Source organism: Ostrea edulis, chromosome 1 (assembly GCF_947568905.1).
Source record: "Ostrea edulis chromosome 1, xbOstEdul1.1, whole genome shotgun sequence".
Lineage (NCBI taxonomy): Eukaryota > Metazoa > Mollusca > Bivalvia > Ostreida > Ostreidae > Ostrea > Ostrea edulis.
In genome coordinates, this window is record NC_079164.1 from 45,918,919 (window position 1) to 45,986,418 (window position 67,500).

General features: G+C 36.5%; 1 protein-coding gene and 2 pseudogenes across 1 annotated transcript; 2 read left to right on the top strand and 1 right to left on the bottom strand.

Moving 5' to 3' along the window:
- The first annotated feature begins 247 nt into the window (after positions 1–247).
- On the top strand, positions 248–5,026 carry LOC125654764 (uncharacterized; annotated as a pseudogene).
- A 17,505-nt stretch (positions 5,027–22,531) lies between these two features.
- LOC125664946 (prostaglandin E2 receptor EP4 subtype-like) lies at positions 22,532–39,255 on the top strand. The gene is made up of 2 exons (XM_056148533.1): positions 22,532–23,380; positions 37,975–39,255. The coding sequence occupies exons 1-2, from the start codon at positions 22,583–22,585 to the stop codon at positions 38,257–38,259; spliced, it is 1,083 nt and encodes a 360-aa protein (XP_056004508.1). The 5' UTR covers positions 22,532–22,582; the 3' UTR covers positions 38,260–39,255.
- A 3,176-nt stretch (positions 39,256–42,431) lies between these two features.
- Positions 42,432–44,701, bottom strand: LOC125653558 (uncharacterized; annotated as a pseudogene).
- Positions 44,702–67,500: the final 22,799 nt, after the last annotated feature.

Sequence of the window (67,500 nt, forward strand, 5' to 3'; positions counted from 1 at the left end):
TTTACGTCCAAGACGTTTCTAACCTCCATTTTAAGAGAGCGTCGGAAGGACACTTTTAAAGACCTAGGTACGTTTGTTATCATAACTAGGCCCTGTAAAATACTTCAAAAATGAAGAACAATTATCAATACAAATCATTGATATATATGAAGTTGATGATCCCTAGTATTTATATATACAAACATATCGGCGGATCCAGGTCTCTTGTAATGTTGAGTACTATTCAAACCTATCCGGAATCCGAAAAATGGACGATTTTCTTCACCTTTTCTACCTGTTAGGAGAAAATTCCATGTGGCCACATGCATCGGCCACAAAAAGCAGTAAACTAGAGATAGGTTATCTTCAAAAGGGGTAATTGTGCATGTTTCGTTCTGGCCGTTGGCTGTGGACAATTTCTTTTTTTTTTTTTTTTTTTTTTTATCTAATCAGGCGTCTGATTTTGTCGTTTGTGCACAGGCGGATCGCCATGTAGCGCATATAAGAATATTAATCACAACTTAATGTACTTGTTATTGTTTTAGCGACCACAATGATATAATGTATTAATAATTACAATCTAAAAAATATCCGTTTATGAACAAATCCAGTTCGGGTCATTGAAATGCAAACAGCAACCGGACCGAATAAAATGCAATCTAAAAAATATCAGTTTATGAACAAATCCAGTTCGGGTCATTGAAATGCAAACAGCAACCGGACCGAATAAAATGCAGTACTAGGCCGGCTATGATGCACAGTTGTACACCAAATCTTGTCTTAATTTCTATAAATGTGTACAAATGAAATGTTCTTGTCGCTTATAAAATCATAAATATGCAATAATAATGCCAATATAAAGGTAAATTGGTTAATCCAACAGTTTAATACACATCATCTAAAAATAGTATTGAACCTTGTTTACATTGACAACGTACAGTACGGACTAAAAATCTTTGTATAAATAGATTTTAAATGAGCTGTTCCAAGCAAATCAGTTTTGAAACGTCATAGTGAAAAATGTGACGTCATTTTTGTATACTTTTAAAGAAAGACGTCATGATTACCAATCACAAGTAACTGTCCTATTTGATAGAATGTTCAAGTCTTCTCTTGGGTTCATGAATTACTGTTATAGCAACGTTTAGGCCTTACAACTATGTTAAAAAAAATAATAATAGCATCTATATATATTATGCATGATTACTATAGGATTAAACATTCTTTTTGAAGAATTTATCGATGTGTAAACTCCAGACATTTTACTCACAAACTGAATAAAAGTGCGAAGCACTTTTATGTTAAGTTTGTGAGTAAAATGTCCGGAGTTTACACATCGATAAATTCTTCAAAAAGAATGTTTGATTCTTAGAATTCTGTGGTAGTATCGGTCTATATTATCTCCATTTCATTATTTTCTACTTACTTGTCTACGTAAATTCCTATCTTCGTATTCGAGTTGTTTATTTCATGAAACAGGAAGAGAGTTATCTTATATTTTTAAACGTATTTTATTACAAAACTTCTCATTGGTTACTTCTAGATTTATTATCAAATCACATAACAGGTAACTTTTACTCTCATTCTTTTGTTAAGAATAGTATTTAAACCCGAGCACAACCGTGCTTGGGGCTTCTTCTGAGCCAAACCTTGTAACAAGGTAAATATCAGGAGTTGCCTCACCCTGTATTTTTGATTATTGTTTCTTTATTTTTCCTATTTAGTTATATTTTTCTCTCAAGCCACATTCATTCCCCGGGATTATTATTTTGGTATTTATCATATAATTGTTGAACTTTATTAAAGGTTTAAAACTTTATTTATTATTTTATTGCTAGCCTCACTCTAGGTGGACTCAAACTTACCTGGAAAAATCTAAAGGGTTGAATACTTTATATAACACCTATCATCATTAAAAAAAACCCACACACAACGCGAAGTAAAAAGAACATATCAATAGTAGTGGCAGAATGCCCAACTACTACAATTCCATTTGATTCACTTTATTAACAATTGCAAAAATTTGAATAGTTTCCCCGCATTATGTTATTTGTTTTCAGGTGTGTATGAATACATCGCGTTTTCGGATTTATTGATGTATAAACTCTTGTTCAGCTTTATTTTTGTCCAATCAAAACAATTGTAATAAATAACATTGGAATTATTATAGGATTAAACATTCTTTTTGAAGAATTTATCGATGTGTAAACTCCGGACATTTTACTCACAAACTGAATAAAAGTGCGAAGCACTTTTATGTTAAGTTTGTGAGTAAAATGTCCGGAGTTTACGCATCGATAAATTCTTCAAAAAGAATGTTTGATTCTTATAATTTCAATTCATTCACTTCATTAACAATTGCAAAAATTTTAATAGTTTCCCCGCACTATGTTATTTGTTTTCAGGCGTGTATGAATACATCGCGTTTTCGGATTTATTGATGTGTAAACTCTTGTTCAGCTTTATTTTTGTCCAATCAAAACACTTGTAATAAATAACATTGGAATTATTGGAAATTAACGTTAGAATCAAGATTTATAAATCTACTTGAAATATTATAAATCTATACTTGATGAGTACATAGATCTATACGGGTACGTAATATGGTAAAAAATTTTCAAACAATTATAAAATCCTTTTTTAAAAAAAAGGGGGGGGGGTAAAAATATATTATTTTCATTGATCATACTCCCAATATGGTTGGTAAAATGTGCGAATATCATAAATAAGCGGTGAGCTGAGAATCAATAATCCAAGTATTTCATTTTTAAAATATGAAATATGACAGAGAGAAAGATTTTCAAGTATCCATCATGACAATGGGAAAGAAAGACAGACAGATTCAGTGACACATAAACAGTGAGAAACTTTATCGAAATCGAAAGTGATAATTTCATTTTAGGATACCAGGTTTTGGTCTTAGATATTTCGGACAAGATCAAAAAAGCTCAATGTCTGATAAAAGTCTAAATTCAAATATTTTGGGGGAAGAGGGGGGTGTAAAAACTCCCGCAAGTTTCAGTCATCGAACATCATTGAGGAACCGGCTCCAGTTATCTTTTCATTAGAGGGCGCCACAGACAAACTCGGCCCTGAATCGGAATATCCACATGCTTTAGAAACATGTTTGGAACTTGCTGTTGTGCAATCTAATTAAAATCAGACCTTCTCCAGTGTAACGGTTAGATCGAACGACTATTTGACTGAAACTCAACATGGTAAAAATTACTTATCTTGAATTTTTGTTTATAATATATTGTCATGTACAAAGTAATGTTGATAAATAGTATTTTGTGTAGTAATTATTTTCAAATTTACTGAGAGAGAAAAAAACCGCTAATGGGACATGCAAAATAATCTGATAAGGTTATAAACACTGTCACTTGTAGAATCCCCGCTGACACTTGCAATAACTGGTCATTTATTATTACCCATTATTTCTTAACACCATAATGAAAAAGGGAAGATAAAGAACAGTGATAAATTTCATAACTACTATATAATCATAAAGCATGTCCAAAAGAATCTACCCTGTTGAGTGTTGATAATTTATGCAAACCTGCTAGCATGGGATACTGCATTTTGACATTGATGGCTACTTAGAACATTGTTTACAAATTTGACAACTTTCAGTTAAATCAATAAACAAATGTGATCCTTATATATATATATTAAGTTCATAATGATACAGATGTTTGTAGTTATGTTAGTTGCTACTCTGTGATAAGTTATACTGCAAGTTCTAAAGCATATTTTAGTATGTATAACCCTTACTAATTCAGTAATTGATTAAAAGCATCATTGATACAATTCATTAAATTTTAGGAACAACTCCTTTAAGTAAAAGATTAAAGAAAAGTGCAGTGCCAAGTATATTTTCTTGGGTTGAAGCAGTCAGCATTCACTTGAACGAGCCGACAGAGCCAAGTCCAGAGGCATTAAACGGAAACTAGCAGATGAATTTACATCAATATACTCAACAGATGAAGTAATTTATACATCAAGTGATGATTTGCAAGTATCTGAGGAAATTGTATCTAGTTCTACCCAAATTCTTGCTGAGGAAATTCAAATCCCTGTTCAGAAATCTGACGTTCAATTTTATGATGTACAGACACAAACTCCTCGATAACCCCCCCCCCCCCCCCCCCCCCATTGAGTATTGACAAATTTTCGAATGATGATGCTGGATTAAATTTTTATACTGGATTAGAAACTCTCACTAAATTCTACTTTGTTTTGAGAACCTTAGGACCAGCAGCACACAGTTTGAATTATATCTATCTCAAGGTTTCAAACATTAGTGTTCCAGACCAGTTTTTCTTAGTTCTCTGCAAGTTACGGCGCCATACAACAAATTTCGAACTTTCAAGATTATTCGGAGTTTCTGAAAAAACTGTCTAATATATTTTTTACATGGATCTTATTTATGAGTAAACAATGGCAGGAAATTGACATATGGCCATCGAAGTATCTTGTGAAATACTATTGTCCATCAGATTTTAAAATAAAGTTTCCGAACATCAGAGTGATAATAAATGGTGCAGAGTGTCCTATCAAAAGACCAAAGTTTCCAAAGCCACAACAAGCGACTTATTCTACGTATAAAAACCGAAATACTGTAAAAGTTCTAGTAGGGGCAACACCAGGTGGATTAACATCATACATTTCAACAGCATATGGGGGATCAACCAGTGACCGACAAATAGTGGAACGAAGTAAACTGTTGGAAATGTGCAACTCCGGAGATTCGATAATGGCGGACAAGGTTTTTAATGTGCAGGATATGTTTGTGCACAAAAACATTCAAATGAATACACCAACATTTTTCAAAAAGAAAAACAGAATGTCATGTGCTACGGTGATAGAGGACAGAACGATATCCAGCAAACGTGTGCACATTGAAAGAATTATTGGACTTGCCAAAACTTTCAAAATACTGACAGAATCTTTGAATAGCTCTGAAACAAAGCTTTCCTCAGAAATTATTTATGTCTGTTTTATGTTGTACAATTTTAAGAATTGCATAGTGCCGTCTTATGCATGAAAGGTAATTCACCAGTAAAAATTGATGTGATTAAAGAATAAACTTTTAGTTCATTTTTTCAACATTTATTCCATGTACATTTACCATCTTGAAAAACGTTTTCTCTAACAGAGCAGACTTAAAATATCTTTCATAAAATTCATTTAATTTTCTCTTCATCTCGTCAATGAATTTGTCATTCCTTTTAATTGTAAAGAATAAGAAATCTTTGAAAGTATACACAACAAATATACACTCCTTTTTCTGTGCACAGAAAAGTTGTCCTTGGACCTGGTAGTAATAATCATGGGATTCATTCAGATAAAATTTACTTTCAGACTGTTTAATATACGGGACAGTTTTTGATGAAATACAACTGTTCCTGACCACATATGGACATTTAACTTCAATCAAAGTGTCATCATCAATAATGCCATCTGGAGATGCTGCTAAATGGGGATATTCCAGACTAACGCAAATCCCGCTCTCATGTACTGTGCATCCAGAAATTTCCTGATCTTCTTCAAAGCTTCTTTTTCATATTTTCTTCCATGAAGAATAGGTTTGGCATTAATTTTTTGTCCTTTTGTTGTTAAGGTGTCTGCAAGTTTCATCCCATCTGTCCTGTCAGTTGCTTTGCATATTCTCCCAAACACGGAGGAATGTAAACGCTTGCAACGTTCCTCAAACCAAAGGTCATTGGCTGCGTGTATTGCTGTTTTTACCATTACTTGCCTTGCACTCTCCTCAGAAATTTCTGATACATTTATCAATTTCAAGTGAGTCTGGCTAAATGTATCTTTAAGATAATCATGGTCAAGATCATAAGCTCTCATATTTACAGGCTCAAACAACTGAAAAAACAGGGGTCCTACTAATACCACGGTAATTCAAGCACACATTTCTGAAATAAGACTGGTATCCCGGATTGCCTCTAAACTCCACTGAACGAGGGTCATAGTCATTGTTGCATACCTCATCACAACCTGGCATGTCCAGTTGTCTTGCTTTCAAAGGACTTCCTATATGTGGTTTAGCACGATGAAATGTTTGTAATTTCTGGGTACAAGTAAGTTCTGTTTTATAAGTCCCAAACTTCATAAAATCTGCACATGCAAAGAGTACAACACAGACATGTTTACAATGTGCATCTGGTCCCATACCTACCGTACATTCACATTGTGACTCCACAACACCCCTGTCCTCTCCAATCATAACGTCCACAACATACTTCACAGACCTCATCATTGAAGCTTTTACACTGCTTCTAACAAACCAATGTGAATCTGAAATGCCACCTTCACATACTGGATATATCCATCATTATACATATCTCTACCTTTAGTGTTGGATGTCTTATTAAACCTTGACAGGAAAGTGGAAATTTCTGTCTCACTGCATCCTGGAAAGCTCTTATTACAATGAAGGTCCCTGTAGAGTTGTGGATCGAGCGATATCATAATAAATTCAGGTCCAGAAATATCGGTCCTTGCACAATGTGCATTTCTTCTATAAGCTTCAAGTCTGTAATCAAATAATACTTATCAGGCGATCATTATAATGTAAAACATAGTGGCAATAATCAAATAATTATAACACTGTATCGTTTTATTCAATATAGAAATGTGTTTCTATTTAGCTGCAAACATGAAGCCATATAGCAACGATGTTGGAATTGCCGAGGAAATTCAAGTTAAGAGTTTAGCTCGGTAAATCTGCAAAAGTTTACAAGAATTCCTTTCTTATAACAGCTAGTTCCAATATACATTGTTATATTTTGATAATATCTATACACCATTGATAATTATTTACCGCGTTAATCATATTTTACTTGGATTAACATGAAAACATTGAATGTTTATTTACCTCTCTACAAGTTCCCACTCTCTTCCCGATTTCTTTGTTCCAAACTTTTCTAACTCGTTCCTAAGTTCAGGTATTGTCATATGACCACAACTGGATGCCATCGTAAGTAAAAGGTAGTGTTTGTGTTTTCCGAAATCGCATTCGAGAATGGTTGCTGATACATGTAACCCATCTTCTCAGCATATATCATTTTTTGTTCAGGGCCGGATTTGTCTGTTGCGCCCCCTATCAATACAAGATAAGATAACCGACTCCGGTTCCTCATTCTATTATAATGCATGAATAATATTGCAGCACAGCGAACAAGACTGAAGTGACCCATATGTTTAGAAATAACATTTATTACATTTTAATGAACATTTAAAGTGACATTTAAAAACTACATTTGTTAATAAACATTAGAAAATGTATATATTGTTATTCAGCTCTATTATTTTATTGCATGATAATCGATTGGGGTGAACATTCATCATATTAAGTTTTAAGGGGGAGGAGGTCTTGATGAAAACTATGTGAATTAAATGTTGTTGTTTTTTTTATCAAACAATAAACGTTTGATCTTGCCCTTAATGGTTTTTTTTTTCAATTGTTGATGTGCCGATACCCATTATTGTTGAATACCCAAATATGTCATCATTACCGATATTTATAAAACGTCCAACATTTCATAAATAGTGTGTGATTGTTTTTCTAATCAAAATTATTGTCGTAATGCTAGTGAATTATCCATGATATTTACTAAATAATATGGAAATATGACTACCATAAATCATAGATCGAGAAGTAGGTCAATAAGAAGGGCAGGTCTGTGCAAATGCTTTTATTATAATGAAATGAAAATTTGAGCATCTTTCTATCATCGTAAAATGAAGTTAAATGAATGAACAGTTTACTTCAAAGCTATGGCATGAAAAACTTTAGCTTGCTTTGTGATTTGATGATTATCTTCAGCGAAACAATATCTTGTTCATATTCTTATTCATTCATCTAATTCTGGGTCTTCTCGGGCATACTAAGCTAAAGAAATAGACAAATCTAAAGAGAAAAAGAAAAACGAGAGCGGTAGAGGAAGAAGAAGAAAAGAACATCCCGAGTTAAATACGTTATACATCTTATAATTACACTGTTTATCATTTCATATTTTAAAAATTAAACCCTAAATGTTGATTAAAAATTGACCCGTTGTTGGTAAATAAAAAAAAAATCAAGAAAAAATCACTGTATATTAATTCGGCCTCCTATATAGGAAAAATAATCGTCAAAAATCAGTTTGCTAAATTGATGTCAAATACCGCAGTCAGAAATGTCCTATGCTACCTGTCCCAACACCCTGCACGGAATTTTCTTTCTTTTTTTCTATCCGCAAACGTAACCAAATCCGCGTGTTTTTCACATGTGTGTAAACAGCCTGAGTGCACTCCAAGAAGTAGCATCAGTTACCAACATCAAATAGTTCCTTAGTAAACTACAATTACCCAGAATTTCCAAATCGGGATGCAAAAATTGAGAGAAAAGAATAAAAGGAAATCAATCTAATTAAAATTAGATCTTCCATCTGCTCCCCGGTTTTCGAAAACCGGGGAGCGGATGAAAGATCTAATTCTAATTAGATTGAAAAGCAAATGAGAAAATCGCGCATGTAAGAACAATTCTTTTGAATATGTGAAACTAAAATACACTAAGTTCATCTTGATTTTGATTGGACATTTACATGTACCGGTACCAGTGTGATTCCTTAATATCCACGGTATTACAAAGAGGAATTACACATTCTTTCAATTTTCTATTAAAAGAATTCAACTTGTTAAAGATACAAACGACATTTAAGGGAAACAGACATTATTTTAATTCCAGTCACTTTCCTTATAATGTATTTTTCACATGGGTAAAAGGGTATGACAAAATATGTAAATATCGATCAAATATGGAAGACCCGTGCAACGTACACCAAGCGCAAAAATATTTTTAAAAGAATTCATGAAAAATAAAAAAACAACCCACAAAACTGTTAACTATATGCATAGGTAATAGCTCACATTGATTCTCTTTGTGCCAAAATTCGCACATTTTCGCAATAATTGGTAATGATAGGTTACAGAAGCATCGTCTAGCCTAGTTCTTAATTCCACGGTTAAAACTAAACAGACTTATCTTTTATTTTGTAGATTTCTTTCTATTCCGTTTAGAGTCGGGCAATTTGAAGTAGTTCTTTTTTGCCTTCCAAAACGTTGTTCATAAACGTCGACGTCATGTGCGGTTTTTTGTTAGAAACAACGCTATATTTAACTAAAGCTTACAAGAAAACGACAAGAAACATAGGAAAAAATTAATGTGTTCTGACAATGGCATATTGTGGACATCTTATGTGCTTAATTTGATCAAATTTGTAGACAGGGCCGATTTTGCTTCCTAACGTACCTAGCTCTTAGAAAGTTGTTGAATATTTAGTAAGGATGGCAGATTACGGTTCATGGGACCTCACTGGGCTTAGAGACGAACTTAGAAAACGTAAAGCAAGACTCTTTGGGCGGGAGGCAGAGCACCTTTTAAAAGAGTTTCAGGTGCAGCCGAATTTTCTCTGTCATATCGATTAAAAAATTAACTTCAATACAATTGAACGTTTTTCACTATAAACTAATTATTGATTAAGTTTACATGCTTAAACCGTAGTTTATGTTGAATATATAATATACAATACATCATAATTCTTTATATTAAAGTGGTTGCACCCCCCCCCCCCCACCCTTTCGAGAATTAAGAATATCGATTATTAAATATATCCATATATCTCTGAATTTCTATTATTAAGCTGTTAAAATGTGTAGTATTAGTGAATGTATATGTATTTTACTTCTCTTTATAAAATAAATACACGATAGAGAAGGTATATACATACATATCTCAAAACCCTTAACTTCACATTTAACAGTTTATTTGCATGTTTTAACTTACGTCGATGAATTGATACGAGATGACGTCACTGTAGGTAAACAGTCCTTGTGATTAACTTTTTTAATACAGCCCATAGGGCAAGCGAGAGCATAAAAATTGGCAGGTCAAATACAATTTACTACTGTACCCCAAATGCCAGCTGTACAATAATGATTCAAAATTTCGAGCTTTTACATTTTAATTGGTTTAAACTATATTTATTGAATGAAACATTGCATGAAACATACAAACAGGTGCAAAATGAAACAGGATTCGGAAAGAAGTGCTAGCACTTATATAAATCCGTCTCCTATTTTACATTGATAAAATCATATATACTTTTATCAAAATTAATGTTTTTATGCCATAACGGCATAAAAACATTAATTTTGATAAAAGTATATATGATTCAAACTTTATTTTTAAAAATTTCAAAAATATCTTAATCCTATGAGATGAATTCTTCTTCTCGTTTGCGTCAACATTTGAAATAGGCTAGGACTGGTATTCCTTTCTTTGAGGTATTGGACTGTACTTCCGTGGGTCAGATGATCAGCATAACAAAATAACCATGATAATGCACACTTTGATAAGTTATGAAACTTTGACAATTTCATCGCATGTTTTGATTAATGCCATATGTATTGAAGAATCCAGATTCGTTTTCCCTAAAATTCAAACAATATTTTAGAACACTTTTTGAATTATAACAAAATTAATAATGAAAGTAGTGTTGAAATTAATTTACAATCCAGTCATCAAAAACGAAAACAAATTCTAGGAATATTCACTGCCTTACAGCTACAGTCTGATTATAGCCATTAGCCATCCCCTTATTACAGTCGTGTCGTCGTATCGAGTGACTCGGAGAGGTGGGGGCTGCTGTTAGCAACCGCGTTCATTCATATTTTGACGACCTTGGTTAACTCTTAAAATTTAATTTCAAATAAAAGCTTATATATATTTTTGTACCATATTCCGTTTATTTCCCCTGTGCAATTAGAGTCTAGCATATAATGCTATATATAAAAAAAGGGGGAGGGGTCGAATCATAGAATTATAAGATCATTGATGACTAGTACTGTATCACTAAGAATAACTAACATTTCAGCATATAACATTAATGCAGAATATTCCAATCTACAGAGAAAATGTTTAACCCACCGTAAATACTGCAACAAAGTCGTCATCTGTGAAGTCGGGCTGAAGACTGGTGTTTCTGGCGCACGACACTGCGTGGAACTTGAAACGATCTTTGTCGCTTTTACATTTGTTGACAATGAACCACTTGCTTTTTTTTAAAGCTTTATTTTTCGGGAAGCTTACCCCCGCCCCCTGTTTGCACAACAAAAAGCTTACGCTCTCTCATAAATCTATGTACACTGGAAGTCAACAAGGACGTAAACGGTTGGTTCTTTTTATGACTCGAAAAAATAAATCGAATTAGGCCTAAGTAGATATCCAGATACGTACATAGAGGAAATAAACTTTTTATATCCATCAGAAATTTAATCCAATAACTCATGTTTTTGGTACTAGGGCATTCACTTACAACATTGTGCAAAATAATTTACAAACCAGGTAGATATTTTTGTATCAGAAATGAGTCGTCTTTAGTCCTCACTATTTTGTATACAAGAGTTGCCAAAGTGATGCTTAATTTTCGCAACTTCTTTTTCTGAAGAGTTCCGAAATTTTCTAGTTCCGATATCCCGTATTGCAATAGTCACCCGAGTTTACTCAGGTGACCTCAAATATATGGACAGATCAGAGGGCTACATGTACATATCCACCCCTTATAAAAACCTTCGATTAAATAGATTAATGATTGATTAAATATTGTTTAACGTCCCTCTCGAGAAATTTCACTCACATGGAGACGTCAGATGTGTGTGGTGTATTCAGTTTATTGCAAATGCATCCGTGTGCCAATAACGGCCTAACAATCTGTATGAAACACGTCAAACAGCATCTGACCCAATTATAGGTTGTATTGACGAACTAGATCGTTATAACGACCATAGAATTTGCGAAATGCTGACTTCAATCAAGACTGTTGAAACCCCTGTACCATCAACTTGTTTGTCAGTAGCTTTCCTCGATTTAAAAACTGGCCATATGCAGAAGAGGCTCTTGCGTATCGAATCAGTTGAGAAATATAAACACTATATGCAGGTGATAATGGAATATTGCTACATAAATATGGGAAGTTAACGATGGAGAAGCTGAAATCACCCCGTTTGTCATACAGCTAAGTTGTAAGTTTGCCGTTAATGTCTACTTTCAATAAAATATCTAAGTATGAAGCAGAAGTCGACGATTCTGTGCTGTCTTTTATTTCGAGCTGACCGGGATATATCGAATCGAAATGTGAATGAAAGTTCTTACTGTTAATGGACAAAACGTTGTCGATATATCGAAATGTCGAATTGAAAGCCATAGGAAGAGATTTTTTCTTCTCGCATAGAAGTTTTTGAATAAATTCTGCTTCATATGAATATAGAAACAGGTGCTAACTTCTCCGTATACATGGTCATCATGTATCAAAAAAACGTCAGTTACGTAGTAAACCCTGAACTAGGAAGTCTAGACAGACGCAGGAGGACATTGTTTGAATATGTGATTAAGACGCTAAAGCATGCAACCAGTCCAGCGTCAGCCCACATAACAGAAATGCCTTGGGAGTTGGTATACATGTAGAGACCAGGAAACGTTTGTCTACCCTTTCAAAGGGCTATTGCAGCCGTATAAGGACAAAAAACCGGAGAGTGAGTGAAGTTCAGCACTAATACTGAATTTGTATTTTATGTTAAAATCAGTGTGCCAAGAACGGCCTAACAATTGGTAGGAAACAAGTCGGACATTTGATCCCATGATAAGTTGTATTGGCAAAATATCAAATTAGGTTCTATTGGCAAACTATCAAATTATTAAAGATGTTTTTATACTTCAGTTAAATTCTGGTCTCTATCCTTCAAGTTATGACCAACATGATATACCACTTTTATTGTCAATGATTGAAATCCATACTCCATGCAAAACTTGCATGTAATTTTTGCAATGTTATTCACAACTGAATACTTCTTTTGTGAATTTTTATTACCTGTTTTAATATAAAAATTTTCCAAAGGTTTAGTATTTTATTGCAAATTGTCTCTCAGCATATTCAACTTGGACATGAAATAAAGCATAGACCGTTCTTGGCACACTGATTTTGATAACTCTATTTACCTGATCAAGATGTAGGGCTCACGGCGGGAGTGATCGGTGGACAGGAGATGCTTACTCCTCCTAGGCATCTGATCCCATCTCTAGTATATCCAGGGTCCGTGTTTGCCCAACTCTCTGTTTTGTATTGATTATTATGAGATTGATCACTGTTCGTTATATTCGCCTTTCATGCATACAATTCAGTATTATTGTTTGTAAGATAGTTGAATTGGAAGTTTAAAATACTTAATAATATTTTTGTTCACGTGATAGGTCGGGTTCGAATCCTGGCCGTGACAGACCCGAGTCGTTCAATTAGGTAGCGACAGTTCCATCGCCAAACGCTTGGCATCAGGTGTGAATGTCATGGGCCCTCGGAGATGATCTAAAAAATGGATTATCCTTGTCACAGTAGGTGTGGCACGCTAAAGAACCCCCACTGTTCGATAGCTATAAGCGCCGAACATAGGCCTACATTTAAAGTCCTTCATCAGTCTTGGTGGCGTCTCCATGAATGAAAAATTCTCGAAAGAGACGTTAAATAAGATACAATCAACCAATCATCCTGAAACTTGACAAATGATTCTGTTTACTAGATATTGTTTTTAGATTCCACACAAGTACATGTTTATTATGATACTTTGGATGCATGTAGAACATTCGGCATCTTATATAATTCTGAATTAGACTGCAGCCGATGAAATGAGGGATTTATTGGTATAAACATTTTCTGATGGGAGTCATGCAACTGGCATGCTACTGACTTTACTGGGGCATGGATCTATTTCTTGGAAATGCTGGAATACGTGATGTGATGACTGAAAACAGATTTTCTAGGTTGTATCAGTTTTTGCACTTGAACGACAATCAGACAGCAGGACCAGAGGGAGATGAAAAGTATAACACGTTACATAACCTACGACCTCTCCTCGATGTGACAGCCAACACCAAGATACAATCCGAAAATGAACCAGACAATATTGTTGAGGCAATAGTGAAATACAAGGGTCGCTTCTACATTAAACAATATATGGCAGCTGGTAAGTAAAAATATGTAAAATAAAAATAAGATTTCCTAAAGAATATGGTAATCTTATATATTATCACTAGTTCAAACTTTATGTTATGAAAATACGGATGTATATTTAATTCCTGTTATAAAATTTAGAAATTTATTTCAAAATTAAGGATTACATGTATCTCCCTCATGCATAGCTCTTATCCTTAGACGAATTTGACTCCACTTTTTTGGCCCACTGTTTTCCCCTATAATAGCTCTAAAACTTCATTGTTATTTCAGATTTCAAACATTTCGCTTGAGAATCACTGAAGAGACATTATTTGTCGAAATGCGCATCTGATGCTTCAAAATTGGTACCGTATAAGTTTTACATGTATATGATGAATGGTTGGTTTTAGGAAAACCTATCAAAAGAGGCATGAAGGTGTGGATGAGATGCGACCCTTCCTCTGGTTACTGCCACCAGTTTAACCTCTAACATGGACAAGAACGATCCAAACAAAAGACTACAGCTTGGTCAGAAAGTCGTTAAACTTCAATGCAAGGACCTAAAGTGGAAGGGACTTGATGTCTATATGGACAATACTAGTCACTGAGCTATCGTGTTCAGGTTTAAAATTCTGAATCTATATCCTCTGATCAATTGGTTTAAAACAGAATACTTTTACGTGTAAGATTCTTTACTTCAATTCCTCTGGTGAGAATTCTAGATAGATTGATCTTGTTTAACGTCCCTCGAGAGAATTTTTCCACTCGTATAGAGACGTCATCAAGACCGGTGAAGGGCTGTAAAATTTTGGACCCTTGACGTCCACACCTGATGCCGAAGGAACTGTCCCTACCCGTTTTAAAGACATAGGTCTGTCAAGCCGGGATTCGAACCCCGATCTTCCACATGCGGGGCGAACGCTCTATCTCTAAACCACCTCGGCGGTATAACATTCGCCAACGTTGTCATGCCATCTGGGATACTCGTGTCCATACACATCTTCAACTATTGATTAAACCCCCCTGCGATCCGAAGAGTCAAATGATGTTTGTTGACATAGCAATGTTAGAAACTTGGCTACGTCAACAAACGAAATAATTTGAAGCTGCGAGCTTTTGGGTTGCAAGGGGCTTTAATGAATATTTGAATGTATGTTTAGAGACAAGTGTAGTAGGGAATACGTAAGGAATTCACCAGAAAGCAAAGAATTCATGATTATGTTCTTATTTACCAGTTCCACCGAACTTATTATTTTTTTTATATAAAATAAAAACATGTATATAGGATGAGCTCACCTGCGCAAGTGCCAAAGACTTAATCAATAATGCTCATATATACAAAGTAAATCTTCAGTTTTGACTTCAATCATATAAGAGAAGAGATGGGTCATATAAACCAACAATTCTTAAGTTACAGAATCTGTATGTAAAATATATTCATCAATATTGGGAGGGGTGGGGGAGGTGTAGTATGTTGCAAAGAAGCACCGAACTTTGAATAATTTGAAAACACCCAAATTTTTACCTTAGACGTGGCTACCTCATTCGTTGTACGGATTCAACCTATTAACCTGTAAACAATTTTAAATTGCCAGTCGATCTACCAATACCGAAAACACCCACCCAATTTCAAAACAAACACGTGTTTCCTGTAACGTTTATAAATCGATACTTATAAATTAACAAATTTTGCCTATAAACTCCGAAACGTTTGCTGCAGAGTTACTGCCTGCACCTTGTTCCATATGTGAGGTGAAGTTCGTAAGCTAAAATAGAATCTTATTTGATTAATAGATATCGTAAAACTCAAAATCACACGGCCTCTCACCTCTGCTCGGTGCGGGTTCGAATCCCGCTCGCGCCGGTAAGTGAGAAAGTTTCCCAGTTTACTTGCGGAAGGTCAGTGGTCTCATCGCAGGAGCATTGTATCTGGGTTCTCTTCCACCAATAAAAACTGGGCGCCACTATATAACTAAAAAATTGTTGAGTGTGGCGGAAAACATCAGTCAATCAATAAAATTAATTAAAAACCTACTTTCGTTTTCGGTAAATACCATGAAATAGCAAAAATGAGAGTACAGTGGCGGACATGCTTTGACGGATCAAAGCCAGTTCTAATTTTAATGACAACTTAAGATTATACGATATGAAGTAAATCCGCTGTTTATCGAACCTTGATTTTGATCTTACAGATGAAATAAGTTTCGATAATTTTTTATACGCTCGTATTTAGACGGGACGTATTATGGTACAGCGATGTCTGTACGTCCGTCCGTCCGTTTGGGGTTTTCTCTTACGTCCCTCTTGAGAATATTTCACTCATATGGAGACGTCACCAATGCCGGTGAAGGGCTGCACAATTTAGACCTATGCTCGGCGCTTAAGTCTATTGAGCAGGGAGGGATCTTTACCGTGCCACACCTGCTGTGACACTGGACCTCGGTTTTTTCGGTCTCATCCGATGGGTCGCCCCATTTAGTCGCCTCTTACGACAAGCAGGAGGGTACTGAGGACCTATTCTAACTCGGATCATCACGGGATATAATAGTTTTGACTAGGGCCATATTTATCATTTAATACAGAACTACATTGAGGACACCCCCCTCCAGAAACCAACGATCTGACACATCGATAAATTTTTAAATACGATATTCATCGGATATCATTGATGTTCTAAAAAAAAATTCGTGATTATAGCAGTCTTTGTTACGACTTTTTGTTATGATTTATGAACAGTTGCTGATATGTACAAAAACATTGATAAACACAAAAAAGTTTTTATTTTTGGTTGAACATGTTTTGTGATTACACAGATCTTGAAAGTAAGTAATAAGTCGAAAACTGTCCAATATGTCAGATATCGAATGGAATTTTATTTCATCTGCTTCTGATAAGTGATGATGCAATGAGGCATTATTAGACGAACAATTGAGAGACTAATTTCTAGGCCTATCTGTTGCGGTGTTTGTGTAATTTAGCTACTTTCTGTGTAAGAATCTGTTCTGATGGTGTTTTGAAGGCAAACTCATGTTGGATAGATCGGACAGTACCGAATACTTTGTTAACAATGTTGAATTACCACTCTCACAGCTTCCGCATTGGAGCAGCCACAACAGCGGCTTCATCCGGTTCTTATGAAATCCAGATTCAAAATATGGGGAGGTGGGAATCTTCTGCATGCAAAAAATATATCAGAATTCCAACTCTACAGTTATAAGACCTACTAAATGGCCTATGTAAATCCATAAACCAGCTAATCGCTTTACTTTGTTTTACTAGTTACCTGATCATGAAGTCGGAAGCTTCTGATCTTATATCATTAGTCACCCGATCATGACATCATGGCCTTCTGAATTTACTTTTTCTCGTTACCTGGTCATGAAGTCAGGGGCTTCTGATTTTATATTCACTACTTTAATACAAGCGTCTAGTACCCCACCCCCCACCCCTGTTTTAGTTTTGAAGTTATTGAAATGTCATATTTTAGCATGTACGAACATTTAATATGGTTGTCTATTACGGTGGTGGATGGGGCGGATCAAATCCCCTCCTTTTATTTCAGGGTTTTGATCGGTGGCAGATGACGCCCCACCTTTACCTTAACTTTTTGCGTTTATTGCTAAACAGAGCTGTGGGAGTATTTTAGCTAAATTCTGTATTATGGGTTCCGAACTTGTTCAGGTAGAAGTCCATTTTCAGCTATTAAAGATATCTGAAAAACTTTCGATTTAAATTTTCTAATTGAGAATGGAAATCGCATAATTCCAAACACTTTGTTATATAAGAAACAGTTCGGGTCCGTTTAACACCACGATACAGTGTTCAGTATCAAAAGCTAACTTAACGTGCAACTTGTATAAAGATACATAGATATTAACGGCAAACTATCAACTGAACTTCATGATAAACGGGATGATTTTAGCTTCTCCATCGTCAACTTCCCATATTTATGTAGCAATATTCCAATATCACCTGCACATGGTTTTTAAATCTCTCAACTGATTCGATACGCAAAAGCTTGTTCTGCATATGATCAGTTTTTAAACCGAGCCAGGCTACTGAAAAAAGTTGATGGTGCATGTTTCAACAGTCTCGCTTAAAGTCAGCATTTCGCAAAATTCTATGGTCGTTATAACGATATAGTTTGCCGATACAACCTATCGTTGTGTCAAATGCTGTCTGACGTGTTTCATACAGATTGTTAGGTCGTTCTTGGCACACTGAATTTGACTACGGATAACTCCGTTTACCTGATCAGGATATAGGGCTCACAGCGGGTGCTAGATCATACCGTAGAGACACCGCAGACCATGTTTTTAGACCTTGCCAGCTTTAACAAGAACATATCTTGAAAGGACCATGTCTACTTCATATCAAATCCAAACATAGAAATTTAAACCTCGTCTTACGTATCAAGAGTGAAATTTCATAAAGACCGTGTCTACAAACGTTCAGGACTTAGTCTTTTACTCTGGAACTCGGCAAATTCTCAATTACATGCTCTCTATACTTCATATCAAAATCGAACAACAATATCCAAAACATGAGCAGAAAGCCACTTTGGCACGAGCCGTGCAAAACAAAATATGCCTTGAGAGCCCTACAGACAACATTAATAAGAACTAACCAGTTATTTTCCAAATGCCAAGATTCAGAATTCGGATATCAAACACGGTTTGTGTTGTATGCACTTGCAAATCTATCCACAATATGAGGAGCCAGTGGCGGATTTTGAGGGGTTCACAGCCGCCCCCCCCCCCCTAAAATGTTCAAATTTAAGGTAAATCGCGGTATCTTGTTTCGGAAAATGTACTAAACGATAAATGAAGCAATAATTCCTTCCACTCCCGGAGAAATAAATGACAAAATCCTTTCATTTCTTGAATGTTCTTTGTCGGGAGGACTTAATTTTTCCCCAAACCCCTTAAAATTTGGATCATTTTATTAATTTCACCTTATTAAATTGACAGAAAATAGTACAAATGACTTAATAGGAGAAATATTTCAAGCCCTGTAAAATCCAGGAGCTTCGCCCCCTGGACCCCCATCAGGGCTTCGCCTTGCACCCACTGCCTCATAAAGTGGTGCCCCCCGTAACCACAATTCCTGGATCCGCCCCTGGGACCCCAAATACTATCAAAAAGTTCGAAAAATTCATTTGATTGATTTTGATTGTATCTTGCTTATCGTCTCTCGAGAATTTTTCACTCATTTGGAGACGTCACCAAGACCGGTGAATGGCTTCAAATTTAGGCCTTTGCTCGGCACTTACGGCCTTTGAGCGGTGAGGTTCTTTAGCGTGCCACACCTACTGCGACACGGGACATCCGTTTTTAAGGTCATCTCCGAGGACCGGTGACATTCACACCTGATGCCGAACGTTTGGCGATGGAACTGTCACTACATGTTTTAACGACTTAGGCCGGGATTCAAGAAGTTTGTCAATCGTTATAATCAGTAACCTTGGGTGAGTAGTCAGCTTTTGTATTGTCTTCCCTTGGAACATTACAAATTCAATACACTTTGTATTTGTGAAACACAAATGCCCTCGATAATGGCCAATTCCAAATAATAACTTTCATTCATATGTCGATTTGATATATCCCAGTGAGCTCGAAATATAGGACACCACAGAGTCGTAAACGTCTGCTTCATACCTAGATATTTTATTGAAAGTAGATATTAATGTCAAACTGACAACTCAACTGTATGACAAACGGGATGGTTTCAGCTTCTCCATCGTCAACTTCCCATATTTATAATAGGATTAAACATTCTTTTTGCGAAGCACTTTTATATTAAGTTTGTGAGTAAAATGTCCGGAGTTTACACATCGATAAATTCTTCAAAAAGAATGTTTGATTCTTATAATTCCAATTCATTCACTTTATCTACAAATTGCAAAAATTTGAATAGTTTCCCCGCACTATGTTATTTGTTTTCAGGCGTGTATGAATACATCGCGTTTTCGGATTTATTGATGTATAAACTCTTGTTCAGCTTTATATTTGTCCAATCAAAACAATTGTAATAAATAACATTGAAATTATGTAGCAATATTCCATTATCACTTGCATATGTTGTTTACATATCTCAACTGATTCGATATGCAAAGAGCTTGTTCTGCGTATGGTCAGTTTATAAATCGAAGAAAGCTACTGACAAACAAGTTGATGGTACAGGGGTTTCAACAGAGACGTCTCGATTGAAGTCTGGCGCATTTCGCAAATTCTATGGTCGCTATAACGATCTAGTTCGTCAATACAACCTATCATTGGGTCAAATGCTGTCTGACGTATTTCATACCGATTGTTAAGCCGTTCTCGGTAAACTGATTTCGACTGCAGATAACTCCGTTTACCTGATCAGGATGTAGGGCTCACGGCAGGTGTGACCAGTCAACAGGGGATGCTTACTCCTCCTAGGCACCTGATCCCACCTTTGATGTGTCCAGGGGTCCGTGTTTGCCCAACTATCTATTTTGTATTGCTTATAGGAGTTATGAGATTGATCACTTTTCGTTATCTTCACCTTGCATGGCCAAGGTCACAAGGACAAATATCTTAATACCAGTAGAAAGATCTTGTCACAAGAAATGCTCATGTGATATATCAAAGCTCGAGCACTTACTGTTCAACACGGGGCCTCGGTTTTTGCGGTCTCATCCGAAGGATCACCCCATTTAGTCGCCTTCTGCGACAAGCAAGGGGTAATGAGGACCTATTCTAACCCGGATCCCCACGGGATTTGAAAATACGATGAATGAAACAGACGCGGGTTGAAAAATCTATTAGTTTCTACCACTGACGAGGCAAACAAGTGCGTGGAAGCTTTGGAGAAGATTCATGTAGTATTAAATGTTTACCAGTGGCGGATCTAAAATTTGTCAAACGGGGACCTAATAGGCTGGGGACTCCAGGGTTCTGAGGCTTTTTAGGTTACTTTTATGGGTTAATCTAGTTATTCCTTATACATACAGTGTACAATAAATAACATTAACAAATAATCGATTTGTTTTACTTTATACACTAGTATGTAATATGTCAAATATTCTCGAGAGGGACGTTAAACAATATTTAATTAATCAATCAATGTATGTATTATGTCAAATCTTAAACTTTTGCTGTACTACCATTTTTCCCCTTGATCACAAAAAGGGAGAGGGGGTCCGTCTTGCCGCTGTTTACATTGCTGTACAGGTTATACCAATTCTGTTAGTGTATGAGCACATATTCCAGGGAACTTGTCGTAAGAGGACCTTAATGGGACGGTCCTTCGAATGAGACCGCAAAAACCGAGACCCCGTGTCACAGCAGGTGTGGCACAATAAAGATTCCCCCTGCTGTAATCACCGAGCATAGACCTAAACAGTGCAGTCCTTCACCGGCAGTGATGAAGGTTCCATATTGAGTGAAAAATTCTCAATCAATTTCGCATTCTTTATGGTAATTCTAAGATTCATCGCTGAGGATCCGGGTTAGAATAGGTCCTCAGTACCCCTTGCTTGTCGTAGAAGGCGACTAAATGGGGCGGTCCTTCGGATGAGACCGCCAAAACTGAGGCCCCGTGTCACAACAGGTGTGGCACGATAAAAGATCCCTCTCTGCTCAAAGGCCATAAGCGCCGAGCATAGGCCGAAATTTTGCAGCCCTTTACCGGCAGTGGCGACGTCTCCATATGAGTGAAATATTCTCGAGAGGGACGTAAAACAATATTCAATCAATCATCGCTGTTTGTTATCTTTAATTTGTCACTTTACATAGTTTTGATTATTACAAAGAATTTAATTAATACGTAATAGAATGTGTTGATGACATGCTGTGTTAGTAAAGATATTAGTTTCCCCCATTTGAAGAATTCTTGTTTTTAGAAAGGAAAAAAAGTCCACTAAGAAAAGGTGAAGATAACGAACAATGATCAATCTAATAATTCCCAAAAGGAGTACAAAATAGAGAGTTGAGGAAACACAAACCCAGAGGTGGGATGAGGTGCCTAGGAGGAGTAAACATTCCCTGTCGCCCGGTAACACTCGCCGTGATCCCTATATCTTGATCAGCCAAACATAGTAATCGGTAGTCAAAATTAATGTGTAAAGAATGGTGTAACAATAGGTATCAAACACGCCAGGTAGTATTTTAACCCAATGAATTCTAAAATCTATATATTGGTTGCCAAGTTATATTTCTGCAATCTATTATGTATGATTAACATCCACAATTTTAAACAAAATGATTTGAACGCATGATAGATTTGGTAACTTAAAACTTTCGTTTGAGAGCTAAAATTGCGACATTTCCTTTTATATGTCGATCGTGTATCAGGAAGAGTTGTCGAAACCATCCTTTAAAATCAAACTATGGAACCCGAGTAGATAGCTGAATGTACATCATACGATATGTATCTTTCATCAGTGTAACTCCAATTTGATTATATTAAAATAATTTGTCGCTTACAAAGGACCTTCATTGCTACGAGATTAAAAATCGTATTTGAAACTCAATAACTTTTTTGCGTAGCGAGTACTAAACATTGACAGTATCCAGCGTCATATCAAATTGGTTATGCATCGATCTTTGTGTTTCATTTTAATTGAAAAGCAAATGGAGATGCTTGATTACAGTTATACCGGGGAGTTAAATGAAACATTTTCCGAGAGCATTGTTCCTCCAATACTCCAAGGCTCTTTTGGAATTCTGGGAAACTTTCTTGCACTTTTCTTACTTTTTCATCATTCCAACGTCCATAGATGGGGAACATTTTATAAATATGTATTCGCTCTGGCCGTAACTGATGTCAATGGATTATTGTTGCACTACCCCGTGGCGATAGCTAGATATGCATCTGACTTTGAATTCGAGTTTCCGAAAAAATTTTGCTGTTTTGACGTATTCTTGTTTTCATTTTCTTTTCTATCATCTGCCATGATAGTATGTGCTATGTCGTGTGACAGGCTATTCGCAGTTAAATATCCCTTCATTTACAGATCTGGAAACCATAAAACTAAACGAATCTTATTTACGATTTGGATATTTTCAGCACTGGTTGCTTCTTTTCCATTACTCGGTTTTGGGTCTGTCCAGATGTACTATCCCGGAACTTGGTGTTTTATCAATTTTGCAAGCCTACGTCGTTTGGATAGAATCAACACGTACGTTTACTCAAGTCTGTGTTTATTAATTCTGTTAATTACTGCAATAACGAACACCGCTGTTATACACTCGATTTGTCAACATGACAGAACAGATATCATTTCATCAAATGAGTTTGAGAGAAGGAAGAGGAAGAATGATGAAACTTACATAGTAACGTTGATGCTGTCCATTGTAATTCTATCCAGCGTATGCTGGATTCCATTATTGGTAGGTACATGTATTTATAAAACATATAGCGATGGACATTTGTTTGCTAAAAGTTAAAGCATACACCACTACCCATGTGTATTATATGGTCACACGCAAAGTACGCGTGCATGAAGTTCAAATACTTACATTCTTTGATGTTTCAAGCTATCAAGATATTTTGCCCAAAAATAAAAAAAAAGGGAACATTACCAGGATTCTATGAAAGATTATCAAGTCAAAATGATTACTCTTAATGAAAATCTCTTAAATGAAGGGAGAACAGAAATATATTTACTCCGGTATCATTTAAACCTCAAGATCTATACAAAGTATAGTTCGACTCGAGCACAAGCTAAGAAGTCTTAGATATTAAAGACATTTTAAAATGCCAGTCACGTTGGGATATTTTTTTCCAGATTGTTTAAAGGTACACATGTTCCAATGTTTATGTTAGATTTAATAAAGATGTCAATTTTACGGTATTCCCTAAATAAAAAATCGAAACAAAAAATTATATCAAATATGCATACAAATACTACCGTTGAAGAGATTATATTCCCTAAATAAAAAATCGAAACAAAAAACTATATCAAATATGCATACAAATACTACCGTTGAAGAGATACATGTATAAATGAAAATAGTTTCAAAAGAAAATCTGTCTTTTACACTTTCTTTCCAAAACAAGCCGAATGCTGACCACGCACTGTTTCATTATATGTAGCATACCACGTGCTATTTCCCAGCAATTCTGTACGTATCTAACTACCTACTCTTTAGTGTTTTACACATGGTCTAGCATAATGAATGGAGTCTGACATATCCTTATTCCTATATTTACAATCGATGAACCTAATGTCAAAACTTCCCGAAGTCATTGTTTTCTTTCCGATCACGTGTGAATATCGAAGTAGGCGCACTCAATGTATTGTAAAAATATGGCCAATCGAAGAATTTGTCGAGAATAAACTACACATTTCGACATATTCCTTTCATTAGGAATGAAATCAAATAGTTTACGTTGCAAAGTTAAGATAACGAACAGTGATCAATCCCCCTAATTCCTATATAGAATGCAAATCAAGAGTAGGACAAACACGGACCCCTGTGTCAATATATACTGAAATGGGTGCCTAAGTCCTACTGGCCATATTCAAGTTAATATCTTAGAATGCTTTAAGTTACGAGCTCCAGACGTGAGAGGCGTGTGTCTTTCGGGTATTACACTTTCAATGGGACGAGTTTAGGTTTTTTGAAAAAAATATTTTTCATTTTTTATGTTAAATATTGATAATATAACTCATTTAATGTTGACAACCAAAATTGGAATCTTCTGAATTCGAATACAAGGATAAGAGCAGTATTTTAGCCTTAACTCTGCTATGTAAACAAAGACTTATGTTTACAAACAAACCAGTGAAATTTGAAGCATCTTAATTTTGTACATTCATCAATTCAACTTTCAAATGACACATTTGCTGTCATCTCGCCCAAACAAAACTATATTTTAGCTACGTTTGATTTCAAGTAAAAAGATAAGCACAGTTTGAATTGAAACAATGTCATTTATTAACTAAATGACATTACAACTAATGCAGTATAATACGTTTTGTAAGGAGAGTTCCAAAACACTCCATGAGAGAGACAACTTAATGCATTTTGTAAAACATTACAAACTATACACGCTCAGAAAAAAACCCATTTGACTAGTTCAATGATTAATGCAAAATCAAAGGTGGGAATCACTAAAGCATGACACATTTTACCTAAAGTATACTTGAAATGTGATATATATAGTAAATGTGGATCGATATCCAATTATTTTGAAAATTTCGTTAACAATAACACATCTTAATCTGAGTCGTTAAAACAGGTAGTGACAGGGGTACCTGTAAAATGCGAAACGAAATCTACCGAAACGAAACGAAACCCACCAAAACGAAACGAAACCTAACGAAACGAAACAGATTGTATAATCGAACTCTTTTAATTATAATAATTAAAAATGGTATCTTAGGCCCCTGTTAAAGTTTACACATAAATAAAATTCGCCTCCCCTTTGAAGTAGGCTTTCGGCTTGACTGATACCAAGTTTTAAAAGTTGGAAGGGGGGGGGGGGTAAGCACAAAGTACATAAATACCATGTGCAATTAGCTTCGGATCCATAAATTTCAGAACGGAAGGTTACAGTCTCACAGGTCAGAGGTCTGGGGAAACACACTAAACGAGGGATGGGGTCGTCGGCGTTGGATCCGCTTTTGGACATAAATACATGTTTCAGTATTTTTTGCTCTAAAGACAAATATATGTATACATGTGGATATTGTATATTTGTATGTAGTATATCAAACGGTGGGTTCTGAATATGTCCTCCCGTTCTCTTTGTGATTTATGCTTAAAATTCCCTTGTTCATAAGCCTTTTCAGTTTACAAAATGCCGACCTTCTCCTAATATTATTGCATTAAAAAAATCCGTTTTCTGTCCCGTTTTCAATTCCCCGTCTTAGCAACACCCCAAATGTATTATAGAGTTTTTCCATTATTGAAAGTACTCGCACCTCAGCAGTTAGAGATAAAATCAGAGGTAAAGAGTTCCTGCTTTCAATTTTCTCAGACACCAGCTTCTCCAAACAATGTATCTATGCCCAAAGGCGGATCCAACGTCGGCGATCCCACCCCTCGTATAGTGTGTTTCCCCAGATCTCTGAGACTGTAACCCTCGGTTCTGAAATTTATGGATCCGAAACTAATTGTACATGGCATTTAATCAACTACGGATATGTACGTTGTGCCCCCCCCCCCCTTTCCAGCTTTTAAAACTTTGTAACAGTCAAGCCGAAAGCCTACATCAAAGGGGAGGCGAATTTTATTTATATGTGGTAACTTTCACAGGGGCCTAAGATACAATTTTTAATTATTATAATTAAAAGAGTTCGGTAATACAATCTGTTAGGTTTCGGTGGGTTTCGTTTCGTTTCGGTAGATTTCGTTTCGCACTTTACAGGTACCCGTAGTGACAGTTGAAAGTCACGGGTCCTCGGAGATGACCTTAAAAAACGGATGCCCCGTGTCACAGTAGGTGTGGCACGCTAAATGGCCGTAAGCGCCGAGCATAGGCCTAAATTTGAAGCCCTTCATCGGTCTTGGTGACGTCTCCATATGAGTGAAAAATTCTCGAGTGAGACGTTAAGCAAGATACAATCCATCAATCAATCAAAACAAATAATAGACTCTCTGCGATGATATTCTGTCATGATATTACATGTAAGACTAAATTTTGATGATTTAAATTGAAAAACAAAAAATGGGGGGGGGGGGGGGGGGGGTCGTGAATCAGTCCACGTACGGAGTTTGTGTGTCATGGTAAGCATTGACACGATAAGGAACGCTCACTGCTACTGTCTTAGGAGACGGACTAGTAAGTTGTTAGACTTGTTCCCAATCCTTTTGATATATTCAATAAAATGTTCAAAACATACGATCTTGAGCACCATACATACATTGTAGGCCACATATGAATGTGGCACTTCATATCTACTGCGGGCGATATCCCAATCTGAGTGAAAATTCTTAAACCAACAAACAAGGATTGGAAGCTTTCTTTGTAATTTATTTCACGGTATTTTTATTTTACTGTAAATTCTTCTACTCCCCCGCCAAATAAAAAAAACGGGGGAAAATAACACTGCAGAGACAGACTTGACCTCTTCGTGTTACAAAACTGGTTGAAACCGATATTGAGTAGGCATACGCAGCGGTCGTAAATTTCAAAAGATGAAAGTATTATTTTAAAGAAAATGTAAATACGTGTATGAGCATTGTATATGCCGTATTAAACAGTAGTTTTTCGATGTTGATACAGTGTGTATCTATTTTATGTTTTCCTCCCTAAACATCTCTATGAGTCTACTCTGCTATGATGTTTGTTAAGTTTTACTAAATATGCACGAAGTCAGATTGTGTTGAAATTAGCACTTATTACAAATGCCAAACAAAATCACGATATTTAAAATATAAATGCCACACTTGTTGGTATTCAAGTAACATTTACAATATACTTTGTTAAGTAATAAGATCGGACAATTTTAACAAAGAGAAAACGGTGATTTTGTCATTCATATTTATGAGGAACTGACTTTATGATAGATGTGCGGGGGGGGGGGGGGGGGCATTAGGAGGAAGATTTCCTTTACATGTAGTCGTTTTAAATATGATTTGATATTAAAGTAATTCCACCCTCCTGTGATGTCATAAGATTTTGCAAAATCAATGATTTATTTAGATTCATGCATGATAGGAACATAAATTGTGTTGGGAGTATTTTCCGATACTTATTGTAAAAACTCTTGTTAAAAATAAACTGTTTCAAAAGTCTATGTTATGGATGAATAACCAATGATACGTTACCAAATATTGAATCCAAGGTCATTAACTCTGTTTCTATTGATTTGGGCCTCCGTGACCGAGTGGTTAGAGCATCGCGCTCAAAATCACACGGCCTCTCACCTCTGGTGGGCGTGGGTTCGAATCCCGCTCGCGCCAGTAAGCAAGAAAGTTTTCCAGTTTACTTTCGGAAGATTGGTGGTCTCTTCCCAAGTACATTGTATCTGGGTTCTCTCTTCCACCAATAAAAACTGGGCACCACCAGATAACTTAAAAATTGTTGAGTGTGGCGGAAAACATCAATCATTAATCAAGATATCCTTTATTTTGTTTTTACATACAATTTGTATATTTTTGTGAAGATATAGTTCCATGAAATTGTTATGAATGCTACTATATCGTCATAACCAGTTTTTATGAAATTTTGATAATACTGTTCAAGGAAAATAGCAATTTTCTGACGGTGATATATGATTCTGTTTATGTACGTCTCTCATTTTAAAAAGTGTGATGACCTATGTATTTTATTTGATAATTTGTTAGTTTTAACTCTAATGAATGGAAATAAATACACTTTTCAAACTTGTATCAGATAAAACTGCGAGTGTGGAGTCACCTTAACATGAAATTGAACCCGCCCCCCCTCACACGTTCTTCGCTCATAATGATTCTCCCTACCCCATTCCTCGTTTGACGTGTTCCGCCAAAAGCGTCGCCATAATTATTCAGCCCGTGATGTTAAATATTCATAAATATTTCGGGGGCGTTGATTATCCGACTCGGAAAATAAATAGGGAACAAGATTACTACACGTAGCTATGTCCACCACCGCCACAAGTTGAAGCACAAAAGTCCCAAAGCTCCTGTAAAATTTTTCGAATCAAAATGATGGCGCCATATGATCAACTATATATAATGACTAACAATCCTACAAAATTTGAACAAAATCCGTACAGCGGTCTCAGAGGAGTTGCATCCACAGTGTTCCTATAGTGTAGCATGTACAAGTTCAACAAAGTCCCATAACTCTTTGTAATATTTGTCAAATTAAAATGGAGGCGCAATGTGATCAAGTATCCTACAAGATTTGAATAAAATCCGTTGAGCAGTTTTGGAGGAGTTGTATCCACAAAATGTTTCTATAGTGTAGCATGTACAAATTCAACAAAGTCCCATAACTCCTGTACAATTTGACGAATCAAAATGGCGGTGCAATATGATCAACTACATATATATGGTGACCAACAATCCTACAAAATTTGAACAAAATCCTTTGGGCGGTTTCAGAGGGGTTGCGTCTACAAAATCAAGTGGGACGGACACCGGTATTTCTATGTCCTCTGCGTTGCGGTGGGGGACAATAACGTTTTTATCCAATCGAGTTTAATTGTATAAATTATATACATAGCTTGGTGAAAAACATATATAATTTTATTCCTATGTCAGAATATAAGTAGTCATTGAGTAATTACTTACAGTTTAGCCCACCATAGAATACCTGTAATTGTTCAACTTCACAAACATCACTTAAAATATTTAAGTTAATTATTCATGTTTATGTGAAGTCAATATCGTATACATTTTGTTTTAAATAACCCAGCAGGTCAATCATATTATTATGTTGTTTTCTCAATTTCTCGCTATCTGCAATATTTATAACTTTAATTGCCCCGATTATGAATGCCTCATATGTTTAATATACTTGTGTACAACAAAAATCTTTGTCAAACTATTGAAATATGTTGTTGAAGGTATATATTGATCTACATGCATGAGTATTCCTGTTTGTTGAGAAATTTGTATAACTTAATCCCTGCACCAGATACTGGTTAATATATGTCTGTAATTGATAAAATCTGTTTGATGAAAGAAAGTAATTTTCCATCACAACATCTCACATCCTTTAACGTCAGGAACATAATTTTATTGTCCCATAAAGTAGAATTAAGAATTGAACACATGGAATGAAGATTATGAATTATTTTCTCAGTGTTAATAATATAACTGCGATAGTATGCAAATTTGTTTATAAAATAAATTGAAGATCAAAGTATTTCAAATAAATTGAAGATCAAAGTATTTCAAACAGATTTTGAGCAAATTGTGCTCTTTCAGAATCATGCTTTGGTCAAATGACGTGTTTACATGCGGTATGCGGCAGTAAATTCCGCGCGGACCTGTAACGAAACCGAGCAGGATGGTTTTGTGTGCCCGAACGATCTTTCAAAAATTATCTTGCCCACTAATATTTTTGTCGCAATATGCAATCCTCTTCTCCTTTTGCCTGATCAGTGGCGTCATCACATACATATGACTGAAATGATGAAATTTGTAGACATGGATGAACGATTGATTGATTGTATCTTGCTTAACGTCTCTCACGAGAATTTTTCACTCATATGGAGACGTCATCAATACCGGTGAATATCCATACTCGGCACTTACGGCCTTTGAGCAGTGTGGGTTCTTTAGCGTGCCACACTGGACATCCGTTGTTAAGGTCATCTCCGAGGACCCGTGACATTCACGCCTGATGCCGAGAGTTTGGCGATAGATCTGCCACTATCCGTTTTAACGACTTAGGTCTGTCGCGGCCGGGATTAGAACCCCAGCCTTCCGCATGCGGGGCGAACGCTCTAACCTCTAGGCCAGAACCGGCCGTCAGTTTTATTATGGTTTAATGAAGGGCATCATACAGGCGCATGCTGACGTTAGGTCTTAAAATAAGGGGAAACACGTTCTGTTGATTGTAGTAAACTGTAAAGACTGATTATCACTTGCATGTTGTACTTCGATCAAACTCAGAAAATAAAATCGTTCTCTGTAACTGGAGGAGAAAGAGAGTGATGGGGCATTCTGGCTGCTGTTTCTTAGTAATGCAGCAGCACGTAAGACATTCATGGAATGAAATTGTCCCCGAGGGTATCTACAGCCCAGTAGCTAAGTACTTCGTTACTAGCTTGAAAATACGGATGTATATTTAATTGCTCTGATAAAATTTAGAAATTCATTTCAAAATTAAGGATTATTTCCCTCATGCATAGCTCTTATCCTTACACGAATTTGACTCCAATTTTTGGCACTCTGTTTTTCCCTAAAATAGCTCTTAGGGTCTAAAAGTTTACTGTTATTTCGGATTTCAAAAATTTCGGTTGAGCATCACTGAAGAGACATTATTTGTCGAAATGCGCATCTGGTGCATCAAAATTGGTACCGTATAAGTTTTACATTGCCCTATGTGCAGAACAATTCTTCTCTATTAAGAAGACAATTAAGTCACCCTCGTACTATAGTTCGACTGCATCTTCAGAAAATGAAACTGTGCAAGACAACTCATTTTTTATATACTCGTGGGGAAGGGGGTCTACATTTTGAAAAGCATATAGTCAGTTTGATATCTGGAAATGTTTCTGGACGCATTTTCTGCTACAGTTTAAATTGAATTGAAACTTGACAGGGAATGTCTACGTGTGCGAGGCACTTTCGGGGTTTTATCTGAGGGTATTTTTTGTTTATGGCTGTGTCGCATCTTCTGTTACCTTTTAAACTGGATCGGCAAGAAATTTGACAGACATTTTTGGGATGGCCTGGGAAGAACAGGCATACAGATGGCATTTGGGAAGACATATAAAAAGTGAAGATAACGAACAGTGATCAATTTCATTATTTATATAAATACAATATTGAAAGTAACCCTGGTAACAGCAGATGCCTAGGAGTAAGCATCCTTGTTGACCGTCATACCTGCTGTGAACCCTCTACCTTGTTGACTGGTCACACCTGCTGTGAAACCTCTATCTTGTTGACCGGTCACACCTGCTATGAACCCTCTATCTTGTTGACTGGTCACACCTGCTGTGAACCCTCTATCTTGTTGACCGGTCACACCTGCTGTGAACCCTCTATCTTGTTGACTGGTCACACCTGCTGTGAACCCTCTATCTTGTTGACCGGTCACACCTGCTATGAACCCTCTATCTTGTTGACTGCTCATACCTGCTATGAACCCTCTATCTTGTTGACCGGTCATACCTGCTGTGAACCCTCTATCTTGTTGACTGGTTACACCTGCTGTGAGCCCTCTATCTTGTTGACCGGTCATACCTGCTGTGAACCCTCTATCTTGTTGACTGGTCACACCTGCTGTGAACCCTCTATCTTGTTGACCAGTCCTACCTGCTGTGAACCCTCTATCTTGTTGACTGGTCACACCTGCTGTGAACCCTCTATCTTGTTGACTGGTCACACCTGCTGTGAACCCTCTATCTTGTTGACCGGTCATACCTGCTATGAACCCTGCTGTGAACCCTCTATCTTGTTGACCGGTCACACCTGCTGTGAACCCTCTATCTTGTTGATCGGTCCTACCTGCTATGAACCCTCTATCTTGTTGACCGGTCATACCTGCTATGAACCCTCTATCTTGTTGACCAGTCATACCTGCTATGAACCCTCTATCTTGTTGACTGGTCACACCTGCTGTGAACCCTCTTATCTTGTTGAACGGTCACACCTGCAGTGAGGCCTCTACTATGTTGACTTGGTTTGAAATACGTCAGATATCATGCTACTTAATGACACGTTGATAATAGCGACTATATGATTTGCAAAATGTTGATGTTAAACAAGACTGTTGAATCCCCTTATTAGTCCCCTACCGACAAAGTCGAGGGGACTTTAGGTTTGCGCTCCGTCCGTCAGTACAGTTTTCCGCACCTTTTTTCTCTGTTCTTGCAGATATTCATTTTATATTTGGTATGTAGCTTTGCCATAACAAGTTACAGATCAAGTTCGAATTTCGTCTTGGTCCGTTGATTTTTCACTTAGTTATGGCCCTTGGACTTCAAAAAAATAACACGAATTATCAGTTTTGCAGACTTTTTTTGGTTGTAGTTTCAGATATTCATTTTATATTTGGTACATTGCTTTGCCATAACAACTTATAGATCAAGTTTGAATTTGGTCCCGGTCCGTTGATTGTTTACTTAGTTATGGCCCTTGGACTTAAAAAATAGCACGAATTATCAGTTTTGCGGACTTTTTTTGGTTGTGCTTGCAGATATTCATTTGATATTTGGTACATTTCTTTGCCATAACAAGTTACAGATCATGTTCGAATTTCATCTCGGTGCGTAGATTTTCCATTAAGTTATGACCCTTGGACTTAGAAAAATAGCATGAATTATCAGTTTTCCGGACTTTTTTTTTTTGGTTGTGTTTGCAGATATTCATTCGATATTTGGTACATTGCTTTGCCATAACAAGTTACAGATCAAGTTCGAATTTCATCTCGATGCGTAGATTTTCCATTAAGTCATGGCCCTTGGACTTAGAAAAATAGCATGAATTGTTAGTTTACATCCAAGTTTCTTATCTCTGTAGATAAGAGTACTACACTCATTAAAAGTTCTAGCATAGTAATACAACAATATAGCTAAATTATCCATCATCATCTACATGTCACAGTTTATTGACTTGGTTAAAGACCTAAACCTAATTATGAATTTGTCTTTTTTCCTGGTCTAGTCTCTACTCGAATAGTAGTTGATTTCCAACCATTCCTATCCTGGTTCCCCAATTTTCCCTTTTACAATAACTTACATAATGAACTTCGAATATTGTTGTGGTACAGTAATTTTTGCAATTGGTAGGGGACTATGTATTGCCATGCAATACTCTCAGAATTCTTGTTTTTGGTAGAGGTTCACATGCTCTTCATAACAATACATATATTAATATTTCTACACAGAAATGAAAAAGACAATTTTCAAGATTAATTATATTTTTTGTTATTTGCACATTTGGGCACCACCATAAAACCTGAAATGGCCGAGGGTAGTGAAAACCGAGGCCCTTTGTCACAGCAGGTGTGGCACGATAAAGATCCCTCCCTGCTCAAAGGCAGTAAGTGCTGAGAATAGGTCTACATTTTGCAGTCCTTGGGAGTAGTGATAATTTTTCACTAGTTCTCAGGTGACGGATAAGGCCTGTGGAGCTCTTGTTTAACTGACTTCAGCACTTCAATCCTTGATGGACGAGAACTTTTGGCAGTTTACTAGTATTTCTAATCTAAATACTAGATTCATATTATTTAGATTGATTGATTGTTTTGCTGTTTTCCGCCACACTCAACAATTCTTCAGTTGTCTGGTGGCACCCAGTTTTTATTGGTGGAAGAGAGAACCCAGATACAATGTACCTGGGAAGAGACCACCGACCTTTTGAAAGTAAACTGGGAAACTTTTTCACTTACCGGCACGAGCAGGATTCAAACAGGTGAGAGGCCGTGTGATTTTGAGCGCGATGCTCTAACCACTCGGCCCCCCATTTAAATTGATAATGAGATAACCTTTTAATTACATTCAAACATAAATTCTCTGTTAGCCTTTTATTATGAAATGTCTGTTAATTCCCCTCACTAGGATCATTAACTTCACCTTCAGTTTGATACAGTTTTTTCCTGCTGTATATCTTCAGTTTTGATACTAATCCACAGGGTACCGGTTCATGTACGAACTAATGTCGTTCTTGGCATACTGATTTTGACTACGGATAACTCTGTTTACCTGATCAGGCTATAGGGCTCGCGGCGGGTGTGACCGGTCAACAGGGAATGCTTACTCCTCCTAGGCACCTGATCCCACCTCCGGTGTGTACAGGATTCTGTGTTTGCCCAACTCTCTATTTTGTATTGCTTACAGGAGTTATGAGATTGATCACTGTTCGTTATCTTCACTTTTCACATATTGATCCTAAGTAAGACAAACCTATACACACCGGACTCGTTCGCATTAAAATTTGATGTGATACATATATGTATAGTTTACCAAGTGTAGAACTGAAATGAAATTCAAGTTCTAATATATCTAGTTAGATTAAAAGCAACTTCGATTTAAAAAGGCTTTGTTAGGGGAAAATTGTTGATTTTTAAAAATCTATTTCAATGGGGGGGGGGGGGGGGGGGGGGGGGGGGGGGGGGGGGGGGAGTTTACAAACATCTTATTCAATTTGTTGGAAAGGCTCATAAAATATTTTCTTAAGATGACAGTTAGAATAAAGTACTAAAAGTTGAAATGGGTTAAATTAAAATTCAAGTCTTTTTCAGTGTTATATTTATTTAGTGAAACAACATACTGTCACAATTGGGGGAGGGTTGGTCAGAAAATTATTTTTACAAACATCTTATTCAATTTGTTGGAAAGGCTCATAAAATATTTTCTTAAGATGACAGTTAGAATAAAGTACTAAAAGTTGAAATGGGTTAAATTAAAATTCAAGTCTTTTTCAGTGTTATATTTATTTAGTGAAACAACATACTGTCACAATTGGGGGAGGGTTGGTCAGAAAATTATTTTAAAAAGCGGGGTAAAGGAGGCGATACCCACAGGCGCTAGCTTAATTTTTTTTCACATTAAGTTATAATGGTTGTTGGTTAGTTGTATAATGTTTAACGGCCCGTTCGAGAATTATTAACTCATATGGGGACGTCACCATTGCCGGTAAAGGGCTGCAAAAATTGGACCTATACTCGGGCCTTACTGCTTTTCAAATTGAATATTTTGTTGGGTATTTTATGTTCATTATAACTATGCGCACAGTTCAGCATTAAAGAATATATCTTTATGTTACTATCAGTATTCCATAATATCAGCCGTATAAGATACAGTAGGGGAAGAAAAGTTTTTGGGGGGGAAATGCTGTTACGTGTCCAACACAAGAGAAGCAACTCGTACGAAAAACCATCTTGACAGCTGGTCTACTAGAATAAAGAAACAATGACTTACCTCAGTATTTAGTTAGGTGACCCTTCATTCGGATGACTTGCTTGATTCTCCGGGGAACAGAATTATAAAGGTTTCTGACATAATTTAAGTTAATGTCCTGCCATATCCTGAACGTGTGTTGAAAAAGTTCGTCGGCGGAATTTATATTATGCATCTGTGATTTAAGTTTTCTTTTAATACAGTATATAACCAAACAATTTCAATAATATTTAAGTCCGGAGACTGTTCAGGCCAGCTCATGTTTTTTATTCGATTTCTGGCAATGAATCCCTGTGTCAAACGAGATCGATGTACTGGGGCATTATCGTCTTGGAAAAGGTAACTTCCGTTTGGAAAATGACGCACAATAACTGGCCAAAGGTTTGTATCCAATATATCAATGTATTTTGCTGAATTTATATTCCCTTCAACTCGACATAATGTTCCAACTCCGTTGAAACACAAGCATCCCCAAACCATAATGCTTAACTTTCGACCATTTTGTTGCGGTACTAGATCGGGTCTCTAACTCTCCCCGGCTTTCTTCCACACATAAACACGGTTGTTTTCACCCACACATATCTGAGATTCGTCACTAAAATCACTTTAGACCACTGATTTTGTACATCCCACCACCTCTTCTCTCTACACCATGACAAGCTTTTCTTCCTGTTGACATTTTTCACCACAACTTTCTTCTTATACACACCTCTGTAGAAGCCATTTTCTCTTAAGTCGACGTTTGATAGTCTTCTGAGACACTGATGCTGGTCTGTTTTCATTAAATTGTGCTGTAATGTCTCTTAGTGGAGCCCGCCGATCTTTGTTTACGATTCTCTGGAGCCTCCGATATTCCCGATCGTCAATGGAACGAGGTCGGGCCGATCTTGATATATTTTCTACCGGTCCAGTGTTTTGAAATTTACGGACAACTCGATATACCGAAGCCAAAGATCTGTTGACACTGTTAGCAATCGCTGGTATTTTTTCTCCGTTCGAATGTATCTCTATAATAACTTGCTTCAAGGGTTGTAAAATTTCTTGACGCTTCGTCTCCATTTTGTTACCGAGATATTATGTTAACAAAACTATGAGCAGATGATAAAACATACGTAATGTCACACGTGACACACTCTGATCTATTTATATTTCAAGGGAATTTCCGTAACTCGAACCCTAAACAGAAATAAACGGATTTTAGTACGCGCGGATCTATGACATGTTACCGCCATTTTTTCTAAACACCAAATTCCCTGACCCTGAGACCATTAATTTCTCCATATAATAATGCATTAGCACTACCAGGGCCCATGTGATGGATTTTTATTACTTATATCTACCTCTAGTATCAGGGCCCGTGTGATGGATTTTTATTACGTATATCTACCTCTAGTATCAGGGCCCATTGTGATGGATTTTTAGGTCACCTGAGTTTAACTCAGGTGACCTATTGCAATTGGTTTTCGTCCGTCGTGCGTTAACAATTGAACATTTTAATTTTCTTCTTAATAACTACCAGTCCAATTCTTTTCAAATTTGGTATGAAGCATCATTGCGACAAGGGGGACATACATTGTAAATTTCAGGACTCCAGCACCCTAGGGGCGGGGCAAAAACTTCCCAAAATTGACCAATTTTCAGAAATCTTCTCAAGAACCACACGCATGTAGGAAAAACTAAATGCATAGTGATGTAGAGCAGGAAGGCCTTTACCAAAATTGTAAATTTCATGATCCTCGGGGTAGGGGTTCTGACCCCAGGGCGGGGCCAAACTTAGTATATAGTGTTGATGTGTAAAACACTTACTAAATAACATCTTCTTTAGTGCTATTTATACTAAATTAAAACTAAATGGATATTTAGAAAGAACAGGTAGCCCTTTACCAAAATTGTAAATTTGGTGATCCCAGTGGTAGGGGTTTCGGCATTAGGGTGGGACCAAAATGGTCAGTTATCGATAAAATGTGTGAACAATAAACATTTTTAACTTCTTGATAACCATCATTCCAATTCTACCTCTAGTATCAGGGCCCGTGTGATATATTTTTTTATTACGTATATCTACCTCTAATATCAGGGCTCGTGTGATGGATTTTTATTACGTATATCTACGTCTAGTACCAGGGCCCTTGTGATGGATTTTTATTTTGCTCCTTATTTCTTCCTACTTCGTTTGGTTTTCTGTAGAGTCAGAAAGAAATGATGCATTTTCAGTGCATGATACAGAGCCCCACTCTTGCAACAGAACCCGTGACCTAGAGGCCATGATTTTTACACTTTTAACAAAAGTCGCCCTGCTCTTCATGATTATGCACACATTGCCCGTGGGATGTAAAGGCAATATTATACTTAGCACTCCTCTAAACATTATTCTATAAACGTTGAAGATGTTAAAGGGCGTTTTCATTGTTAATTTGATGCCTCGACAAACTGATTTCAACGGTATAAATTTTCATCTGTTTACAGGTTCGAATGCTGATAAATGCTAGCGCAAGTGACCCGAATAATGGACCAGAGGAACTTCAAGCCGTACGACTAACCATCAGCAATGCCATTATAGACCCGTGGATCTACATCATTCTTCAGAAAAAAAATCTAGTCAAAATTTCACGCTTGATTCGTAGAATTCGCAATAGGAAACAATTTCCCGCGATAATTATTACTGAAGAATCCAAATATGTGAGAGCTGGAACAAACCTAACTGGAGGTAATTCATCGATGAACACCAACACAATTTCTACACGGGTCTAAGCCGTTCTAAATGCCTATGGATCTTTCATTCATCCACAAGTTTTAATCAGAAGTTAATGACTCTTTAGTCTATCGTTCATACATGAGATTACGTTGTTGATCAATAGTAGTGAAGAGCGTAACTATGGCCCATTCAATTTAGATAATCTTTTCGTGAACTCTGTAGTGTCTGGAATTATTCCGAATACTTATTTTTAGGTCACCTGATTGTGACTTTTAGTTATTCGTCATTATCTGCCATGCAACTTTTTTTTAGAAAGATCGTCAAATTTAGTATGGAACATCATCAGGGTATCAGAAACTAAACTTGTGAATTTCAAGTTCACTGCATTCCTGCAAGGACCCAAAATGCGAGATCAAAACACCTTACTAAACTAGGAAACTGACAAAGTCAGCAAGGGCCACGCTGTGGACTATCAAAGGAAACTGACATCTGTATTGAGACAATCATGTATAGGTCTGGTATTTGTGTTAGAATTATTGATATTGAAAGATACAACGTGCGTGTAACCCGCATATATTTCAAACAATGTACGCGAAAGCGCAGTGGTTTAATTAAGTAGCTCACTACACTAAATATTATACTCTGTATGACACCACGTCACAAGATGGCGATTTAAATGTTTTGTGAAATAATTGTATCGATCGATTTGTTTGTCTATCATCGTATCTCAGTGGTTAAAAGCATTGGACTGGAAAGAGAGAGAGAAAAAAAGCATTGGACTGGTGAACCGCAGATCTCGAGTTCAAATCCCCCTGAGTCTTTTATTCATATGTGTTGAAATAATTTTGTTGAAAATCATGTTTTTATCCAAATTTGTATATATTTTGCCTTTTTGACATATATACTTATTGTATATCATCATATCTTTTATAATTAAATCAATCCGTACTGATTTGAGAAACTATTTCTGGGTGTAGTGAGCCATCTTAAATGTCATGCGGCAAAACCACCAAAATCATTTTCCTGGTATTGGGTATTTGTTTGAATCCAGTAGTGGCATGGAGGGGTGATGTGTAGTGCTTCTCATCCAATGACATACCACTTTCATAACTTAGTTTCAGGATGTAAATTCAGAATACTGATCTCTCCCCCCCCCCTTCTAAATGCTTTTAAAATCACTAAATTTTTAATGCATGTTGTTTTCTTGTTTCTCATTCAAAAGTTTTGTATAGAGTTAGATCAATGTGTTTAAAATTTTCGCACATTTTTAGGTCACCTGAGTAAACCCATGTGTCTTATTGTAATTGGTTGTCGTACGTTAACAATTGAATATTTTTAACTTCTTCATAACTACTATTCCAATTCATTTTGGTTTGAAGCATCCTTGCGACAAGGGGGACAAAAATGATAAAATCCAGGACTCCTGGGGCCTTAGGGACGGGGCAAAAATTGCCCCAAAATGACCAATTTTCAAAAATCTTCTCTAGAACCGCACATGTGTAAGACAAAATGAATGCATATAGTGATGTAGAGCAGGAAGGCTTTTACCAAAATTGTAAATTTCATTATCCCCGGGTTAGGGGTTTTGACCCCAGGGCGGGGCCAAACTTAGTATATAGTGTTGATGTGTAAAACATCTTCTTTAGTGCTATTTATACTAAATTAAAACTAAATGGATATTTAGAAAGAACAGGTAGTCCTTTACCAAAATTGTAAATTTGGAGATCCAGTGGTAGGGGTTTTGGCATTAGGGTGGGACCAAAATGGTCAATTATTAAATGTGTGAAGAGTAGAATTTTTTAACTTCTTTCTGATAACTACTATTCCAATTTTTTTCAAATTTTGTATGAAGTATCTTTGGGACAAGGGGGACATAAATTGTAAATTGCAGGATTCCTGCACCCCTGGGGCCTTAGGGATGAGGGGAAATTGACCAATTTTAAAAGTCTTCTTCTCGAGAACCGCACATGTTCAAGAAAAACTAAATGCATAATGATGTAGAACAGGAAGGCTTCTTACCAAAATTCTAAATTTCATGATCCCCGGGGTATGGGATTTAACCCCAGGGTGGGGCCAAACTTGGTATATAGTATTTACGTGTAAGTTTGCTGATACTGTAAAAACTTTAAATGTATACTTAGGAATAGCAGAAAAGGATGTACAATAAATTATGAATTTCACAACCCAGGGTTTTAATAAATAATACCATATTTATATAGCACCCTTTTCATGCACTATGTACGCTCAAAGGTGCTTTACAATGCATATATACCTTACAACAGAATGTTATACACATAATACATAGAAAATAAATAAAACATTAAAAAGCAATGATAAAAAAGGCGTTCTCACATGTAAACAGTCCGTAGCTGTACCTATCCTGATTGTACATATCAAACATGAAAACACAAGATACCATAAAATTGCTGGATAAGGATAAACATCAGTTTCAGGGCGTATTAAAATAATAATGAAATACCACACGCACACACAGCACATAATGTCTCAGTTATAATATATTAAAACAGAATTTTATAATTATTTTTTTTATATATAAAACATCACAAAATGGTACTTGAAAACTAAAACGCACAGTCAAAACAGAAAAAATAATCTTAAAGGTCATATGAAACGATTTCTAACAGTGGTATTTTTCTTTATAAACATAAATATTGGTATGAATGAAAGTTAAATTGCATATAATAAACAATTATTGTCTTTGCATTGATCAGAAATAAAGTTGTAATCTTGTACATAGAATGAATTTGTTACCCGCTTATCGTTCTTGATTTCGTGAGTTTGTGACGTCACAACGACCCATCGATGTAAACAACGCAACAGAAATAGTGTGGATTGTACACCGTTTTGCTCAACGAAATCTTATTAATTTAATGGATAAGGACGAATCTTTGTTTTCCGATGAACTGCCAGATTTTGTGGTACAGCCATATCAGTTTGAACCTGTCAGAAATAATGCACAGCAAGCGAATAACGGGTCTTCGTCCGAGGAGGAGGATCTTGAAGAAGAGCTTACGGATCCAGACCCCTTACCATCAGATACTGACTGGTATTAAGTTTAACGATTGTTTAAAAAAAGATTAAAAGCTCTATGACCTTGTGTACATTTCATTTATCATTAATTGTTACAGAATATGTCTAAAAACTGTAATTGTAAGGGGCGAGATCAAACAATCAATGTCTGATAAAAAACTAAATTCACATAGTTTTCACCCCCCCCCCACCCCCCCTCTAAAACGAAATATGATGAGTGTTGAATCTAACGATTAACGAATAAAAATATACGAGTATAAATAGCACTCCGTATACCTTTTTTACTGTTTAATTACAATGAAAATGTACATTAAAACTCGTGAAAATGTAATATTATTATATGGTTTTTAACAGTCGCTTGCCTTATTTTTCTTTTTCCACTAAAGTGTAATGGATGTCGGATGACAGAAACTTATGGGAGATTTTATCCCTCCTCCCCCTAAATATTTGAATTTAGAATTTTATCCGACATCGATCTTTTGATCTAACCCCTAATCCCATTTTCCTTTTGATACAAATAACCAATGAAGTAATATGCTTAAAAATATTCATATGTAGGTGTAAATGTGGCAACTGTATCACCATGGACACCGCGAGAGAATGCAAGTGTTGTCTGGACATCGCTGACGTTTGTAGTCGAATGAAAGACGACACGTATGGTTGCATCATACAGCATCCTAGCTTTGTAGTGAATTGTCTAAATCATTACGTGTTGGATATATCTTATTATGAATACATCCAAGATAATGGGCCTCTGGGAAATGATGAACCAATTCACGAGTAAGTTTCCCCTTTTTCCGTATAAAAATTAACAATATATTCTGAAAGAATGTGTACATGTAAATAACACAGGTACTGTGAAATATTCAATGTGTAGGATATTTCATTGTCACATTTTCAAGAAATAACAATGTTATTTTTTTAATAGGTTATATCGACATTTAGCATATCGTCGGTTTGCAAGATTTATTTGTCGGCGCTTAGGAAGACACAACCGACGTATATTACCGTGTGTAGTGACAGCTATTAGACAGAAGTTTCCCAGTCAGCAATATTGTGGATTTCGGTACCCCGGAGAATCACGTTAGTGAATACCCCTACATGACTATGTACAAGTACATGTAAATCAATCGGAAGTTTAATAGTTACATTAAATTCATCATGTTTATTCAACCCTTTAATTGAAACGTGTTGTGTGTCTTTGAATTGTAACATTCTTTGGTGGTTTGGGGGTACTCTGTGCAATTGGAGGAGGGATTTGCACACCATGTTCCATAACATTCCTTGCTTTCGAGTAGCTGTCGTTGAGCATTCTTAACTCCACTACGGCGTCCATAAGATCAGCGATATAATCTAGATAATGCAGATGAATTGAGTTACAGTTGTAGTTTGAAGACGAAAACGTTTTTTTTAATTATGTAAATGTTAACATACTCACTGAAGGTTTGATCGACTTTCACTTCGTTTGCTACACCTTCTCCACCTCTTCCTTTTGGATATGAAACAACGTATTGCTTGTCCCCTTCTTTTGTCCTGCTTTGTTGTCTCGCACTATTCTCATTGAAATGCAGTGCTGCAAGGAATAATCTGAAATATATTTTTGTATTATTTCGCAAATTCTATGGTCGTTATAACGATCTAGTTCGTCAATACAACCTCGCATTGGGTCAAATGCTGTCTGACGTGTTTCATACCGATTGTTAAGCCGTTCTTGGCACACTGATTTTGACTGCGGATAACTCCGTTTACCTGATCAGGATATGGGGCTCACGGCGGGTGTGACCGGTCAACAGGGGATGCTTACTCCTCCTAGGCACCTGATCCCACCTCTGGTGTGTCCAGGGTCCGTGTTTGCCCAGCTATCTATTTTGTATTGCTTGTGGGAGTTATGAGATTGATCACTGTTCGTTATCTTCACCTTGCATGCTAGTCATACACGAGAATCAGATCAGATTTATTTCTTGTACTTGAATCTAAGAAATCCAATTATGTGTTTCAGTTTTATTCGTTTGGCTTACTTACCGAGCCTGCATTTGTGTGAAAAAGAAATGCACAGCTTTTGGTGCAAAAGAACACACGACTTTATGGAACGACTCTAGACTGGAGGTCTGACCAATATGACACAGTTTTGGGATGTCGTTGATCAACAGTTTTCCTTTCACGACTTACTCTAATTCTACATGTGCCTTTGAGCCTATTAAATACATGTAAAATATATATGACTTTATGGGAAATGTTTAACATTAGTATGTGCATAATTTAAAGAACTTTTAATTAATGTTTAGTTCGTGCATCAATTTTTACAGAATTGCAACCATGCTGGTTTGATTAAATATTTCGTTTAAATGATTTGAATACCCTGTTGTATCCAGTACCGATCATCAAGAGGTTCGTGTAAGCATCTTGGATAAAGGTCTCCGTGTCCCTCGTGAACATTGGTGACGTGGTTCAGTATGGAGAGCCATTTCTGGGATACAAGATTTCCATTACCGTTGCTAGATGCAACACACCAGTACAAATGGTTGCTGATCGAATGAGACCATTCACCCACCGCATTGCACAAGCGTTTTTTGGATATAGCCTCTAACCTCCTATAAACACCTTAGTAATAAAAAAAAATCAGTTTTAGTTTGATTAATTAATGACTGAATTAAATGAATTAATTTTGATTTTAACCTGTCATCCCAATTGTTAGGCCGTTCTTTACACAGGTTTTGACTACGGATAACTACGTTTATCTGATCGAGATATAAGGCTCAAGGCGGTCATGGCCGGTTGACTGGGGATGTTTACTCCTCCTAGGCACCTGGTCCCACCCATGGTTCCAGCGATCCGTGTTTGTCAATTTTTTAATTTCGTATTCCTTATAGGAGTTAAGAGATTATGAGAACCGTTCGTTATTTTAACCTTTTCATGGGGTTTATTCATTAATATAATGTTATCGAAAGTTTATTGATACATTGAATCGATTGAATACCTTTAGCAACATGCCATACATCAAACATATGTGTGGCTGATCTCTTTTCATGTAGCTTTTTACTTGACTGTGTCGATCAGTCACAAGATGTGAAATATCTATGCCCTCAGTCTCCATTTCTAACAAACATCTCTTCAGTCCCTCAAGTTCCATATGATATGAACTTTGTACTTCATTGCTCTTTAGAAATACAGGTATAAATATATACTAGCATATTTTCCGTAATGTTACCGAATACACAAATATTGCGCAATAAAGAAAATAAAATTGACTTCAGTATTATGGAAACGCTTAATTTTCCTTTTTTCATTTTAAAATTCTGTCTGTAATTTCGTAAATTAATTCAGTAATTTTGAATGAGTAATATTTGTTTGCTGTTTAATCTCAATATATGTACATACTTAATTTGGTATTGAAATCATTACCTGGACCAACTGGACATCGAGTACCTTTGATGTTTCCAGGTTCATAAGGGAGTATGAACCAAACTTTGCCGTATGACCTGGCGAACAGCATCTTGCATCACCCCCTAACTGGAAGCCCTCTGTCTCTTAGGGAATCTAACAGATCTCGTTGGTTTTTCTGCCAAACCTTTAAATAAAATTGATATGAATAATTTATCAGTTAAACGTTATTTCCTTTCTGTGCAGTTTTTTAAAATTATAAATTCTAGTTATGTCGGATTTTTTTTTTAAAAGTTTGTATAAAGTAAGTATTCTCAAATCAATCTGCAAATTTTTTCTTAGCAAAATTATTTGAATATGTATATTCTAACTACCATTTGAACAGCTGGCACTAAGTAGAGTTGTTGTAGGGAACTATATGTCCTGTAATTAAAACACTGGATTCCAGCAAACTTCAATGTATTTAGAGCTTTAACAGGACTTCCTCCACTGAAAAGGATTGCAGCTGCAATAATCAAATTGTCCCAAGGCATCATTCCAGAAAATGGTTGACTGGCCCATTCCCACTGGCAGCTGCATTTATCGCATGTGGATTGTATGTGGACAACTGTGCCTAATACTCTCCATTCAAAGTCATCTTCCTGTTGCTGGTTTCCACAGTACAAGCAATTAGTAGGAAGAAGCTGCTCCAGACTGCTTTTGTACACAATGAACTTGGTGTCACTACTTAAACTACTTATATTCTTGAGTTTCAACTCTTCTTCCTCATCGCCAGCTTCATTCGACAGGCTCCACTCTATGTCCGAGTCGTCCATTTCTGAGTCGGAATCTATTGACATTTCATCTGCCTCTTTTTTATCCGCAGTAGCGCTAGATCTGCTTCGAGCTTCGAAATGATCGCCAACTTGTATTCCAATGTCACGTGTTTTGGTTGGTGCCTGAACCCCGATACTTTGACACTCCTATGGATCAATATTCAATAGATCGAGATCAAATGGCAATGAGATCATTTATCTAATATGAATATCATAAAATTCATCGTATTTTGCTCTCTCTGACTAAAAAAATGTTTTTAATTGAGAGTACTAAAGTTGTTGTAAATGAATTTAAAAAAATCTTACGACAGGCGATTGTGAAATTTGGATGAATGCATGGAATTTAAGAGGTGGGAGATCTAAATCTCTGTTTGTCGTGACAGACGCTGGTCGGAAATCTAAATGATTACAGAATAAAAAAAGTAGTCAAATTATGTTATATACATGTAAATTTATAACATACGAGATTTTTAAAGAAAGGTTGATTGATCGATTGTATCTTGTTTGATGTCCCTCTCGAGATTTTTTCACTCATATCGAGACGTCAGGAAAATTCGAAGACACGAATTATTCTTTTCCCCTCATACCTCTAATCACAAGGAGGTCATCATCGATGGGCTTGGGTTCCATCAGACCAGTTCCCTCATACACGATCGGTGGTTGGGTGTCGTCCGTTGTACTGAAGCACGGATTTCCAAAACCTGCATGTGTTTCTTCGTGTGCCCCAAAAGTCTAAAATTCACAAATCGTTTTTTATTTATTTATTGGGGAGGGGGTGTATATTTTAATAGTATGGTATTTCCGTAAAAAAATTGCTTGTGTTTAATTCTGAAGCAGATATTGTCTTTTACTTTAATAGTACTTTACGTACCTGCGGTCATATGATAGTGATTATTTTTGATAAAAATTGTTTTAACTCTCTCTCTCTCTCTCTCTCTCTCTCTCTCTCTCTCTCTCTCTCTCTCTCTGTATATATTTATGAAAATGTAATTATGTGCAAATTCATTCAAAGTTCATATTCATTGATCAATGGGTAGGCCTATCATTTTGTGATTATCTTTATAGTTTTGTGTAATACATACTTCCAGTGCTCTTCGCTTGAAGTAAGCGGTTGATTTTCTTCGTTGTTTTGTTTCATTCTGATTCATCGGAAAATCAAAAATGGTAGGCACAGCGTCTGGCTTTAAGTCGATCTTTTTGTATCCACATTTTTTGGCAACAGAGGGGTGTACGGAAAACTGGTCATATGTGAAATGTTTTACACACAACCTAGACGTGTTCGTGGCAATAAAACATTTCGTACCCAAATTTGTCTAAATTTTGGATCCCTTGGGAATAGATACATAGCAACCCCCTTCTGCGATCGAATATTGCAATTATATGCCACACACTGTGGCATTTTTAAAGCTAAGGAGAAAGTACTATACTTATCTGGTTTACGCAAGCTATTTTGTTTACATCACAGTGGGTCTTTTTGACGTCATCAGCAAAGGGAAATAAGCCGCCCTCATCAAAAATCATTTTTGTGATCAAGTACATTTGATCAGCTGTTGTGGCGTTATATTGCATCGAAAAAAGAATGAATTATTGTTTAATGAACCTAGATTAAGGAATTCCCACACATAACCAAATTTTGTCAGAAATCGTTTCATATGACCTTTAATGCACCGAAACAGCAAACACGAATGACTGAAATGATATAAACTAGTCCTGGAAAACTTAATGGAAAAATGTGTTTTCAGTGACTTCTTGAACGCACACAGTGTTCTACAGTCCCTTACATGTTCTGGAAGGGCATTCCACAGTTTTGGAGCTATTAATCTGAAACACCGATCCCCGTACGTAGCGGTTCGACTTTTTGGAACAACTAGAGTGACCGATTGTTTTATAGGCCAATCCGAAAACATGAGCTAACTTTCCTTTATCCGGAATGTAATGCGATTGCGCAACAGTAGTTTAAGACTTTCGGGTAGTATATTCGAGAAGCGTCATTACCAACAGTGCAGAAGGCCGCAAAAATATTGTTGTATAATTTTACAGCAATCAAGTCAACAAATATGTTAACGTTAATAAGAAATCACAATGCATAGGTTTACTTCATACACGTGAAAATAACCTACTTTGCATGTAAAAATAAAAGAAACAAGAGGTACTGTGAGCAATGCTCACTAAGAATACCCCCCGCTTACCCCAGTCTCCCAAAGGGTGTTGGTAATAGGTATAAACTACCTCTTTTCTGAGTGTAAAAAACAAATGGCATGACAAACCGAACCATATTGCTACTTCGATGTCCAGTGCGCGTGACCTTTGACCTTTTGACCCCAAAATCGATAGGGAACATCTTCATCCCATGGGTAGTCCATATGTATGATATGGTGACTGTAGGTGGAAAGGATAACGCTTTAGAGCCCGGAAACCATATTGCTACTTCGATGTCCAGTGCGCATGACCTTTGACCTTTTGACCCCAAAATCAATAGGGAACATCTTCATCCCATGGGTAGTCCATATGTATGATATGGTGACTGTAGGTGGAAAGGATAACGCTTTAGAGCCCGGAAACCATATTGCTACTTCGATGTCCAGTGTGCGTGACCTTTGACCTTTTGACCCCAAAATCGATAGGGAATATCTTCATCCCATGGGTAGTCCATATGTATGATATGGTGACGGTAGGTGGAAAGGATAATGCTTTAGAGCCCGGAAACCATATTGCTACTTCGATGTCCAGTGCGCGTGACCTTTGACCTTTTGACCCCAAAATCAATAGGGAACATCTTCATCCCATGGGTAGTCCATATGTATGATATGGTGACTGTAGGTGGAAAGGATAACGCTTTAGAGCCCGGAAACCATATTGCTACTTCGATGTCCAGTGCGCTTGACCTTTGACTTTTTGACCCCAAAATCGATAGGGAACATCTTCATCCCATGGGTAGTCCATATGTATGATATGGTGATGGTAGGTGGAAAGGATAATGCTTTAGAGTCCGGAAACCATTGCGTCTACAGACGGACGGACGGACGGACAGACAGACGGACAACCCGATTCCAGTATACCCCCCCCCCCCACAACTTGTTGCGGGGGGTATAATTAATGTTGTAAATAGAGGAGGACACCTCCCCCTTCCTCGATAGAATGTTCTATCGTTAAAGTGATGTAATTTTCTACGGCGGGCCTGTCCCGAGACACAGTTAGATTATTCTAACTAACCCCCCCCCCCCTCTTTCTAGGATTTCACGTGTTTTATGACTGAAATTAGTATATATCATATATTGCATCCTCGGGATCTTTAGCCCGTGTTTTAATACAGTCAGATTTATAATAAAATACCAGATGTTACTTGTTCAATATCAATGTAGTGCATTCAGCGATAAAAGTTCTGCCACGATGTACGTCTAGGTATGTCAGACTGACATCTCTGGATTCTGAAAATGTGGAGTCTGATCCCCTTCGATTGGCGAGTAAAATTTAACCCAGCCTGTACTTGCATGTAAGTGAGAGGCCACTGACAGACTTCCAGCTGTCTGCCCACAAATTTTATACAGTTTCAAATACAAGTATAACCATAAAGAAATTCGTCGTCACAACCACCTTTAAACTGACATTTACACATGCAATGTTTTGAAAATAAAATAACTAATTGAACCCCCTGAATTTATAGTCGGCAAGAGTATGTACCTGTAAATACAGCCATTTGGGGTAAGATATTTGGAGTTTTACTCAAATTATTTTGTAAATTTGTGGCGAAAAGGGGGGAGGTCTAAATCTGTCATTGCAATTTCTGTTATGACACGATACGTGCCTATACATAATCAAGTACATTTCAAGGGGGCTAAAACGAATAAAAGAGGGAAGATACAGAGACGTCAAAAGCATTCTATTGGGGGGGGGGGGTTAAACTTACCTACCCCCCAGAGAGTACACAGGGTTCCGTGTTTGCCCTACTCTTTATTTTGTATTGCTTTTAGGAGTTATGAGATAGATCACTGTTCGTTATCTTATCTTCCATCCAGGCGTAAAACATCGCAGTTCATGTCCTTATGAAATTTATTCCTAGACTATACACAACATTGATTCTCGCAATTCATTACGAGAAAGGATAAGGACCGTCCAATATAGTCGCCTTGTACGATAAGCAAGGGGTACTGAGGACATATTCTAACCCAGATCCTCACGGGACAAGGACAATAGAAAGTGAGGAGTATTTAATTCTGTGTTTGCGGAACTCAAACCTGAAAATGCATGACAGTGTCCTCTCTGGTTTGTAAGGATTGAATGATTGATTGAATATTGTTTAACGTCTCTCTCGAGAATATTTCACTTATATGGAGACGTCACCACTGCCGGTGAAGGGCTGCAAAATTTAGGCCTATGCTCGGCGCTTACGGCCTTTGAGCAGGGAGGGATCTTTATCGTGCCACACCTGCTGTGACACGGGACCTCGGTTTTTGCGGTGTAAGGATATTCAACCATTATTAGATATTGAGCTGTCTGCACAATTGGATTTCTCCCACTTAATAAACCACTAAGGACATCATGATTTTCTTAGAGTCTGTCATTTGAGGCATCGGTGATGGGTCTACAGTCTCGGAAGTTTTAGAGAAGACTTGTTTTCCTTACCAGCTCAATTGCTGCGTCAAGTTCTGTCCCCTTAGTATTGCCGAGACCCTGCTGATAGAGCTGCAACATTTCACTAGTTAATACATCCTCAGCCTGGAAATTTTGCATATTCCCTTCATTGCTTTGTTCATTGGTGAGTTTGTAATGAACAGGGAATGGATTATGTTAAATAACCCATTCATAAGCTCCCCTGAAATGTCCTTATTCAATTTAATGTTCTTGGTATTTCAAGTGACGCTTACATTGACTGGCCTTGCCACTTTTGAATATCTATGTTGTTTCTTATTTTTTTAATCATGTGAGTTTTATAGTGGCTGTAAATATTTCAAAACCTAATTGACAGATTCAGTGATAAGTCTGGCAATGAAAGATGCATTAAGTCTCGATTGCTTTGAGCACCATCGGTGCTATCTAACTTCATTTTAAAACTGAATATAGCCAGCATATGAACTGCTTTCAAAAGCAATAGATTCGTGCGCTAGATGCAATGTTAGATGGAAAGTCGGCCAAAGGGAATCTAAAACCAATTAACACCAATTGTAATACATGGGTACCAAGGGTTCGTTCACTTTTTCCATTTCCGATTTGGTCCATCGGGACAGACTCCGGGGATAATTCAGTGAACCCTACAAGTTCTATTTTCTTTTGAGGTCACTTGATAAACACTTCGTCTATCAGAACCCCCCTTCATATCCCTCTGGTGGAATGTTCCTAACAGCTGCTTCTTTAGCCTTCCAATTCAAAACACTGGAACTGATGCCTGCCTCTTGCTGAACCGTGTATTTATATATTCGTAATAGTTGTTAGGAGGGAAGAATTACGAAACCACTTGTACAAAATTCGGACTAGCCTTTTCCTCTGTCTTTGTTCCATCGCCGTCCATTTTTTTTTCTTCAAGTAATATTTTCTCAGACATCAGAAAATCAGTCATTTTGCATGATTGCGTTCGGGAAATATTCTATTGAATATCTGTAATAAGTCATGATGATTTTCCTCACACAATTTAACTTCCTCCGAATATAATATAGGGTGCATTTGAACGAATTGTTAGGCAGCTTGCACCCCGGAATTGTCTAATCTCTGTTACTGACCTTTCTAAAATGAAACTTGCAGGTTTTGAACTCTATTGGAGGGGCGGAATGTATTGACATTGATGTGATCTCTACCTATCTGAATAAGTATATTATCAACACCTGCTTGAAAAACATGTTCTTTGTAAAATATTGAATCATCAAATGTTTTGTCAAGACCAGTTTTCAATCCAACATTAAGAATGTTTACAATACTAAGCACTGACTTGAGGTGTAACTTTGTGAATGGGAACTATTGCGCATCCCAATATTTTCAGTGATCGTTTGCTCTCTATAGACATATCCCAGTATATACATGTACTATCTGTACTCTGTTCAGCACTGTATGCATATCAAATAAGATTATTTATGTGTAATTTCATTTTCCCCGATTACCTCGCTTCTTAATGGGTGTGGAACCTTTAAAGAATTATGAAAGCCATTATTCACAAGGATGTTTTCAATTAGTGGGTCTGGAGAAGTTGGAAATGTGAAAAGTTTACAGATGGACGGACAACAAGCGATCAGAAAAGCTCGATGATGTGGATATCCTCGTAGAAAAGGTTGGGGGGGGGTCTTGGGTTCTTTCAGTTAATTTACAAGATAACATAATGTAAATGGGGAAATTATTGCGGTGGTTTTAATTTCCGCTATTTTCGCGATCGGGGATTTTTCCGCGAAATTAAAACAACCGCAATCATTTTGCAAGTGTGACACAATATGTTTTGAACAGTTACCTGTAATCAAAATAAAGAACAAAGTACGATTGTATACACAAAAAGGCCCAAAAATGTTCTCTCTATAAAATGTGTCTGGAATTAACCTTATTCAGTGTTTCAAAAAAGTAAAATATATGCCAGGTATAATGTCAACAAAATCATAATGATATTCCTAATTGGATAGCATTATGACATCATGAATAAGACATTTCCCGCCTTTTTTTAAAAATAAGCCCGAAAACTGTCAAATGTCATACAGATGTCATCAGGAAAAGATGTGCACATTTGTCGAGCAAAATGAAAATGATATATATTGTGCATTATTTTAAGATGGAAAAACATACTTTAATATGAATTTGCTCGACGCATGCGCTGTATGTTTCCTGAAAGAAAAACCACCTGAAATTGTGGATATTTTCATTGAAAATGGCATTTCTGCAATTTTATGCCAACTTCTAGCTCTCGTCATATGACACAAATCATTGTGCTGATCAAACTGAACAGATTTTTGGTTTGCTAATCCATTCCTTATTTGAATGTCAGGGTTTGCGCTCCAAGTGAAATAATCGATATTTTGGGCCAAATGACTATAGAAACTGTACCTACTTCGAATTCCGCGAAAAATAAAACCACCGCAATTTGACCAATGTGAAAGACCGCGAACCTTTATCACCGCGAAATTAAAACCACTTACAGTATTATGACGTTGTGTCATGGAAATTGAAGATAACGAAAAGTGATCATTCTCATAACTCCTATAACCAATACAAAATAGATAGTTGGGAAAACACAGACCATGAGGTTCTTTGCTTTGAGGACAATATTCATCTTTTTATTTATCCTTGGTGCATGACTGATGAGGATGTTGATGTCTCAAGGATGATGTTTTGCTCTGCTTCCTTGGATTTAATCGTTATCTATGGAAAGAATATATCTTGATCAATAAATGATTTGCCAAAAAAACATTGTGAGGCTGGAGGCAATTCAACATGAACACATGACTGTAGGTATAATAATATCCTTTGATAAGATAAGATTGATTGTATCTTGTTTAACGTATCTCTCTGATCCTCATGGATAAGATGGTGTGGTCCTGGGAATTGAAGTATTTTTTAGAGAACTTGGTTACAACCATTATTTATTTGAATATATGTGTCTTGATATGTAATATCAAGGGGACTTGAACGTACCTTTTTTATATTCTATAATATTTAAACGTCTCTCCCCATCCTCCCAATTTTAGTTTTACATTTGTTACTGTAACAGATAGTCCCAAGTCATTTATACAGGTAGAGACTGTTCCTTTGCAACCCCGATAAAGATCCCTCCCTGCTCAAAGGCCGTAAGCGCCGGGTGTTGCTTAAAAAAATGGAACGGAACGGAAAACGGATTTAAGAAGGCTATGTTTGGGGGAAATCCTTGCAAAATTATGTTATCTTTTACAATAATGTTTTGGGTGGGGGATGGGATTTCATTCATTGAATATAAAATTTGAAAATTCAAGTATTTTTCTGTAGGATAATTTTTTTATTATTTATTTTTCTTTATTTAGATTTTTCATGGTAACTGGTAAGTTAATGAATTTGAAATACATATGCATTAGTGTGAAGTATATGAAACGGAGGATTCTGTAGATGACTTCCCGCTCTCTCTGTAAGTTCTGCTTCCCTAATCATGATAAACCTTTTATTTTGCAAAATGCTGACCTCCTCATAACATTATTGCATACAGTATTTTCCTTTCCGATTCGTTTTCCGTTCCGCGTTTTAGCAACACCCGCTAGCGCCGAGCATAGGCCTAAATTTTTCAGCCCTTCACCGGCAATAGTGACGTCTCCATATGACGTTAAACACTATACAATCAATCATTTATTTCTTTAATTGAAACATGTAAACAATTGCATGTCAAGATAAGTGAATGACAAAATCAAATCTAATATACAGGTACATATATGTTGACCCAGGCTGAGGATAGTACATGTAGAAGACGAATAGATTGTGGTGTCTTGATAGATGATAAGAGCAAGCTCCTGTTAATGAGTGGAATAAGACCTACAGACTCTCTATAGATCTAGTTTTCAAACACCAATTAGCTAAAGTACAAGTTTCAATTTGAGTAAAGACCACCGATCACTAATGGACGTTCGCATCAGTATAGCAATACCCACTACAGACATCAAACAATGTCTACATTTTCAGTTTACAGATGATTTCTTGCGGTTCAATTAAAATATTTTATTATACTCTTTGATCTACCATGTGTATATTTACACAAAGAAATCTTTGTACGTTTAGTATGGCGTTTTAATGGTCATCTCTGATAAAATGCTGATAAAAGTAATTAACGATGATTATATATACTGTACTAGATCCGGTGTTATTCTTTATGTGTCGTTTTTAGTTTGCGGCGTTTTGAAGTCCCCTAAGTTATATTTTTTTTCTATAATATCAATACCCATGAATTTAAATAACACCAAATTAAATGTAGAAAAGAAAAGCATAAATATAGTGTAATTGTATAATTGATTTTGGTGCATTCCTTTCGGGTAGCATTTTTCACATATTAATCACCTCTTACAATACACAAGGGGTACTGAGGACCTATTCTAACCCTGATCCCCACGGGATGATCGTGGAGGGTGGGGCATACACAATTTTATTTTGATACATACATTTCTATACTAATCTACAATTACTAGCTGCATATTATTGTGACAATTAGTCCATCGAGATTTTACATTAAATGCATACATTGCTATAAATGAGAGGCCTATATTATTGTTTTTTTCCCTGATTCTCTTTACCACCTTCTTGGATATATCTAACGAGAGGACGTGAATGAAAAATTCTTGAGAGAGACGTTAAAGCAAGATACTATCAATCAATCCAACGAGAGCTAAGTGTTGCGAAAAAGTCAGCTCTTTTTGTAACTCGGACATCAATATAGTGTAAAACAAAGAGCCAAGATCCTAGCATTTGTATGAAATTCACATGTTAGACCATCTGAAACTGGAGAGTTATTGTTTTCCATATTAAAGTTGGCAATGCATCACATATATTTCGTTCTTGTTTTTCTAATTTTTGATATTTCATGATCTTCTACAGATTTCCTTCGTAAAGATTTTTATCAAAACAAATTTCGTGCAAAATTTCAGAGTTTGAAGAAAAACTTGTTTCATCGTTTTTACTTTGTATATTGTGACTATACTAAGTGTATTCAACACAAGTACACTACTCTGAGTGTAATAATCAAGTACACTACTGTGAATGTAATAATCAAGTACACTACTCTAAGTGTAACGATCAAGTACATTACTCTGGGTGTAATAATCAAGTATACTACTTTGAGTGTAATAATCAAGTACACTACTCTGAGTGTAATAATCAAGTACACTACTCTGAGTGGAATAATCAAGTACACTACTCTGAGTGTAATAATCAAGTACACTACTCTGAGTGTAATAATCAAGTATACTACTTTGAGTGTAATAATCAAGTACACTACTCTGAGTGTAATAATCAAGTACACTTCTCAGTGTAATAATCAAGTACACTACTCTGAGTGTAATAATCAAGTACACTACTCTGAGTGTAATAATCAAGTACACTACTCTGAGTGTAATAATCAACTACACTACTCTGAGTGTAATAATCAAGTACACTACCCTGACTGGCCTGAGTGTAATACTGTGAATGTAATAATCAAGTACACTTCCCTGAGTGTAATAATCAAGTACACTACACTGAGTGTAATAATCAAGTACACTACACTGAGTGTAATAATCAAGTACACTACTCTATGTAATAATTAAGTACACTACACTGAATGCAATAATCAAGTACACTACACAAGTGTAGTAATCAAGTACACTACTCTAAGTGTAAGGATCAAGTACACTACTCTGGGTGTGATAATCAAGTATACTACTTTGAGTGTAATAACCAAGTACACTACTCTGAGTGGAATAATCAAGTACACTACTTTGAGTGTAATAATCAAGTACACTACTCTGAGTGTAATAATCAAGTACACTACCCTGACTGGCCTGAGTGTAATAATCAAGTACACTACTGTGAGTGTAATAATCAAGTACACTACACTGAGTGTAATAATCAAGTACACTACACTCAGTGTAATAATCAAGTACACTACCCTGACTGGCCTGAGTGTAATAATCAAGTACACTACTCTGAGTGTAATAATCAAGTACACTACACTGAGTGTAATAATCAAGTACACTACACTCAGTGTAATAATCAAGTACACTACCCTGACTGGCCTGAGTGTAATAATCAAGTACACTACACAGAGTGTAATAATCAAGTACACTACTCTGAGTGTAATAATCAAGAACACTACTGTGAGTGTAATAATCAAGTACACTACCCTGACTGGCCTGAGTGTAATACTGTGAATGTAATAATCAAGTACACTTCACTGAGTGTAATAATCAAGTACACTACACTGAGTGTAATAATCAAGTACACTACACTGAATGTAATAATCAAGTACACTATACAAATGTAGTAATCAAGTATACTACTCTAAGTGTAAGGATCAAGTACACTACTCTGGGTGTGATAATCAAGTATACTACTTTGAGTGTAATAATCAAGTACACTACTCTGAGTGGAATAATCAAGTACACTACTTTGAGTGTAATGATCAAGTACACTACTCTGAGTGTAATAATCAAGTACACTACCCTGACTGGCCTGTGTGTAATAATCAAGTACACTACTCTATGTAATAATCAAGTACACTACTCTGAGTGTAATAATCAAGTACACTACACTGAGTGTAATAATCAAGTACACTACACTGAGTGTAATAATCAAGTACACTACACTGAGTGTAATAATCAAGTACACTACTGTGAATGTAATAATCAAGTACACTACACTGAGTGTTATAATCAAGTACACTACTCTGAGTGTAATAATCAAGTACACTACTCTATGTAATAATTAAGTACACTACACTCAGTGTAATAATCAAGTACACTACTCTGAGTGTAATAATCAAGTACACTACACTGAGTGTAATAATCAAGTACACTACACTGAGTGTAATAATCAAGTACACTACACTGAGTGTAATAATCAAGTACACTACACTGAGTGTAATAATCAAGTACACTACACTGAGTGTAATAATCAAGTACACTACACTGAGTGTAATAATCAAGTACACTACTGTGAATGTAATAATCAAGTACACTACACTGAGTATTATAATCAAGTACACTACTCTGAGTGTAATAATCAAGTACACTACTCTATGTAATAATCAAGTACACTACTCTGAGTGTAATAATCAAGTACACTACTCTGAGTGTAATAATCAAGTACACTACTCTGAGTGTAATAATCAAGTACACTACTCTATGTAATAATCAAGTACACTACTCTGAATGTAATAATCAAGTACACTACTCTAAGTGTAAGGATCAAGTACACTACTCTGGGTGTGATAATCAAGTATACTACTTTGAGTGTAATAACCAAGTACACTACTCTGAGTGTAATAATCAAGTATACTACCCTGACTGGCCTGAGTGTAATACTGTGAATGTAATAATCAAGTACACTTCTCTGAGTGTAATAATCAAGTACACTACACTGAGTGTAATAATCAAGTACATTACTCTATGTAATAATCAAGTACACTACTCTAAGTGTAAGGATCAAGTACATTACTCTGGGTGTGATAATCAAGTATACTACTTTGAGTGTAATAATCAAGTACACTACTCTGAGTGGAATAATCAAGTACACTACTTTGAGTGTAATAATCAAGTACACTACTCTGAGTGTAATAATCAAGTACACTACCCTGACTGGCCTGAGTGTAATAATCAAGTACACTACTGTGAGTGTAATAATCAAGTACACTACTCTGAGTGTAATAATCAAGTACACTACACTGAGTAATAATCAAGTACACTACACTGAGTGTAATAATCAAGTACACTACACTGAGTGTAATAATCAAGTACACTACTGTGAATGTAATAATCAAGTACACTACACTGAGTATTATAATCAAGTACACTACTCTGAGTGTAATAATCAAGTACACTACTCTATGTAATAATTAAGTACACTACACTGAGTGTAATAATCAAGTACACTACTCTGAGTGTAATAATCAAGTACACTACACTGAGTGTAATATTCAAGTACACTACTTTGAGTGTAATAACCAAGTACACTACTCTGAGTGTAATAATCAAGTACACTACTCTGAGTGTAATAAGCAAGTATACTACCCTGACTGGCCTGAGTGTAATACTGTGAATGTAATAATCAAGTACACTACTGTGAATGTAATAATCAAGTACACTACTCTGAGTGTAATAATCAAGTACACTACCCTGACTGGCCTGAGTGTAATACTGTGAATGTAATAATCAAGTACACTTCACTGAGTGTAATAATCAAGTACACTACACTGAGTGTAATAATCAAGTACACTACACTGAGTGTAATAATCAAGTACACTACTCTATGTAATAATTAAGTACACTACACTGAGTGTAATAATCAAGTACACTACACTGAGTGTAATAATCAAGTACACTACTCTGAGTGTAATAATCAAGTACACTACTCTGAGTGTAATAATCAAGTACACTACACTGAGTGTAATAATCAAGTATACTACACTGAGTGTAATAATCAAGTACACTGCACTGAGTGTAATAATCAAGTACCCTACTCTGAGTGTAATAATCAAGTACACTATTCTGAGTGTAATAATCAAGTACACTATTCTGAGTGTAATAATGATGTACACTACTCTGTGTAATAATCAAGTACACTACACTGAGTGTAATAATGAAGTACACTACGCTGTGTGTAATAATCAAGTACACTACCCTGAGTATAATAATCAAGTAGACTACTCTGAGTGTAATATTGAAGTACACTATTCTGAGTGTAATCAACAAAGCAAGTGGAAACCATTTAAAGATGCGGTGTTCTCTTTCATTAGCTTGTTGATAGGATCATTGTAGTCATGATGAGAAGCCCATGACCATCATCGGAAACCCACGGTTGATTACGCTTCCTTCTTCTCTCCATCACCCGTGGGTCCATTCATTCCTACTCGCTCGTTCTCATGAATAATTAATTAGGCAATTTGATTGGGCGCTCACGGAACACCCAGAGCGAATTTGTCCAATCCGCTTTCACCAATTTCAGTGCGCGACACAATCCGTTCACATTGACTATGAACGGATTATGAACTAGTTTAAAGCTGTATGGTCCGTATGTAGTTATGAGGCTGTATGACATATCATACATTATTTCACCTGTTTTAACCAAAATTATTTGATTTTAAATCGATGTTTACAAATAACTGCGTCACTCTGTCATTTCAAGTGACAGTTACGTAACCAGTTCAAACTTTCAGATCATCGGTGGTCTTATCTTTGTATTTTGTTACAACAGTACCGTGCCATAAGTTTGATAGAAATAGAAATATCAAATACCTCTTAGTAATTCGTTGTTTTACGCTCATTCAGCCTTAAAACTAGACAGTTGCGTATGAGTTAATATATAATGTTGGGATTCCCCTGTCGCGCGTGGGTCTATCTATAGACGTCTATACATGTATATGTAACACTGTATAATCTATGGGATGATATATATATATATATATACTACACTATATTTACTTTCTAAATAATATTCTCACTGTTTTCTTTCACATGCAGATGTTTTCAAGCATGTAATTAAGGGAAAGTTGATAACTTTATAAAGTAATTAATCTGCTTTAAAGTAATTATGTACAAAAATAATACATGAACATCGGATCATACAGCTTTAAAGCACGCGACTGAGAGAGCGTAATGATTTGAAAAGAATAGAGCATCTGTTACAAAGATCTCGCAAGTCACACCTCGGATTAAGATTATGAACTTACGTGGATTATCATCCCAATCTTGCGATCTCCTACCTCCAAAATACAGTGCACCTTGCAATGTTGATAAAAGGCAGGGTGAGACGAAATGTGACGTCATGTCTATGTGTTGACGTACGTCACAATAACTACTGTGACAGAGGCTAGGAGTTCGTTTTATGCAACAAAATAGAAGCAATGTAAACAAGCGGTGTTTTAGTAAATAAATATAAGAAATGAACATCACTTTTGAGCTGTTCATGGTTAATATGAACGGATTTGGATTTGAGGCAAATTCTCTGTGAATTGCTAGTGCGATTCACAGAATTTGCCTCAAATCCAAATCCGTTCATACTGACTATGAACAGCTCAGAAGTGATGTTCATTTCTTAAATATATAGCTGAAAGATATTGTGCCACACGGACGTTGCCCGTTTGACCCAGAAGACTTTGTGGAACTTGAAGGTTCCTTATCGAGAGTATCAACCCCACCCGAAATCCCAGATACGCAGTATTTCCAATGGCCTACATTATGCTGTTATTCTCCTTTCACCGGAAGTTGGGAGCGCGCTTACGATTGTGGTCCTAAGCTTCAAATAAATAGTACTAACAACGAGTGTATAATAAAGCTTACGTTACCAAACTCTCTATTATGCTGAGTTTTAACAAGTTGTATATGTCTATGACAAAAACAAGGTTTCATTTCTTAGATTTTCTGAGGGAAACTTTTTAAAATATGTACTTCGTCAAATTGAAGAGTTGGGGAAGGGGTAGAGGTGTTATAGGTGTATTTGACGTTTATTTCTTTCCAAATTATGCAATTAATACCAATGATTTCAGTAGTAATCTTTTTTTATCAACAGACACCTGGAATTAAAAGCGTAATGAAAGCATGAAAGGCGAAGATAACTATCAGTGATCAATCTAGCATGTGATACAATCAGACACGTAGCATCGTTTATAAAGGGGAAGAGAAGTTGACTTCATGATATTGCCTGAAAATGTTTGACCAGTAAATTAAAAATAATAATAACAAGAGGTACTGTGAGCAATGCTCACTAAGAATACCCCCTGCCTACCCCAATCTCCCAAAGGGTGTTGGTAATAGGTATAAACTACCTTTTTTCTGAAAGTAAAAAACAAATGGCATGACAAACCGAACCATATTGCTACTTCGATGTCCAGTGCGCGTGACCTTTGACCTTTTGACACCAAAATCAATAGGGAACATCTTCATCCCATGGGTAGTCCATATGTATGATATGGTGACTGTAGGTGGAAAGGATAATGCTTTAGAGCCCGGAAACCATATTGCTACTTCGATGTCCAGTGCGCGTGACCTTTGACCTTTTGACCCCAAAAATCGATAGGGAAAATCTTCATCCCATGGGTAGTCCATACATATGATATGGTGACTGTAGGTGGAAAGGATAACGCTTTAGAGCCCGGAAACCATATTGCTACTTCGATGTCCAGTGCGCGTGACCTTTGACCTTTTGACCCCAAAATCGATAGGGAACATCTTCATCCCATGGGTAGTTCATATGTATGATATGGTGACGGTAGGTGGAAAGGATAACACTTTAGAGCCCGGAAACCATATTGCTACTTCGATGTCCCGTGCGCTTGACCTTTGACCTTTTGACCCCAAAATCGATAGAGAACATCTTTATCTCATGGGTAGTATATATGTATGATATGGTGACGGTAGGTGGAAAGGATAACGCTTTAGAGCCCGGAAACCATATTGCTACTTCGATGTCCAGTGCGCTTGACCTTTGACCTTTTGACCCCAAAATCGATAGGGAACATCTTCATCCCATGGGTAGTCCATATATATGATATGGTGACGGTAGGTGGAAAGGATAATGCTTTAGAGCCCGGAAACCATTGCGTCTACAGACGGACGGACGGACAGACAGACGGACAACCCGATTCCAGTATACCCATAATAATAATAATAATAATAATAATATTGAAAAATCCAAAGCTCGAGAAGGAAAGCCGCAAGGGTTGATCTTTCAGTTCCATTCATTGGTTAAATTTTACATTTCCACTACTATTCACAACAAAACTGGGTGTTTTTAAAGAGAGAGAGAGAAAGAGAGAGACGGAGGGTCCTATGTTTGTATCTATAGATCTATCTCTGCACGTGAAAATAACGAAGGTTGTATGTAATAATATGAGGGGGCAGACCCATTGTTGCTACCAGCATGATGATTGTTTTGTGCTCATTTGAGTAATTGAAGTGCAAGAAGAGGTGTAAGTTGATGTACACAAAATCTAACTTTCAAAAGATGGAATAATGCGAAAAAAAATATCTTAACAAAACTACTACGGATAACTCCGTTTACCTGATCAGGATATAGGGCTCACGGCGGGTGTGACCGGTCGACAGGGGATGCTTATTCCTCCTTGGCACCTGATCCCACCTCTGGTGTGTCCAGGGGTCCGTGTTTGCCCAACCAGATATTTTGTATTGCTTGTAGGAGTTATGAGATTGATCAACGTTCGTTATCTTCACCTTTCACTAGAGATACCAATTCGAGATATTAACATGCATTGTGCATTGGCACCTGGTGCACATTTAGCAACAAGTAGTTTTGTTCAGTGTGAACCGATAAATTGATAATGTACATTTATGCGTTGGTTGTACATGTGTTTTTAGGCATATCTTATTGCATTTTGTGTGTGTGTGTGTTTTGGTTTTCGAAATTAGTGATAAGAATTACATGTAATATGAAGATTGCTGTTATACTAAGGACATCATGATTCTGATCTAAAGAAATCGAGGACTAGTTAATATTTACATACTTTGTTACATCATGACCATACATTGCTTGTGAGAAAACCACACAAGGGACACATATAAATGTAATCAGTGACTAAAATGTTGTGTTCAAGTAAACTATTTTTAAGTAATTTACACTTGATTCTGAGAAAAATCCCTTCACTGGCAAATATTTACTTTTGCCAATACACTTCCTTATATGACAGAACTAATAAAATTGATGTTCAATTTCGTGTGACATGAATTTGGTCATGTGATCAGGTTGTTCTTGCGTATGAATACAATCACCGCTTCAAAAGTCAGTTCCTGTATTTTCACCTGGCTTCTTGTTTATGCAATGCAGTGGGGGATTTAGACCCACCCCCACCCTCTCGCCACAAATTTAAATAATAGAAATAGTGAGTAAAATTCCAGATTAGTAAAATTCCATATTGGCACCCAAAATGGCTAAGCAGTTTGGCTAATACTTGACTTTCACACACACCCTTTCGGAAACCCTGGATCCGCCACTGCAATGACATCATAACAGAAATAAACGCAGCAGGATATTTATACAGTTTATTTTGTAAAAAACAAGAATTTCATCAATTTATAAAAGAGAAACATTAAACATATATCGTTCTGTTGTTTCATTGTATACAGTTTTAAATACTGTCTGCAACTTCTGCATGGCGAATTTATAAAATAAAGTTCTATGATATTGGAAGCGAAAACATGTAGGGCTACATGTATTTACTTCAGGATGATAGGTTAACCTGTTGTTTCCTGGCAACTTCCATCACGGCTATGACTCGGCATGATTATAAGCGAGGCTGGTTTCGAGGCTCGAAAAATTTACATGTTCATGTCAGGGTACCGGTGCGAGTCTTCATTAAAATCCTACAACAGAAATCTCTCAAGTGAACAAAAACTCCGTCAGTTAATTTTTATTTTATTTTACACACACTGAAGGTAAATAAAAGACGCAACCTACCTGCACTTGGTCTAAATCTGTCCTACTGTCTTGAATCGTCTCATGCATGGCTACAACCGCGAGTCCTAACGATGAACATACCGTTGTTTCTTTCCAAAAGCCTGACTAAGAGCTTAACGTTAACTCGACCCATCATATCCTCCATCAATTTTCTCAGATCCTTTGAATTTCTGTCGAAATCTGTGATCAACAATTGCGTTTTCAACTTAGTAAGCTAGACCGACGCCAGTTTCTCCATCGCTGATCGCGACCAAATCACACCTCGGATGTAGTTTACTCCGCTCTTGTCATTTCAGTTAACTTGACGCTCTAAATTACCTTTATTTTTACACATGTTTCGTCTTTTTTAAAACATTTTCAAATAAATATCTATATCTTATATTCTCTTTAATATTGTTCCTAATTTTTTATTCGATAAAACTCTTACGAACTATATTTTGTGTTCTACGATCGTTATTTTGGTCATCTGCTACATAATCATGGAAGCTCGGTAAGAACACAAATCAAAATGGAAAATATAAATATAAGAAATAAAATATCATTTTTGAATGTTATTGGGATATGACATGAAGTTGGTATGTGATCAAATCTACTATAACGCCCTTCGGGCGTTATAGGATTTGACCACGTGACCAACTTCATGTCATATCTCAACAACATTCAAAAATGATATCTTATTTCTTAATTGATTGCAATAAAAAATTGTAAATTTTATATCTATTCCTTATATGACACCGTCAACTGAGGACCGCAATATGCTGCACGCCTTCTGTAATCAGGGGGAAATAATTCGCATAGCATTATGAAAAATGAAGGCCATTATAACTTGAATTTTGTCCTCTATTGGAATGATTTCCACTTCTCTGGGCAGGGGGTCACCGCCAGTTTTTCGCGGTTTTCGTCTATTCTACGCTATCTTCTTTTTCGTGTCTCTCGTTAAGCAGCTCCATTTCTTTTTTAGCTCATCAGCTGTCCTTTCATGGGAGGTATTAACTGCTTTGCCTTTGTTGTAATTTTTTGCCATTGTCTTTTGCTTAGCTGAATTCGTAGCGCTGGAGTTCTGTTTTGAAAATAACACTTCTCTTTTTACCTCTTCAGTTAAAATTTCAATTTCTGCCGTTGAGAATTCAGTATTTTTTTTTAATCGAGACATGTTTAGATTTCAAACACGGCATGGGTTGTGGATCAATTTTTTGTTAATTTGTATAACGAGTTGAACAATAAATTCGTGTACTACACCACGTGTTCTTTGTTATGACCCTATTTTAAAGCCAAAACCATTGGCTACTACTTTTATCATTAAACCTGTAGAACAGGTATTTAAGCTAAGCACGAATTTTCCTCATTCGAAGGCTTTTCTTTGACGCAAAAACAGCCCCTCCCCCTCCCAGCTACAGTTTGTGCAGAGTTGTCGTATATGCGCATTGGAAATGTGTTTTATTTCTAGTTGCAATATCGGGCTGAAACAGATGAAAGCCCCTCTGCCTGAAACTATGTACCAATGTCAAACTTAATATCGTGCAATTGGTATCTAATAAGGTTTTCTATCAATTATCCTTTAATGATTAATTTACACAAGCCATTCATTCACTAACGGTATTCATTTGAAATGTAAATGCAAAATCTGAAAACATTGATTACCCGTTTTGATATACATGTACTCTTATTGCAGATATATCTTAGAAAAAGAGATTTAATACGAAGGTTTCGTGAAACAGTTGTGGATATTGTTAGGAAATTAGTAAGCTATAACTTAAGAATATTTTACAAAAGTTTTATGAAGCTGAGTCCAGTAACTTTGGAACGTAGAACCTGCTTTTTCTTTGAGTTCTTTAATAGCGTCAATGAAAGTAAGTTTAATAAAATGATCCGTTATTTCTGCAAGCAGATCCAGAAGCATTGACAGAAATATTTCTTCCTCAATTTCATTTGCTTTTGATGCTTTGAACAAATTCACCCCTACTTCTAACAAATCAGGATCAGACAGGAGAACATTTCTGCTCTTTCTATGAGGGTTTTCTATGTTCAAATGTATGAATCCAGGTGTATGCATTTGAAAGATTTCATTTGCTTTGGAGAAACAAGAGGTACTGTGAGCAATGCTCACTAAGAATACCCCCCGCTTACCCCAATCTCCCAAAGAGTGTTGGCAATAGGTATAAACTACCTCTTTTCTGAGTGTAAAAAACAAATGGCATGACAAACCGAACCATATTGCTACTTCGATGCCCAGTGCACGTGACCTTTTGACCCCAAAATCGATAGGGAACATCTTCATCCCATGGGTAGTCCATATGTATGATATGGTGACTGTAGGTGGAAAGGATAACGCTTTAGAGCCCGGAAACCATATTGCTACTTCGATGTCCAGTGCGCTTGACCTTTGACCCCAAAATCGATAGGGAACATCTTCATCCCATGGGTAGTCCATATGTATGATATGGTGACTGTAGGTGGAAAGGATAACGCTTTAGAGCCCGGAAACCATATTGCTACTTCGATGTCCAGTGCGCGTGACCTTTTGACCCCAAAATCGATAGGGAACATCTTCATCCCATGGGTAGTCCATATATATGATATGGTGACGATAGGTGGAAAGGATAATGCTTTAGAGCCCGGAAACCATTGCGTCTACAAACGGACGGACGGACAGACAGACGGACAACCCGATTCCAGTATACACCCCCCCCCCCCCACAACTTGTTGCAGGGGGTATAAAAATTATATAAGGGATCACTGACAGTGAACAATCCTCTGGAGGCATTCTGTTTTTGCAGAATCTCTTGCATACTAGGATCTTGGGAACCTGCACTTTCTTCACTTATTCTCACCTGCTGTAATACACGTGTATTTTGATGGGAGAATCTGCGACACCTACTGTTTTTAGATAGCTTTCCAATAGATCTTATGACAGATTTATGCAATCTGTTTTACTTTGACAGGATTTTCACATGCAGAATTTTCACTAAGTCTTTCAGTTTCACTTAAAGCCGAATGTTTATTGTTTCTGCTAAATCAGAGTCACTTTGTTCTTGGCATACCTGTTTGCAGCAGTCAAGGTTTTCGAAAGGCTCTTTTGCTTCTTCTTCATAGAAGGCATCAACTGCATCAGGGTGCTTTAACTGGACAGCCGTTAAAGTTCACAATCCTGATGACCTACTTTTTTTACACAGCGACCTACAACTCTTGGCCTGGGAAAAAGAATGAAAAACAGTTTACTTCCACACATTTTGTTTGTCCTTGTGCACAGCGAGTGCAAAAGCCAACTGTATTGGATACTGAGTCCGGCATGCTAATAATTTCTGTTGTTGTGGACTATAAACATCAAACTGAAACTTTGATACTGGAACAGCTTTGCCATCAATTCTGATGACTGGTTCCTCTCCGTCTCTCAACTGAAGAAATGTGCCTAATATGTCTCATTGAAGACTTCCGTCAAGGTTCCTGGTGATGATAACAGGAGTCCCATCTTTTGATATAAGGACTTTGGGTGCACCACAATGGATTAGATGCCTTTTGTCACCTAGAATACATTTTAGCTTGAATAGTAAATATACACAATAAAAATGACACAGTCAGAGGGGGACCTCATTGAGAGATTCATCATGGATATAAATAATTATGCCAGACAGTGACTTTAACTAGCACCCCCAGCCTACACAAAAGTATGTCTTCTAACCAAGTGTAATATACCTTTACTACTTGTATACTTAAAAGTTTTAAGATAAAAACTATTCTAGTTATTTTGTTCCTAGATAGTGTTGACAGACAAAATGGGTGTTGCTGAAACGCGGAACGGAAAATATTGTATGCAATAATATAACGAGAAGGTCAGCATATTGTAAAATCAAAAGCCTCATGAACAAGGGAAGCAGAAATTGCAGGGAACAGGGAGTCATCCACAGAATCCACCGTTTCGTATTCGTCATACAAATGCATACATGTATGTATTTTAAAACAATTAACTTA

Coding starts and splice junctions, on each gene's coding strand:
- LOC125664946 (XM_056148533.1), top strand. CDS start 22,583: ATGCATCGATCTTTGTGTTTCATTTTAATTGAAAAGCAAATGGAGATG. Junction 23,381..37,974: donor TATGCTGGATTCCATTATTG/GTAGGTACATGT, acceptor ATCTGTTTACAG/GTTCGAATGCTGATAAATGC.